The sequence below is a fragment of the Alnus glutinosa genome, chromosome 5 (genome assembly GCF_958979055.1).
Source record: "Alnus glutinosa chromosome 5, dhAlnGlut1.1, whole genome shotgun sequence".
In the NCBI taxonomy this organism is placed as follows: Eukaryota; Viridiplantae; Streptophyta; class Magnoliopsida; order Fagales; family Betulaceae; genus Alnus; species Alnus glutinosa.
Genome location: NC_084890.1, coordinates 26,005,729 through 26,069,299, shown reverse-complemented (window position 1 = coordinate 26,069,299; position 63,571 = coordinate 26,005,729). Strand labels below are relative to the sequence as shown.

The window sequence follows — 63,571 nt, the reverse complement described above, 5'->3', positions numbered from 1 at the left end:
GTCCTTCCCCTTCGAGTGGTTGCTTTAATGGTTTCTCCCAATCTCGGAATTGACCAGTTGGTTTTGATCATAACCGGGAGATTGTGGTGTGGGAGGAGGATGAAGATGATTATTGGGATGGTTTGCCCTTAGATTGGGCGATGGATGGGGATTTTGGGGAGGAGGCTTTGGCTATTCGGGATGCCATGGAAGAGGAGTTCCAGTTTTTTGCGCGTCAGAAGTCTAAAGGGAAAAGGGAGCTTTTAAATTTGCATAGTTCCATCAACTATGGTGACGCAAACTACCCCTCTAGGCGTAGGAAAGGCAAGACACACATGTTGTAGGTTTGTTGTGCCTTGACGGGTAGTGGGTAGTCTTGTTCTTAGTTGGGTTCTTTTGTAGCTTGTTTTGGTTCTTTTGTGTTCTGGGGCCTTGGTGTTGTGGGTTTTTTTGGATTAGCTTTGGTTGTTCCTGTCTACTTAGGAGCACCTTACGCTTTTTCTAATAAAGTTCTTCTTACTTATAAAAAAAAAATAAAAAAAAAAAATAAAAATTGCGGAGTATTTTGGCTATGTTAAATTGGGTAAGCTCTTTCCAGGTGTGGAGCGTATTTAACTTGTAGCATAGGTGCATATATTGAACTTAACAAAGCTTTGTCTGGTTTGTGCTTCCCAAATTCCCTTGTGCCAGACAGAAAGTGTATCTTTATTGAACATCCTGATCCTGATGCTAAATAGAAATTGTTGATGTTATTTTCCGAATGGGAACGCCACTTTGTGCCTTCTAATAAGATTGAATTATTTATCAATTTGTTTTTTACGAACGGTGAATCCTTTTTTTGTGGTTCAAAAATGCAAGTATGACCAAGCTCATGAGACTCGGGATGATTTGTTCCCCTTCTAGCCCTTCTATAATTGTTAACTATAATTGTCACATATGTCACATTTTCTACTTGTGTATCACACATCAGACACTAGCCTTTCTTTTGGAGACTTATTTTATTTGATTTTATTTTTTCCATTTTACTGTGACTTTTGTTCCGCACTTTATTGGGATTGTCCAATACTCTTTTCTCCAGGAACAAGAAGATCCATTTTCCCTTGTTGCTGACGAACTATCACTTGTTGCTAACAGACTACGGTCGATGGTAGTTGCTGAGGTGTCTGATTTCTTTTCTCCTTGCTATTATCATTTCTTGCTGACAAAGTAGTAGATATTGTTTTTGGGACATGTGTGGTTGGAAGTAGTAGTAGTCTAGTAGATATGGTAGTCTTTAATGTAAACATTCAATTTGATATCTTGTGATCAAATCTGGATTTCATCTGATCCAGGTCCCTAAGCTTGCATCAGCTGCTGAGTACTTCTTCAAAATGGGGGTGGAAGGAAAGAGATTTCGTCCCACGGTAATACAAATATTATTTTTATGCAATTATTCATCAAAATACAAATATTATTTTTATGCAAACTTTGACTTTGGTGTTTCTCTTGTATACTTTCCTTGTGTACATGGGTATCGTCATTTTTCTCTTAATAAATTTCGGTTACTTATAAAAAAAAAAAAAACAAAAAAAAACTGAGTCTGATCTCTGCTTCTCCTTGACGTGAGAGGAAACCATTCACACAAATATGTTGTGCCAATACCGGTAAGTGTGCTGTATGCACTCTGTTTTTTCTTGCTACCACCATGTTTTTAAAAAGGCCTTTAAGGCTATTGTCTCAATTCAAAGCTGATCTCAAATGGCCATAAGTCTGTCTACGTTACGCTAAACGACAAACATTTAAAGAAGCAAAAGATACCCAAAATAAGTTCGATGGTTAAAGTAGGGCTGACAATTTTTGGCACGACCCGTAAACCCGACACAAACTCAACACGAAATTAGCGGGTTAGGGTTGACAGGTCTGACGAATAAAGGGAGGAGGGAGCTGCAGAATCTGAAGTGCTCCATAAACTATGACGGTGCGAGTGTGCGTCCTTGGAGTAGGAGAGGAAAGGCTCAGGTTCAGTAGTGTGTGGGTCGGAGGTGGGGTTCGGGTGTCGTGTCTTAGGGTGTTGGGTTTCGAGGGTTCTTGGATGGGTTTGTGGTGTGCTCTTTGAGGGTTTGGGTTGGGGTTAGTTGCTATCGGGTGATGGCTTGGGTGGGTTCTATCTTCCTTTTTTAGGGCTGTTTTTTTTTATTTTCAAGCAATGCGTTGTCTTGTATACTGCCGGTGTACTAAGGGGCGCCTGACGCTTTTAATAAAGTCAGATTATTACTTATCAAAAAAAGGGTTGACAGGTCTGACCCGTTTAATGAAAATAATCAGGTTGTGGTTGACCTATATAATTTTATGCTCATGTCTCAACCCGAACCTGACACGCGACATAAGGTCAAACAATTTTTGGGAACCCGACACGAATCCAACATGAAATTAGCGAGTTAGGGTTGAGGGGTCTAACCTGTTTAATTAAATGAGTCGGGTTAGAGTTGACCTATATATATTTTATAACGAGGAACCCCTCCAAAGCAGGGTCACTTAGTGTACCCACTCCTGTCAGTTAAACCTCAAACCCATGCAAAACGCCATCTCCACACAGATTGGTTAATACTCCGGCTTCGCCGGCGAGTTGGCCCCATAAAATTGTATGTACCCAAGGGGATTTGAACCTTAGACCTGATGGAAATGCCACCAAGACTAAGGCTCTTACCGCTTGAGCTAATCCCTTGGGGTAAAAAGGGTTGACCTATATAGTCTTATACCCATGCTTCAACACGACTTGAACCTGACACGCGAACACGAATTGCCACCCCTAACTTAAACATTGACCGAAAATTTAAGCATTTATTTCTCATTTAATTCCACTCTCTCTCTCTCTCTCTCTCTCTCTCTTTTTGTTTTCCTGTTTTCTATTTTTTTTAATAAATTATTTATTATGAAAATTCTTAAATCTATGTATTTATTCCTCATCTGAATGTAACGGAAATACTTCACATAAGTCACAAGATTCGAAACTCTGGGTGCTTCTCTCAAAGTTTGTAGCTTTTAATCTCTCTCTCTCTCTCTCTCTCTCTGCCTTTTGTTCATTCAAAAAATGCTAAGATAGACAACAGTGGTAGCCTTCCCTCTTAACTGTAGACCCTGCAGCCTGGTTTAAGGCGGGATTTAATCTCATTTCTCTAGTATGACACCAAGAGGCTTTATCAGCTGAACTAGTTGGCAACAGCTCTAACTCTACTTTCTGTTTCAGCAATACGTTTTTATGATCAATGTTTTTTAGTTTCCATTGATATAACTATATTTTAATGAATACTGATATGCATACATGTGGCTGTATGTGCTGTTGAGGAGCTCCTGGAGCTACTGCTCCGACTTTGGATATGATGTTCTAGCACTCCAACTCCTTTTATTTTTTCCCATTTTTTTTTGTTATTTGACATGCTCATGCACTGCACTGGTGACTTTGTGTTTCATCTCAGCTCCTGCTTTGGAAATTCTGCTAGCTATGTGGTTTACTAGTTTACACTTTGTTTAGTATTTAACTTGTATTTTGTAGTTTTTTTCACATCATCTTCCATGTGTGGAATAACATAGGTAGTTTTTATGCAGGTTTTATTATTGATGGCAACAGCTTTGAATGTGTCTATACCACAACCATTTCCCAGTGAGCCAGTAGATGCTTTTGCAAAGGAACTACGTGCGAGACAACAATGTATAGCTGAGATCACAGAGATGATTCATGTTAGTTCTTTAGAATTTTGTGCTTCTATTAAATGCTTTTGTGCAATATTTTGCTGATCCTGAAACATCTTTGGATTATCAGTTCTTGCACGGGATAGATCAGGACTGAATGTTCAAGTGATCTTACTTTTTAACATTGTAGCTCATTTAATCGTGCAAAAGAATTGCATTATCAAATGGTTGATAAGAATTGCTTTTTTGAAAAACAATGTAAGTCAATACAAAAATGACCTTGTTTCTCGTTCAAACTCTATCCTAATATTCCTTCATGCACCTTGGTTTAGTATGCGTTTAAGCTACACTAAGGTGAAGTTTGTTGATCTCCTAACATCACTGACTATCATTTTCATCAGTTTGTTTGTCTTTTATTTTTCATCCTACTATTGAATGCAAATATACTATTTTCTTCCATTTCCACATCACGCAACACTCTCTAAGGTCTTACAATTATTAGTCTTCTCATTTCTGCCTCAAGTTGGATCCAAATATCTGCTTCTCATTGAGAGAAAAAAAATTCTTGAAGAAATTTAATTTTGAATTGGAGTTTTATACTGATATGTCAGATGGTCAACAAACTACCATCAAAATTTTAAATTCTACTCATTTTAGTAAGGGGAAACTTCACAAAAAGGTATCAAACTAACGCGCCTTTTCACTTAAGGGTACTAATGTTGCAAAACGTTCAATTGAGTGTATGAATTTATCAAAACTATTCAATGTAGGGTATTCCGTCACCCTCCGTTCTAAATCGATGACGGAACCCAAAACACATGCGTTTCACATGATTTACTTAAGCATTTCTTCCCTTTATGCCCTTCAGAGCTCTCAAAAAATTTAACTAAAAACAAAAACCATGCCACCTTCAAAACGCCCCGTTTGAATAAAAAATTACACTCTTCGTTGTCGTCGTCTTCTTCCCACGTTTTCTCTCTCCTGCTCTGTTTATGTACCTGACTCACAACGAAAGCAAACCACAGCATATAGGAAAACTGTCATGTTTCTTGATGGCAAACTCAAACTGCTCCATCAGACACAACCAACAGCATGATTCATGGTCGTTCTTTCTTTCCTGAAGCTTCTCTGTTTTCTGTTTTCTGCCTTCAAGAGACAAAAGTCTAACTTCTCTTCAGTTATCCTCTCTTCTTCTCATCAACTACTGTTTTCTCTTCTGTTCTCTGTTTATGTCACCGAATCCACTGTCATCCCTCCTTCTAACATATGCAAACTTTCTCCATTCCTTTAACCCAATGCTGTCTCTCCTTTCTGCAACTGTCAACCCTTTTCTCACCCAGTCTTCCTTCAAACACTAAGTCTGATACTTACCATCTCCTTTCTCTTCACCAAAAAACAAAAAAAAACAAAACAAAACTTTACTTTACTTTTGCAGCAGCCCATGTCATTTTTCCTTCTCTGTCTTCTTTCTTCTCTTCTTTCTTCACTCCATGCTCTTATTTTCTCATTGGCAGCAGCCCACGTCATTTTCCTGGATCTTCCGTCAAGCCACAGAACCAGTGAGCTTTCATCAACTCTTCCTCAAAGTCTCCTCATTATCAGTCGCTCAGTCTCGTCTCTGTGTCTCGGCTTTCAACAGAGTGCGCTGCGGTATGCTGGTGCTGTTCGTGCAGCATCATGAACCTCCTCGTCCTGGCCGTCTACAAGGTCCCGGCGGGCCTTTGCAGAAAGGCCTGGAAATAGAGAAAACGTCATCGTTTGATCAAGAAGAAGAATCAGAAGCATATGACGATGGGCCTGTTGCCGTACAGGCCCGGGAGTGCCGTTGTTGGGTCCACGTGCGCGGAGTTGGAGGCAGAGATGAAGAGGCCGAGTGGTGGTGAAGACGAGGATGAGGACAGGGGTGATGGGGGAACAGACGTTGTCGATTTGGAGAAGGAAATGTGGGACCGGTTTTTTGCGGGTGGGTACTGGAGGAGTTTGTCTTAAAGAGAGATGTGATGACGGTATGAATTTTTTTTTGTACATGAAAGAGAGTGAATGACTTTTTGTGTGAATGAAGAAGAGATACAACAATGGATGCCGTGGTTTAAGAACTTGTTTTCATGAACTTCATACTGAGAGGCAGTGACAGAGTTCACAACGATGAAGCATGGTTTTTAGTTAATTTTTTATTCAAACATGGCATTTTGAAGGTGGCATGGTTTTTGTTTTTAGTTAATTTTTTTGAGAGCTCTGAAAGGCATAAAGGGAAGAAATGCTTAAGTAAATCACGTGAAACGCATGTGTTTTGGGTTCCGTCATCGATTTAGAACAGAGGGTGACGGAATACCCTACATTGAATAGTTTTGATAAATTCATACACTCAATTGAACGTTTTGCAACATTAGTACCCTTAAGTGAAAAAGCGCGTTAGTTTGATACCCTTTTGTGAAGTTTCCCCTTTTAGTAATCTGTAACTCATAGAATCAGATTCCTTTATCAAGATGCAGAACTCAATTTAACCACTTCGTCACGAGTTGGAGCTTGAAGTATGGAATGTCATTGAGTCTTTTTCTTTTTTTGGTTATCTTTTCTTTTCTCATGCTGTTTGTATGTTCTTTCCCTATTCTACCATTTATTTCCCTCACTTTCTGCCATATTTTTATTCTGGCCATTCGATGGTGGCTCAGCTCTGAATTTGGTTACTGGGTGAAATCATGTCGACCAAATAAACTTGCAGAACATGTTATTTGGCTGGAAAGATCTCTCTCTCAAAAAAAAAAAAGGAGGAGGAAAAGAGTGAAAAAAAAAATAAACAAAAGGAACTCTAGAAATCTCGTTTGTCTAATTTTTTTGTTTTTAGGTTCAAGATTAAGGTAGACGATGTTGTTGTTCCTTAGTAGACACCGGAGACTGGTTCTGTTAAAGTATCCATTAAGCATATTTAAAGGTTGATTTTCATGATAAGTTTCATGTTCAATTGTAGTATCTGGTGTTTGTGAACATTGGAAATGATTCACAAACGTGTCCTTTTTGGATTAAATGCTTTATAGTTTTTGAATCTGTTACTTTTCTCAGCGTACTAGTTTTTCTTTATTAATTGGATGTTCCAATCGTTGTTATATTTCTTGTTTGCATCTGTTAGTTTGTCTGCACGTTCCTCTGTAGAGCACAAAGTTATGTTCTTATATGATATTTCCTGATTTCGATCGACTGCACTTATTAATTACTATGATTTTGTTATGAATTAATAGCTGTAAACACGGGATAGGATTTTTATGAATGGTGCTATGGCATGCATTGTCCATGTGTATTTGAAATTGCCCTTGAGAAAGCCAGGAAAAATCCTGTTGGCTTTTTGCTGTGTTTTTATCCCCAAGTTATGATATCTGTTCATGTCATTTCTTACTGCTTGTGGACTAAACAATCATGTCATTGTCTTCAGGTGGCAAGCCTTCTACATGATGATGTCTTGGATGATGCAGATACAAGACGTGGTATCGGTTCATTAAATTTTGTAATGGGCAACAAGGTACATCTTTTCTCTTAAGCTGGTCAATTTTTCCTTTAAATTTTTGTGATCATAAATTCGTGTATTGCATCTCTGCTTTTCTATATTATAAAGTTTGGAAATGCTGTTTTTTGGTCTTGGAAAGAGTAATGTGCTGTATTGAGGGTTTTCCCCCAGTAAAAGATATTAAGTCTGTTTAGTTCCCTCTTTGATGTTTATAGTTAATCTAAGTTGTGAAGTAGTGTAACTAACATTGTTTGTTCCTTCCCATTCATTTGCAATGCAGTTAGCAGTATTATCAGGAGATTTTCTGCTCTCTCGAGCTTGTGTGGCACTTGCATCATTGAAAAACACGGAGGTATCATGTTTCTTCTGTATTAATGAAGATGTCGAACTAGATTAAGCAATGATACTGAGATATGCAGTTACTTTTTTTTTTTTTTTCAACTCATTGTCTGCGCCATCACGGCATTATCCTTAGGTTGTATCATTACTGGCAAAAGTTGTCGAGCATCTTGTAACGGGTGAAACCATGCAAATGACTACAACATCTGAACAACGTTGTAGGTATCCTGCTCCACTATTTCCATCATATTTATAATTTTTGTTTGTTTCTTGCACTATATGTTTTTGGGAGTAGATATTTAGTGACCTGAAAAATGAACAAGGCCTCGTTTGGTTCACAGAATAGACCATTGGAATAGAATGTCATTACTTTGTTTGGTAGGGGTCTAGTTCTTGGAATAGTTATTTCCATTGGAATAACTATTCATTTACGAAGATGAATACATATTCCTCTAAAAATTGAGAGGAATAGCTATTTTTAAAGGCGAAAGTATAGTTCGCTTTGTGCTCACCGCGTGGCTGCGTAGCTATTCTTAAAGGAATAGATTATATTTTCTAGAAAAAAAAGAAGAAAAAAAAGAAGAGAAAAGAAATTGATAGAAAATAGAAAATAATGAGTAGATTATATTTTCTAGAAAAAAAATACTCATTATTTTATATTTTCTATCAATTTCTTTTCTCTTTTTTTTTTCTACAAAAAAAAAAGACAAAGAAGCAAAAACCTACGTTATAGTGTGGCTGGCCGACCACCCCCGGAGTATTCTGATTCTCATCAGTTTTCATATATATATATATATATATATATATATATATATATATATATATATATATATATATATATATTTTTTATAAAAAAATGTGGGGGTTTTTTTAGTAATTTTGATTTGATTCCATTTAATGTATATGTGTTGTTACCAAACTAAGGAGTAGGAGTAGGAATAGCTATTTTATTCCATTCTTTTTTATTCTTAGTAATAACTATTCTTTTTCTCATGGAATACTCATTCCGCAAACCAATCGAAGCCTAATAGTTTGTCTACCAATAAAAGAGCTTTCACTTCTGTCTCACCCTTTTTAATCCTGTACATCATTCCATACTTTTGTTCTTGCTTGCTAATTCTTTGAGTTATTGATTATTTCTCCCCTTTAAATGACCACTACCTTTAGTCATCTCCGGGGAATTCATCATATTATTACTTCAATGCTATCATGTCCCACTAAGATGATGGTTCCATAATCTGTGTCACCGGTTGTACAATTTGAAGGTCTTTCTGGTCTATGTTATGAGTGCCTGTGTTTACTCTGTTTAGATACAATTTTTTTTGTCAGTCCGATATCTTTTGTGATTTTGTTCAGAATTGGAAATGATACAGTATTCTCGACTCTTCATTGAATGTGTTTGAATATTCTACTTCATCATCTCTCTCTTGTTATTCCAGTTTTGGGAAAACTACACATACCCCCCTCAAACTAACACCCAATTCATAACCCCCCCAAACTACCAAAAATTTTCAATGTCTCCCAAATGACAAAAATACCCTTAATAAAAATAATGAGAAATTCCATTTTTTTTAAAATAAATAAATAAATAAATAAAAACTAAAAAAATGTTCATCGCCTCCTGAATATGTACTCTCTCCTTTATATCATTGATCAGCTCTTAGTTAAGTAAAGCCAACTCAAACGATCAATTTCTATCATGACCTTGAAAACAATTCTCACTTCATCATGCTCTGGACGCAGAAGAATTCAGGAGACAAGGCAACATAATGATAGAATTCACTGCAGATTATTACCAAATCATCGAAAAATACCATGTCCTAAGCCAAGTTGATCTGGGTTACCTCCGAAAACTTTTGCCAAAATCCGCCCCCTACAATCCTGAATCAATTGAAACCATCCTCCAAGATGTGCAAACATCTATTATACCTAGGATAACCCACTGGCAGAGTCCTAACTACTCTGCCTACTTCCCTTCAAGTGGTTACTGCAGGTTTTCTCGGTGAAATGCTTAGCACTGTGGCTTTAATGTAGTCGGCTTCCTTTGGATGTCATCTCTGGCTGTGACTGAATTAGAGTGCATTGTCATCATCATGGATTTGCTTTTGATTAGTTTTTAGTTTATCTTTTCTCTGAATTTATTGGGGTATTTTTGTTTTATTGAAAAAAATTTAGGATCATATTTGTCTTTTTGCGGGACAAATGAGAGACGTTACAAATTTTTGTAGTTTGGGTGGGACATTGATGCAATCTTTAGTTTGGGGAGACATTGCAAATTGGGTGTTAGTTTGAGGAGAGTGTGTACTTTTTCCTTTTTTATTTATTTATTTTTAATTACATAAATTTCATTGAAGGCTAAATACTACCAATTGATGTCTTTTGACGTCAATGAATAATGATCTCAATGCAATTACCAAAGATCAAGATTGCCTCACTATTTCTATTATGAATGTTTGTAGATTGTCAAGTTCACACTGATATAACTAGTAGTGTATTATGTTGCCAATGTCCTTTTGTGCACCTTCATCTCACTGTTGACTAAACTGACGTTTAAAAATACCATGTATGTCATGCCTTTTGTTGTCCTCTTATAGCTTTAAGGACCAACATGCTCAATCAGTGAGATTTAATACTTCTGTGCCCAAAATTAATAGTTGACGAGTGTTTTGTGAGATTTGACACTTCACAACATTGTTTGCTCTCTCCTGACCAAAACCCACCATGACCTTTGACCTGCTTAATGCTTCATGTGTCCACTTGAGGCTCAGTAACACAAGCTCATAAATTGTAACACATACTGCGGCTTGGTAATCCTTGATTAACCTTTATAATAAAATTGCCAACTTTCCGTGGTGCATGCTTATTGGGCATTATCAATTCAAATTTATAGGTTTGACATAACTTCCCTGCATGCAATGGTTGCCTTCTTGGGTTTGTCCTTCAAGGCTAACTGCATCTAAGGGAATTTCGTTGCATCTTATAAGAATCCTTAGCCACTTACCAAGTTTATTTCACCCCTTCCAGTATATGATAAGTGCTTATAGGAATGGCTGGCCGGTGAATGGCTAATTTAGGATGTTCAAATTTTCTCTTCTTTGTTGGGCTATGAGTGTGGCTTAAAAAAACACAAACAGAGAGTAAGTGACTGCACCCAAGGAAATTTAGTTGCATCTTTTAAGAATCTTAGTCAGGCACTGAGTTTATTTCATGTCTTTTACTCTGGTATGATGCTACTAGGAATGTCGGGCCGGTGAATGGCTTATGTTGGATGTTCAATTTTCTCACTTATTATGAGTATGGCTTAAAAACACAGCACACACTTGCTGATTAGGGGAGAGAGAGAGCGAGTGAGAGAAACTGCACCAAAGGGAATTCAGTTGCATCTTTAAGAATCTTCAGTGTCAGGTTTATTTCACATCTTCCATGTATGATATAATGCTACTAGAATGACTGGCTGGCAACTGGCTAATGTATGATGTTCCAGTACTCTCTTCTTTCTTGGGCTATGAGTATGTCTTAAAAACACATACACAAACTTGTTGATTACTCTTGTGAATGCATGCGCTTACGTGGCAAGAAAGGGTAGAGTGAATTGTATTCTGCAGAGTTTGGTTTTAAAACGCCTTTATTCATCCAAAAAAAAAAGGGCAGATTGTGTTTCTTGGTTGAAACTAGAAATTTGAAATCGACACTTAAAAGCGTAAGTGTTGCAAAAAATCAAAATTAGGCCGTAGGTTTCTCTTTTTTTATTTTTTTTTATAAGTAATCAAGATATCATTAACGCATAAGGCGCTCCCAGCTACACAAGAAGTATACATTAGAAAACACCTAATTAGAAGGAGAAAAAGAACAAGGAAATTATGATAACTAATCACCAAAGGAGAAACAAAAGCTTTCATCCAAAGATACAGAGTATAGGAAAATAATGACTTAATCTCCTCCAAAGTACAGAGTATAAGAAAATAATGACTTAAATCTCCTCCAAAGTCATCTCACGGTCCTCAAAACTTTCTCATTCTTTTCCTTCCATAGACACCACAATAGGTACGCAAGCACCATCTTCCACACAACAACACTTTGAGCGGTACCTACAGTCCACGAACACACACATATAAATTGATTACTTGTCTAGGTATAACCCAAGACAACCCAAATTGGTTGAAGAAAACATCCCATAAAGCACCAGCAACCTCACAATGGAGAAGAAGATGGCCCTCAAACTCCCCATTTTTTTTACACATACGACACCTATCAACCACGATGAAATGCCGTTTCCTTAGATTATCCATGATAAGGATCTATCCTATGGCCATTGACCAAGCGAAAAAGGCTGCCCTCAAAGGAACTTTGGTCTGCTAAACACTCTTCCAAGGGAACCAAAGGCCATCATTACGCATCAAGACACTGTAGAAGGATCTAAACAACGAACAAACCTCTTTTGGAAGGGACCCACCAAAGCTTGTCTTCATCTTCCTGTCTCAATCTAGCTAAATATAACACCTAAAGAGGCAAATACATCCACCTCTCAGTACTGAACTGCTTTAGCAAAGCTTACATTCCATTGAGTGGAGCTACCCCAAAACTCAAAGTGAGCCGCAATAAGCATCCTTCACACAAGCATTGCCAAATAAGTCTGGAAAGGCTTCTTTGAGGGCCATATCTCCACACCACAGATCATGCCAGGAGCTAACCTTTGAGCCATCTCTCACCTCAAATCTGGTATGGCTAGAGAACTTCCCCCAACCCCTCTTAATATTCTTCCATAAATACACCACATACGTCCCATATTAGAGCATCACTCACCCTACGAACTGCCAAAATTAAAGTCCATCACCACTCATGCACAATGTGCCATAGCCATTTCCCTAAGAGAGTTCGATTGAATATCAACAAGTTCTGGATCCCCAACCTTCATTCAAAGGTCGGAGAACAAACCTTGGACCAGCTTACCAGGTGATATTTGAACAGTTCCTAGGTTTTTAATTTTGGCAATTAGATCTTTGGGTTTTACTTACGTTTCAAATCTATTCTTTCGTCATCTGCTGTACAAATAATTAATAGTTTATATGGATAGTTTGCCATATCACACCCACTAGCAAATCGCCACATGTCAACCCATATGCCCTGCAATGTATCAGGAAAAAAAGACGAAAATTGAGGGGTGGAGGTTGGGGTGGTTTGGCCACACCCTAGGTCAATGGGTGGCCAAGCCACTCCCTAAATCACCCCCCCCCCCCCCCCCCCCCCTTTTTTTAGGGTGGAGGGGAGAGGTGGCTCAGGCCACCTCGTCCACCCCCAAAATTACCCTGGGGAAGGTGCTGAGATACAAGCTCCGACCACCCCCACCCCCTAAATTTTCCTCTTTTTTGTTTTTTTTTTTCTCTTGTACATGACGTTGCAGATAAGTGACACGTGGCGACGGGTTAATTTTTGTGACATGGCAAATTGTCCAAGTGGCAGAATGTCCGCTAATTATTTGGACGGTGGATTGACGAAAGAACTGATTTGAAATGTGAGTAAATCCAAGGATCTAATTATCGAAATTAGAAACCTAGGGGCTAATTAAAATCATGGGAAAACCTAGTGGGATTAGTTTTGATTTTTCCCTAAAATGTTAGTAGTTTTACTAGTAGACCTTAGCTAGGTATTTATATTAGCAGTTCAATTAGCGAGAAAGTTAATCCTTTGGTGAGTAGTTACTGTATGGTACTGTTCTCACTATTGCAGCAAAACATGTTTTGGGCCACGTAGTTTTAGCAGTGAACCGGTAAGAGTAATTTGGTCTTTTCACTTCCGACAAGTGAGATTTAAATAAACCCTAGCCTTTATATGCACGTCAAGGATTTCATGAGTAATTTTGTGATAATATACTATTATTTTTGCAATTGCAGCATGGAATATTACATGCAGAAAACGTACTACAAGACAGCATCATTAATTTCCAACAGCTGCAAGGCGATTGCCCTTCTTGCTGGGCAGACTGCAGAAGTGGCAATGTTGGCTTATGAGTATGGCAGAAATCTGGTTTGTAAATTCTTATAATTCTTCTGTCTGTTAATTACTTCAAAGAGCAAGTGGTGTGATCTTTTTAATTTTATGAGCCATGTCCCCAAATGGAAAAGTTGAGAGAGTGATGGAAGTACAGAATAAGCTTTCCTTCTTAACATCAAGTTAATAGGCTTCTCATTCTATTTTAAACCTAGAAACATCCAGATTAGAACAAAAGCTATTCCATACAGACCAAAAATGGCTGTAGAAATGAACTATGTAGAAGATTTTGAGCTGATTTCAGGCTGTAGTTGTCCCTTAAGTATAATGATCAGCATTGTTTTATTCCCAACTTATGTTGAACTATGTTTCAACTTAGTTGTGGTAATCAAGTGGATGGGTTTGGCTCCATCATTTCTATTGCAGTTAGTTGCAATTACCAACTTCTGTTGCTAACCATTGGAGTAATCAAGTGTAGATGGAAAATGCTGTTGTTATGTGAAAGAGCATGGTTTTTTAATATTAAAATCACAGCACTGGTCATTTGTACCTTGATTGGCATGCAGTTATGTATGTAGGCCTGCAAATAATTCTGAACCGGATTCCTCCTTCCTAGCTCTTTGGAAATGTTAAAGATGAATCATTTTCTCTATATATCTTTAGAGCTGACTGTTGATCTAATTTCTTTTTCTTTTTCTTTTTTTCACAGGGATTGGCATATCAATTGATAGATGATGTTCTTGATTTCACGGGCACATCAGCTTCCCTTGGAAAGGGTTCTTTATCTGATATCCGCCTTGTAATTCACTTATCCTTAATGTAATATCTTACTGAATGCATCTAATGAACCATTGTGCTAGTTTCCTTTGCCCTCCCCCCTTCCTTGTGCCAAAAATGACTTGACCTAGAGTTTCACACTGTTAAAATATGACTGTTCACATGCTTACATTTTCTGTTTGAAAACAGCTTGAAGTGCATGGTTGCATGGAATCACCTAACATTACTGAAAAACTGTTAATAGTTTGCCCAGGTCAAGACGCCCCAGGGGCTGGGTTGCTCAATCATTTTTTTTTTTGGAGTCAAACCTTTTTATAAAATATGGAACTATTAATTTCTAGAAATGTGCTGGGATAACAAGAATCAAAGATTTCACACCTTGATGCTTGTGTCCATTATGGAACCCCCCCCCCCCTCTCTCTCTCTCTCTCTCTCTCCTGTTTAATAGTTAACAATAGCTAGAAATAACCTCTGAATTGGACCTGTTAGATTTCTTCATTTGATAAAATGACATATTGATTTATTTATTTATTGTATTTTATAGGATGGTGATCTATTGTTAGCATTAGCTTGAGATGTTATAGGATGACGATCTATAATTAGCTTGAGATGGCCAACTGTTGATCCATGACCTGTCAATTTCATGGATTGATGAACAATCCTGGTTTTAGAAGTTGCTCTCAACTATGTTTTGAGATGCTGCTAAATTTTCCAGTTAAGCACCACAACAACTACAAATTGTGCAAAATATTTTCAGCAATACCCCCAAGAGCTGACTACCCATCTGTTTTTATTTACAGCGCGCTAGATGCCTGTATTTACAGAACGTAGCTTGTTTCCCATTTTATTAAACCCTATACAATGACAATGCACCTTGTTTTGTTAATAATCATGTTAACAAAATAAATAAATTTTGTAGGGAATTATTACTGCTCCAATACTGTTTGCCATGGAAGAGTTTCCTCAATTGCTTGTAGTTGTTGAGCGGGGCTTTGACGACCCTGCAAATGTTGATCTTGTAAGTCCATATAATCTACTCTTCTCTCTCTCTCTAAAAGACTTGTATGTTTTTTCATATGTTATTCCATGTTGAATGGTGAAGCTACTACAGATGATGCATGAAGATTCTAAAGTTTCATTGTCTTACAAGTTATCTTAATCTGTTCTGCTAGGTGCAGTATTGGTGTGATAGTTTCTTTACAAAATTGAAACATCTTATGTTGCATGCACTCTTGTAACTATCAGCTGATTTTAAAACCCACCGCAGCAGAGTAAGGGTAATAAAATTTCCATCAAGCTTCTATAAGATTTGGTGTCGAAACAAATTTTCTGTTTTTGGGTAAATTTTGCAGATATTTCTGGTATTATTTATGTTTTCAATCCTTAGTTTTGAGTGCCTTTCAACAAAATTAAATACTTTAGCATAATAATGTTTAAGTTTGTGCCGTAGGTTTCACAAAATTTAATTTGACGGATATGCATGCATCTCCTGATTTGTTAGTCTGAACACTCTTATTTTGACTCAGAAGTAGGCACTGCTTTGGACTTTCCTAAATCTGTTTGTGCATTTCATCCCCTTCACCTTCAGAAATATGGCTTTGACTCACAGTATACCTCCTGCTAAACCATATCTTTTGTTATCTGATCTTAAAACGGATTTGGCTTAGGCGCTGTTGTAGATCTTCTGTAGTTTTTTCAACGGTCCAGATTTACAATAGAATACTGTGACTTGTATCATTGACCTAGTCTTTTGCATTCTGTCTATTTTCTGGACCTGGATATGCAGCTTGTTCAGTTCTATTATTGACCATTTACCCGCTTTGTTTTGATCAACCTGAGTCTCTTTATGAGACCTGCAACCTTGAAAATACTATTTCAAATCACACCATTTTCTTATTGGATTCTTTTACTGAAAAGTTGATCTCTTTGTGGAAAAATTAGGCTCTTGAGTACCTTGGGAAGAGTCGTGGAATACAGAGAACGAGGGAGCTTGCCATGAAGCATGCCAACCTTGCTGCAGAAGCAATTGATTCTCTACCTGAGAGCGACGATGAGGACGTCAGAAAATCAAGGCGCGCGCTCGTAGATCTCACTCAAAGAGTGATTACAAGAACCAAGTGACAGACGAGAGTTGTAATCCACAGCATAACAACACATTTTACGTTTTCTGTCATTGTTTCTGTAATGTGAGGAATAATGGCCCTTGTTGATGACCATATTCTTTCTACCAGTCCAATGTTGCTTTTCAATAATTTCTGAAAAGCACTCTTTTCTTGTAAATTAAACTCAAATGTGGAGTAAGGATAACACATAAGTGATCATCTAGAATCTCCTCAAATTATGTACCCCGAGTTTAGTTGTTTTACAATGTGACTTGGTTGCTTTTATCTTAAGTTAAACTTTTCATTATTATTTTTTTAAAAAAAATTTTATTTGAAGGGGGAAAGGAGATCTTAAATTGAACTTAAGCAATCAGGGTCAATGCTCATGTTTGTTAATGAGTGGATTCATTTGGTAATACTTTTTAATGATGTTTTTTTTTTCTTTGTTTTTTTGGGTATGATGTGACATAAAGGTGAAAGTGGTTTGTAAGTGTTTTGTGTTTTGAGTTGTTTATTAATGCTTTTGTTTGTTTGTTTTTTATTTTTTTAAAAGAAAAAGAAAAATTATTTAACAATCCAAAACATAAATAGTTTTTTATAATTTGTATTATTTCTTTGTAGAAATATTTTGAAAAAATACGTGCTTAAATTTTATTGAGGTAAGAGTTATCTTACTATATATATATTCAACAAATTTACTATGATAAAATATCCTTAATACCTTGGCAATACGCCACTTCAGTTTTGATGATTCATGAACACAAGTGAGGCAAAGGAGCACGCCTGGATCAAAATTTCACTTTATTCATCGATTTTTTATTTTTATTTTCACTTTCTCCAAAATTAGGCCATTTCGAAGGTTTTTTTTTTTTTTTTTTTTTTTTTTTTTTTTTTTTTTTTTTTTTTTTTATCCTAATTGAAGAGGGGATTTCAAAGTCATTTTAATACTGGAAACAGAAGCCTCTAGTAGAGACTGTTTTTGAAATTTTAATATGCTGATAGACTGTTGTGAAAATCAATCAATTACATTATCAAATTTTATAACAGTCTACTGAATAACATTACTCATGAAGTTATAGTTGAGCAATGCATTGCAGTATTAGTAAAATATAGAAAAGAGATCTGTGATTCTGATTTATATTCAAATCCATCATATCAAACGAAGAAGATTTCTACCCAAATGTCCAACAGGAATAATTCAACAAAAAAGAGGTGTGGAGGGAGGCATCATGGATTCATGGCATACTATACAGGTAAATACTAAATACAGTCATCTTTACTATCTCTCATCTTCATTTATATTGTCATTGGATTTTACAACAGGAAGGTAGTCAAACAAACATGCAAATTTTTGAATACATGATCTACTGGACTTCAAAACCATTTTTACCAAAAAAAAAAAAAAAAAAAAAAAAAACAAAACACATGCTTTTGAGCATGTTCCTCTGTCTTAAGAGACTGCTTCAGCCATAGAATATACAGACTTGCTTCAGCCATAGAAGATCCAAACGATCCTAGTTGTCCCACTAGTTTAAGAAGACATCTTCGGAGATGAAAGCAGCCCATGCATCCTGTAACCACAGCACATTTGCATCGTCTTAATCAGACTAATCAACCAAATTGAAATATATTTGTCAAAAAATTGGTTTCACTAATCTTTTTCACCTCAAATTTTCCTACTGTTTTCCTACATTTCCCTTTTTAAAGCCAACCTCATAAACTATTCTATTCATGTGCCTAGATTGGAAAAATTTCTTTGCAGGAGACAAAAGTTACCTGAAGGATGGAGAATGCCTTCTCTGCAACATATTTTTGTGGGAGTGTTGCTCCTCTTTGTTGCAGTTTGTCTGGGTGGAGACATAGCCTTGCTTTCTGATAAGCTTTCTTCACTTGTGAGCTTTCTGTTAGGCTTGTCAGAGGGATAGCACACCAGCCACTATTGAGCCACAGAATCTGAATCAATGTCAAACAAAATGGTTATATATCACCTGGCCTGTCATCTATTATTATGAAGAAGATAGAAGGAAAACAACAACAATGAGAGTAAGGGAAAAGAAGGCAGAAGATTGTTAAATGTCAGGCATCAAAGATCTTACATGATGTAGTTTTGAAAGCAGTATCTTTATGTTGGTTTCTTTGCCAGCTGACCACAACCGTATGTATTCATCCAATAACTTCACTTCCATCTATAGTTTTTCATGAAAGTAAAAAAAAAAGAAAAAGGAAAAGGAAATTAAAATCTAGTTCTCTATGAATGTATGGAAAATTCCAATCTTGATAATCTAAGATATCTGGACTGGAGGAAGAGAGGGAAAAGCTCCAATATCTTGCTGTCTTTTTTTCTCAAGGCATGTCACTTCACAAAGGCATATCAGAGAAGCTTACATCTTTTTCTGACTGTTGTTTTTCTTCTTCAGCTGTCCAATTTCTTTGTTCTTCTTCCTGCAAAAGAAGTAGAAGGGGAAGGAACTGTTAACACATTGGCAATGCCATCACTTTACTAGTTTAAGCTGTCTTCCTTCACCAAGGACTTAGATATGGCCACACAAATGACAGTTAAAAGATTACCGACTTTCCTCTCGTGAGAAAGGTGACAATTTACAAAGATCCAAAAAGGTAAGAAATTCCTTTCTGATAACAAATGCTTGCACCAGTGCTATGAATCCAAGGTGTTGCCCACAACATAAACTTAAGGGAGAACTTCACTTATAATCCCTAATCTTTCATTACTTTTATTAAAAAGGTACCCAAACTTTAAAAAAGTGTCAATTTAGGATATTAATCTTTCAATTTTTTTTTCAATTTCAGCTTTCCGTTAGAATTTTCTTTTAAATCCTGTCAAAATTCTCAAACTACCCCTTCTTTTTTTTAGGAAAAAAAAAAAATTTGCTAGGATTTAGGTGTTGGTCAAAGTTTAACAGAATTTGCAAAAATACCCATGTCTGAATCTTTATAATTTTTTATAAATTTTTTTTTAAAAAATAAATACATGGGTATTTTGAAAATTTTGATAAGATTTAACGGAAAATTCTAACAGAGGGTTAAAATTGAAAAAAATTAAAAGATGAATACCCTAAATTGACACTTTTTAAAGTTTGGGTACCTTTTTTCAAAATTGATGAAAGATCAAGGGAAGTGAAGTTTTTCCTAAACTTAAGCTATCCAGTGATAAGACGTTTAAACTGTGGAAGCCAAAGCATTTCCCCCAACATAAATGTTAGCTGTCTTCACAGTTTCAAAAGCAAGAAATACAGACATGATTACAATCAGGAGGGTTTCATTTGGTTGGGGCCTCCCAAACAGTCTCAGTTTATAAATTTCGTGTTTTTAGGGGGTATCTTGTTTAAAGGTATTGACAATGCATACACTGTGGTGAGTCTTTTATAATGTCATAATATTTATTTATTATGCTCTCAGGAAACATTACTTTACCTCTGTAGATTGAATCATTCCGTGCCCATCAATCGGTTGAACTGAAAATTCACTTGGAGTAGGCCTTCCTGCAAAATATTACATGAAAAATTTGTTATTTATCTTCTTGTTAGACTCCTAATTTATGAAAAAAAATTAAATAACCACGTCACCTTCCATTTCAACCGGCTGCTCATTGTCACCTTGTCTCATGTTCAAATCTTTCTCAGAACTGTGTGCTTGAAACTTCTCTTTGGCCCATGCAATTGCTTCGTCAACAGAAACTGTTTCACTGCAGGTTCCAGTTCCATCTCTATGGTAAGAGTTGATCTCAATGACATAAGAGCTCATAACTTCATCATCTTCTTGTTCTGGGAATGCATGATCTTGAATCCCAGATTCAGGCTCAGGGTCCTGATGAAGTGAAGAGACAGCTGATGAAGAGGAGTTCAGTTCTGGATCATCTACAGATATTTTGAGACTTCCATATGAATTTGGTTCGAGACTAATGGTTTCTGGGGACGAGACCTGTCTTCGGAATCCACTATAGGAGCTTCTGAAATTCTCATGGTATTCATTTTCCATGAATTGGTGTTCAGTGTAGGGAGAGAGATTGCAAGGAAAAACAGGCTTCTCTTGTTTCTTGGGATATTCTTCAGTCATCATAGTTGATGAGTTCCATCTACACGGTACACTGATTGGCCTGTAAAATCAAGTTATATAATCTTCTAAGTCTTGATTGCTGGGATTCTGAATTAGGAAAATCATCATGTCACTTGTTTAATGAATTGCTTTGGAAAGTGAAGCTTTTTTTTTATTGAAGAGTGAATTTCTATTTTACTTGCCCAAAAAAAAGGAAGAAAAAGAATAGCATTTGACAGTGAAGATTTTGTACAAAGGGTGTCATAACCACAAGACCCTGAGGTTACAACACCAGGCAGGCAAATTGCAAAGGATTTAGCTTATGTGCTGTCAAAAAAAATAAAAATTGTATGAGATTTCCTATAGATTTTCACCGGTCTAGATTTAATTTGAAGTTTTCCATGAGAAAGAGAGAATGAGTGAAATTAAATCTGAACCGTTAAAGAAACTACAAAAAATCTTCTGTAGATTTTTTTACAGAACTTGAGCCAAATCCAATTGGGTATTATCTTTTTTGGCATAATTAAGAAGCACTTCAAAACTTTTAGTGCTGGTTCCACTGGCCTCACAGCCTAGAAATTCTACCAGCTGTCTCTTCCTTTAGAGAGTGAGAGTTTAGGCCTTCTAACTTCATAGAGGATGATTCTAAAATATGAGCTTAATTAAGGGTATCCTAATGTTAATCTTGGCCACTTGGATTGCAAAGAAACTTTTTTATAATGATTTCTTTTTTCTATGCAGTTATAATGTAATGAAAATAGACAATTTCAATGGCTCAATACCAATCCAACAATATCAATTCCCGGATATAATAAATAAACAAATATTCCATTTTATAAATATAATTACTTTACAATTATTTATTAAAATAATTACTAGAATAAAAGATGTGCACAATACACATACACAAACGGTATAAAAAAAACAAGTAAAATATCTATTATCTATTTAATTCATTTTTAGGCTTTTGCCTAAAGTGCGAGGACAAACATGTCATAATGGCCGGCCCATCCCTGCTTTTACTCCCGCGATTACTGGGAACAAACGACATCGTACAATTATTCCATTATTCCCTCCGATACCCTTTCGATTACCAGAATGCAAAGCGTAAAAACAAGTAAATATCGAAATTGAAATGGATATTAACGTCAAATTAACTTAAGGGACGCAAAAGCATGGACAATTACGGTACCTGAGCTTTGAAGCAAAGGAGGACAATGCCACGTCATCTCCGATGACCGGCCGGAGAGGGCTCAGCTCCTCCGAGCTCAGCGCCGAAGACGAGTTCGACTTCGCCTTCGATGTCGGCCGGGACCGCTCCCTCGATCGTCTCCGATCATCGTCCGACCCAAATATATCGCTATAGAACCCCTCGCTCCTCGCCGGAATCCTGAACGCGGGCAGGCTACGGCCACCACTGGTAGCCGGAGTCACAAACTCCGGCTTCCGGAAAATCTCCTCGTAGAAACAATTGGAATTGGAAAAGTCGCCGGAGAATTTGCGCTGCAGAACGCTCCGAGGCGGCCCCCCGAAGACGTCGGCGAAGTCGTCGGCGTCTAGAGTACTTCCTGCGTGTCCGAAAAGGGAGCGTCTGGAAGAGGTATCCTCGACCGAACGACGCCGCGGGAGGCTGGGCGCCATTCCCATCCGCATTCGCCAGGAGTCGTCCATGTTTTCCGGCAACGGAGGCCGGTTCAAGGCACCCAGAAATCAGAATACACAGTGATCGAAAGATGAAGATTTGACGTGGTTTCATATAAATAGAGGCATGGATTGATAGACAAAAGGAGCTTTGTTGAAAAAAGTGGTTAACTTTATCTTTTCGCTTTAAAAAGTTGGTAGGGTTTATGGGGTTAAGGGGAATATATAATTATATATGGACAAAGTGATAATGAATGCAAATCTTGATGATGTTTTGGAATATCATCACAGCTCGTAATTAATTAGCACACACACTTGCTTACCTGGAAAGATATTTTTCGGTTCAATGATGGCACAATGCTTTGTTTTTGTTTTTGTTTTTGCTCTTGCTCTTGTTCTTGTTCTTGTTCTTGTTCATGGTGGAGTGTAATATAATTAGAGTGTTGCTTATATAATTAGAGTTTTGTGTAATCATTCATTTTCATAGATGTTAGGTTCAATACACATTCGTATATAATATTCTTAGTCTAAAATTAACATCATTCACCCATTTAATTAATTGTTCAACTGCTTACTTTTTAACGTTGAAGTAAAAATTATTATTGATCATTTAAAATCCAATATAAGCGGTTAAAACCTTTATCTTGTGGTGTGTTTGAGATTGCGATTTTGTAAATAATAAGTGTGATTTTAAACTAAATCGCAGAACATAAATCGTTTGAGAACTGCGTTTTTAAAATTGCGATTCAAATCGCAGATAAGATTGTGCTTTTTTGAAAACGCAGAATTTTAAAGGCTAAACTGCGATTTTACCAAACGCTTAACTGGATTTTTAAAAATCAATTTTTTCAAATCACTCATTTTAAAATCGTTATTTGAAATCGCACTTTTTAAAATCGCAAACACAAACAAACTTTTACTGAGCTAACATGGCAATGCCCGTTAGCTATTTGAACAATCAATCATCGTTAAAAAGAAGAAGAAAAAGAAAACGAAAAACTCAAGGAGTAATGGGTACAGTCACATCAGTCCAGTGAGATGGAGTGTAGTATGTAACATTTCTTAATAAGAAATGCGATTTTTACATGTATTTTTAATTTTCACATATATTTTTAATAAAATATATAATTCTCACATATATTTTAAAAAATGCACGTAAGAATCACACGCTCTAAAGACATATATCAATTATTAAACTAAATTGAAAGAACTTCGATCTTCCCATTCAGTTTATGAAAAAAGCAGTTCGACGAAGCGGGGCTGCGGGGGGACCTTATCCTTCACAAGCAGTCCAACCAAGGACGGCCATGTTCTTGTCCTCTGAGCATCTTATTGTACAGCATGCATGGGCCATTGGGCCAGTTTCTATTTGTTGTGATTTATGTCGGCACTGTACAGTATTAGGATCCTTTTCATTTCAACTAAATTGGGGAGTATCTGGTTTGTTGTAGTGTAAGGGCATTTTTGTCTAAAAAAAAATATAAAAAGACAAAAATACCCCTACATATATATAACTAACTGAATACTCTTCAGTTCCGTTTCAATTCCCAACTGAACTAGAAATAATCCGTTTCTCGCTATCCATGCTGCTTTCTACTGTTGTACGGGCTCTCACTTCTCGGTTCTCACCCTAGTTCTTTTTTACTTTTCTTCTTCTGGTTTTAGTTATGTAATATTTATCTAATAAGTAACGTTAGAAACTTTATTTTTATTTCATTAATCTCACAATGCTGATATGATAGTTACAATCAACATTTAGATTAGTTATTATAAAAATATTAAATAAAATCGAAGAATTGATTGAAATTGTCATGTTAGAATAATTATTAGATAAAAATATGGTATATACACTTAACTGTAGATCACATTTTACAAACTAAGAATCACACAGACCATGATCTCATACAATTTCAAAGAAATTGGCCGTTCCTTGCATTGAACGGCTTGAAAAATATTACCCATTAAAAATGTTGGATATTACCTATGGAAATTTAGTATATTTTCATCAGGTTCTTGTTTTTATTGTTATAGAAAAACTTTGTGCCAAAAACTGTATTTAATTTAGGTTTATGAAGAAGAAGGATCAAAGTTCAATTTGATAAATGCTTGTAATTGAAAAACTCTCATCTCTCTTTGTTTATTGTTTAGCATGTGTTTAATTAAGACTTGCAGTAGGGAAGTCATCTCGGGTAAGCCAGCTTTATGGTAACTATTGCAAGGATTGATTTCTGACACGTGCATGGAGAACAAATTAAGCCTTTATGAATAAATTAAGGAAGAATTACACGTACTCTCTCAATTTACCACCTTAATTTTAATGTCTTCCAATCTTTTAAGTTTTTGCAATATTTCTGCCAATTTACCATTGGAGTTGTAATGTCCACCCTTCTACAACCCTAAATGAATAATAGTATCAAGCATAAGAAAAAAAGAATAAGAAAAATGAAAAAAAATAAAAATAAAAAAAATAAGAAAATCAGAAATAAAGAAGAAAGGCAAAAATTCAAAGCAAAAAATTCTGAAAAAAAAATAATAGAAAAAGCCAAAAATTTCGATTTTTTTTTTCCTGAATTTATTTATTTATAATGTTTAATGCAAAGTGTTTTTGTTATTTTGAGTTGTGGAAAATGAGACTTTGCAACCCCAATAGTAATTTGACGGGAACATTACAAAAATTGAAAGATCCATTGAAAGACATTACAAATAAGGCAATAGATTGAGGAAGGTAATTAAATATAGTTTTCGTAAGAATAATGCTACATATTCTACTCTCATCACACTCTCATCTCATATATTGGGATGATGTGGTGGTACTCACGACCATTAACTCTTGGATCAACGTTTATTAAAAGAAAAAAAAAAAACAAAATAAATCAAAAGTTGGCGGGCACTGCCAAGTGCCACATCAACCCAATGAAATGAACTTGTGATGAATGTTGAATATTTAGAATTACTTTTCCGTTACATTAAGTTAATTAATCTTCTTCAAAGCTTGTGGACAGTAACATGGAGAGTTGTCTACACCAAAATATCAATCTCTTGGATTGAACAAGCTAGCTTGCGGCGTATCAATGTTTAAATATATATTTTCAAAAAAAAAAAAAAAGAATATAGAAAATAAAATGTTTTGGTAATTATATTGCAATTAATATCGCTACTGGCTGCTATGTGAAAATAAATGAAATTAAATAATAGCTGTAAATGATAAAGGTGAGGGAAAGGATGGTTGATAGCTCAAGAGGGGACAATGCATGCATGCCCTCAAAAGCTCTCTACTTTCCAACCGAGATATCATCATCAATCCTTCAATTAATTAGCGACTGTCATTAATCCACAGCTTGGCAAAAGATAAGATTTGAGGTGCAAGGAAATTGTAAAAAAGCAAAAAGAGAAATCCTGGTGCCCTCAGATCCTATCACCAATGACACAACTTAAGATTGTTTATAGGAAGATTAATTTCTTAATCTCAAGGAGGAGGAACAAATTCTGGTCACCTTCTTATTGAGTGATGTGGTCCTAATCACAATCTCTAGCTAGTACTACTGCTCAATGTGTTGAGGAAGGGGAACATGTTAACTAAAAGAAGTTGATTAAGTGAAAGATAATCATGGATCCACCATGACATTTTGTTTTGTATTTTAGTTTCTATTCCGATCGCCTCCATAAATATTTTAGTCATGCAAGCTTGTTCATTAAAATATAAGTAATAATACTGCTTTTTGCACCTATATATCATACTTATTTTACATCGACTGACATGATGTGTTTTAAGTAACTTTTTTTTTTAGTAGCTGATATTAAAAGCAACTTAAAACACGTCACTTCAACCGGCGTGAAACGAGTGTGATAAATGAGTATAAAGAATAACATTACAATTATCGTATTGGGATTTTATATCAAAGATACAACGAAAAAATCCCAAAAATAACATTAAGAAAGCATAGCATCTGATTATTTGATTATTTGGGTTTGTTAACATGCAATGCAGGTCTAATGTATATATAGACATGTTTATTACACTGTCTTCTTTTCTTTTTTTTTACTATTTTAATAATTAGAGCCTTTTTAAAACTCACGAAGGGCATGGAAAAGAAAGGCAAGGAATGGAATGGGAAGGCTAAAAGAGAGAAATAATGAACATGATCCACTGCAAGTCTACCACGAGGGACTAAAATCAGCTAAGGTCTTCTTGAGCTAGTTTTGGATGAATAAGCTAATTACGATCATGATTTTTTTTTCTTTTTTCTTTTTTCTTTTTGTGGGAAAAAGCTAATCCTATGAATATGATTAAGAAGATGTCCATATATCACTTAAAGCGTAGACTACCCGTGATAGCCCATATATCACTTATCGCATTTAAAAATTGATGTGATAATTTACGTAATATTTATCACGTCTTCCTTTAAAATGTAAACCGTTACGTAGCCGCTCATGAGTTATCTGCATATCCATAAAATGTGGTCTGCCCAAGTAAATTTATAAGCACATTATATTAAAAGTTGTAGTAACCAAAATATTTTCTTAATAAAAAGCGAAATGCTACACATATTTTCGAGTGCTAGCTCACTCCCTGATGCGACAGTGAAAATTATAATTTTTAATTATTATTTTATTCAATGATAATTTTCACTAGATAGATGTTATACGTCCATCTCTTTTGTAAATTCATCATTGAATCTATAGGATCACATGTTGGTTTTATGCGGTCCCACATAATAAATGATGGATTTGCCCATTTCTTGTATGAAGATGGACATGAAATATTAAAATGAAGAAAACCAAACATTTTTCTTTTCACTATTACGTTAAAAAAAAAATAAACACATAAAAGTGATGGATTGATTACATAATTAAACAGTGCAAAATTTGTTTGACGTACGCCTAAACACATGGAAGGAGACAACATGCATGCGTAGAGCATAGTACGATAATAACTATTTGATTGATGAAGAGTGATTGTGATTTACCAATTTCTCACATGGAGATGGACAAGAAATATAAAAGAGAGAAAAATCAAACATTTCTCTTTTCACTATTACGTTTAAAAATAAACAGTACTTGAAAATACATGTAACATTCCATCCATCACGAGTTGCATAAGGGACTTGTATAGGGCATTAAAGTGATGAATTGTTTACATAAACAGTGCAAAATTTGTTTGACGTAAGCCTAGACGCATGGAAGGAGACAACATGCGTAGAGCATAGTACGATAATAACTATTTGATTGATGAAGAGTGATCGTGATTTACCAATTTCTCGCATGGAGATGGACAAGAAATATAAAAGAGAGAAAAATCAAACAATTCTCTTTTCACTATTACGTTTAAAAATAAACAGTACTTGAAAATACATGTAACACTCCATCCGTCACGAGTTGCATAAGGGACTTGTATAGGGCATTAAAGTGATGAATTGTTTACATAAACAGTGCAAAATTTGTTTGACGTAAGCCTAGACGCATGGAAGGAGACAACATGCGTAGAGCATAGTACAATAATAACTATTTGATTGATGAAGAGTGATCGTGATTTGCCAATTTCTCGCATGGAGATGGACAAGAAATATAAAAGAGAGAAAAATCAAACATTTCTCTTTTCACTATTACGTTTAAAAATAAACAGTACTTGAAAATACATGTAACACTCCATCCGTCACGAGTTGCATAAGGGACTTTTATAGGGCATTAAAGTGATGAATTGTTTACATAAACAGTGCAAAATTTGTTTGACGTAAGCCTAGACGCATGGAAGGAGACAACATGCGTAGAGCATAGTACGATAATAACTATTTGATTGATGAAGAGTGATCGTGATTTGCCAATTTCTCGCATGGAGATGGACAAGAAATATAAAAGAGAGAAAAATCAAACATTTCTCTTTTCACTATTACGTTTAAAAATAAACAGTACTTGAAAATACATGTAACACTCCATCCGTCACGAGTTGCATAAGGGACTTGTATAGGGCATTAAAGTGATGAATTGTTTACATAAACAGTGCAAAATTTGTTTGACGTAAGCCTAGACGCATGGAAGGAGACAACATGCGTAGAGCATAGTACGATAATAACTATTTGATTGATGAAGAGTGATCGTGATTTGCCAATTTCTCGCATGGAGATGGACAAGAAATATAAAAGAGAGAAAAATCAAACATTTCTCTTTTCACTATTACGTTTAAAAATAAACAGTACTTGAAAATACATGTAACACTCCATCCGTCACGAGTTGCATAAGGGACTTGTATAGGGCATTAAAGTGATGAATTGTTTACATAAACAGTGCAAAATTTGTTTGACGTAAGCCTAGACGCATGGAAGGAGACAACATGCGTAGAGCATAGTACGATAATAACTATTTGATTGATGAAGAGTGATCGTGATTTGCCAATTTCTCGCATGGAGATGGACAAGAAATATAAAAGAGAGAAAAATCAAACATTTCTCTTTTCACTATTACGTTTAAAAATAAACAGTACTTGAAAATACTTGTAACACTTCATCCGTCACGAGTTGCATAAGGGACTTGTATAGGGCATTAAAGTGATGAATTGTTTACATAAACAGTGCAAAATTTGTTTGACGTAAGCCTAGACGGGTGGAAGGAGACAACATGCATAGAGCATAGTACGATAATAACTATTTGATTGATGAAGAGTGATCGTGATTTGCCAATTTTTCGCATGGAAATGGACAAGAAATATAAAAGAGAGAAAAATCAAACATTTCTCTTTTCACTATTACGTTTAAAAATAAACAGTACTTAAAAATACATGTAACACTCCATCCGCCATGAGTTGCATAAGGAACTTGTATAGGGCATTAAAGTGATGAATTGTTTACATAAACAGTGCAAAATTTGTTTGACGTAAGCCTAGACGCATGGAAGGAGACAACATGCGTAGAGCATAGGACAATAATAACAATTTGATTGATGAAGAGCAACCGTGATTTGCTAATTTCTCGTATGTAGATGGACAAAAAATATTAAAGGAAGAAAAACCAAACATTTATCTTTTTATTATTATATTAAAAATAAATACTTGAAAATACATGTAACACTCTGCCGCCACGAGTTGCGTAAGGGACTTGTATAGGGCATTAAAGTGATGATCGATTACACAAACAGTCCGAAATTTGTCTGATCGTCGACGTACGCCTAAACACATGGAAGGAGACAACATGCGTGCGTCGAGCATAGGACGATCGATAGTAACGATTTGATTGATCGATGAAGAGTGATCGACGTCCGTGAAAGGAAAATAGGGTTAATTCGTCGGAACAACACGGAACACGTACGTACATGCATGTTCACCGTTCACGTGTTGTGGTCGTTTAATATCACCAATGAGCCATGCTTTGCCGTCACGTAAATGAGCCCGGCCAAGGAAAAAAGATTGAATCAGGTACGTGCATGAACCCGTACGCGCGTGCTCTTGCCCCTGGCCTGGTTTGTCAACAAAAGAGAATTAGCTATACTACATACTTTCCGTCTCACATCATGCACTCCAAAGCCAGAATAGAATTAGGTTTATAATTAGTAGAGAAATGAGACACACTTTCACTCTCATATTCAAGGATATAAGAAGAAGAAAAAAATTCATTCAAAGGGACTAAAGTATGAATAAAGGAGCTTAAAAAAAATAAATAAGAAAAGTTTTGAAAATCGATGAGGGCCATGGCTTCCTTCGGTCAGACTATAGATTCGTCCATGCTCACACTATTTGATTTGGCACTAAAAATTATCATTAATGAATCCAAAATTCAATAGTGTTCCATCCAAAATTCAATGGTGATTTTTAGTGTCATATCAAAGAGTGTGGAAATGTGAGTACGTAACATTTCTCGTATAAGTATAGACGAGAGTACAAGATAACGTCCAAGCTAGTGATCATTAAATCAATAACTCAAGGACGACTAAGAGATAGTGAATTAAAGTAACATTATTTTTCATGACTTTAATTTCACTATGGATATTCATGGAAGAGTCAATGCAATTATAAGAAGTCAAAAGTGTTTTGATTAATCAAAATAAATACTAGAGTGCAATTATAATTATTTAGTGGAATAAACTGTATTAATATATGGTAACCTAGAACAAGTCATGAGATGACAATTACCGTTCTAGGCCCATTGGAGTTAATTTTATTTTCTCTTTAGGTTCATTTTTAAGCTAATTATTATCTTTTTAGGGCATGACCTAATTGTATAAGGGTTATTCCCCTAGTGGCGGCTTGGAGATAAGCTAGGGTTCCTAGTCTTACTTTGACAAGGATTCTTATGGCCACATCACTAGGAAATTACATGCCTATACAAACTATAAAGGGGTCTTGTGTGAATGAGAGCCCACACTCTTGGGTCCCCTAATCATAATTGAGAAAAAGACTTTGAGGTCTTAAAAACTAATAAACTATAGAGATAACTGCGCAAAGCAAGAGGAGAGAATAAGCCCACACATCAACACACTAGCTGACTTTGAGATATGTGTTCATACCTTGCAAATATTTTGTATTGTATAATATGATGCTATGCTTTCTTGAAGCTCTTTTTTGGGAATCTTCCTTTGTATCCTATGTCATTAAATCGCATACATGTTCCCAACAAAATTAAGTTTACGAAACTATATATGTTTACCTCTTCTAACCGTTATTCTTTATATAATGTTCTCTCTAATGTCTCCCTAATTTGTCAAATTTTTTTTTATCTTCTAGAGTGTATTTTTGTCACTTTAATTATTTTGTGGAAGTGAGACATTGCAACCCAATAGGATATTGAAAAAGAACTTACAAAAATTAAAATATTGGAAAGGTGGGAAAATGTAATAATCCCTTAAGTTGATAAGTATCACTTTTTTTCTTTTTCTTTTTTTGTGAAAATAGTGGACGAATGTTAAACATGCAGAAGGATAAATTAATTGATTAAATTCCCATGGCTTCTTGTCCATTGTCTCCTATATATTGTCTCCTAGTTAAAAGCATGTATGAAAATGACTAGCTCCCATAATAAAATGTATCAAAGTTTCTTTTTTCTTCTCTTCTTAATCGTGCATACGTGTATTTTAATTATGTTTGTGTATTGCTCATAACTTACTAATTAACAATGATTACATCCATCTAGTGAGTAGTGCCCTTCCCCACAACTATGATTATATCCTTCTAGTGCATCTCGACATTTTTTCCTCATTTTTTTTTGAAAAAAAAAAATTGTCTCTTCCATCCAAAATAAAAGCAAGTCAAAATTAATACCAATACCATATATATATAGCTCGTGATTGTAATCCATTAATTAATAGAAAAGATCACAGCTAAAATTAATTTTTGACTCTCGATCCAAAAAGTTATCTTTTTCAGAAAAGGTTGCAACTACTGATCTCCTCTATCTGTACTGTATAGTATTCAGGCCGGTCTATTAGTCTAAGATCTTTATTCTTCCTAGAAAGGTTTTTAGATCAATAGAGCATAAATTGAATAGATTTTTTTGTGGTCTGGAAATTAATCATTCATCAGCTGCTAGAGCGAAAGTGAATTGGGAGGTGATTTGTGTACCTAAGAAGGAATTAAGATAGTTTAGGCCTTAAAAGGGTTGAGGAATGGAACAAGGCAGCCATCGCAAGGCACACATGAATTCTTTTTGCTAAAGTTAAGTCACTATGGGTAGCTTGGGTTAAGAAGAACCTATTAAAGGGAAAAAGTCTCTAGTGTGCTAAGATTCCACAAAATTGTTCTTTGGGATGGAGGAAAATATTAAAGCTACAAGATGCAACCAGGCATTTTATTAAATTGGTAGTGGGAGATGGAGAAAACATTTATTTTTGGTTAGATTGGTGACACCCAGATAAAATTCTCCCTACAAAGTATGGTCATAGCACTACAAATAAAAAATAAAAAATAAAAAAAGGGAGGAATTTAGTGTCGTTTGAATAGTATTGCTTATGGTCCACAAAATGACATTATTCAATTAGTGTCGAAACGCTAAACATAAGGTCAATCGAGAATTCAAAATAGCGTCGTTTACTGTTCAAACAATGCTAATTAACTTTGTTTGAGCTCAAACAATATTAAATTGTTAGTGTCGTTTGAACAGTGAAACGACACTAAATTGTAATTTTAAAAAATTAAATTAAATTTTAAAAAGTTCAGGTTCTCTCTTTCTTTTTATTTTTTATTCCATTTTTTTTTTTCTCCACCTGGAGCGCAGGAGACTAGACGGAGAGTTAGAGTTAGAGAAAGTAGAGACAAAAGGCTATAAATTTAAGAGCTTAATTACTATTGTGCAGGAGTAGGGCTGCAAGATAAAAATTGAGTTTGGAAGACAAAATATGGAAGAAGCCAGTAAATATCTAGTAAGAATTTTAACATTTAGTGACGTCGTTTAAAGTCCCAAACCTTACTAAATTCCTTATTAATTAGTGTTGTTTGGGTTTAAACATCACTAAAATTTAGTGATGTTTATTTTCCAAACGACACTAAATTTAAATTTAGCATCGTTTGACTATTAAAAGACACTACATTTTTTGTGTCGTTTACCTTCCCAAAAGACAATAATTTTAAATTTAATGTCGTTTGAACAATAAACGTCACTAAATTTTTATTTAATGTTGTTTACTTTCCAAAAACACTATTTTTAAATTTAGTGTCGTTTACAAATTTTTTTAATGTCGTTTGTTGTTCAAATAACACTAACTTCAATTTAGTGTCGTTTGAATAGTAAACGACGTTATTTAACGTCATTTTGTACGAGCGACATTAACCCAAACGACACTAAACAACATTTTTATTTTATTTTATTTTATTATTATTTTTTATTTTTTTGTAGTGAGGGTTGCTTATGATGCTGGGAGTAGTGTTGAAGCTAAACTTTCAAATGTTTTAAAAGAAAAAGAGTGGATGTGGCAGTCAATTAACAAGATCAGATAGATCATCTAATTAACATTCAATGCAAATTGCCACTTGTTGAGATTAGTATATATATTTGGGTTATTTCTAATTAATCTGGAATCTATTCTAGTTCGATCAGAAACTTCGAATGCTATTTGAACTACTAACCATTCAGAAGTGAATTGGTAGATCGAGACTGGTGTATCTGGCTGGTTACCCTCTATCCCTCTACATGCATTCATATTGTGGCTTGCAGATAAGGATAGGCTAATTACAGGAGATAGGCTACAGAAGTCGGGATTTAAGGGTGATGTAAAGTATGTATTTTGCAGAAGTTGTGCTTAGAGTAAAAATCATTTGTTTTTTCAATGTGGATTGAACAGAAGACTTTGGAGAAATGTCCTACAAAAATGCTAATTAGTTCATGAGCCAGTAATATTTTGGGATGAAATTTTGGTTTGGGGCTTAAATGCTTAATTTGAAGACTAAGAGCATATATAAGGACTAATGTAAGTTGGTTTGGACTGCTACAGTTTATCATATTTGGAGCAGATAAATACTATTAAACATGGTATCCAATTGCATTCAGAGGAGAAGTTGATAAAATATCTCTTGGAACTTTAGAGCTCGTGACATTTGCATACATATTTAATTTGAACTATACTAATGAACTTCTAAGTGTTGGTTTAATTCTTATTACGGTTTCTAGTGTGTAGTGTGTACTATGTTGATGCAATGAACATTCACAATAATTTCAAGCAAGGATCGAGCTCCACTTGCGCCTGTAAAATAAGGAAGGAGTTGTCAAAAGACCTATGATACGGAGACCAAAGACATTCCAACACTCAAGTCAGTAAAGTCAAGAGTAAAAAAGAGGTAAGAGAGTCTTCTGAACGTGATAGTGGGTGAGAGATATATAAGGAATTGTCTATGATGTATCTCATAGGGGTAGTACTGGTGCATCCCGCTGTTGGTTTTGGGCCTGGTATGGGCTTAGCCATCTGTACATCGATCTTTTTAGACTTGGGCTCTTTTAGCAGCCGTGCCTTAAAGACTTGTTGGTATGTAATATGATCCTACTAATTTATATTAAATTACAAAATATGATGGTACGTTGTTTTCCTTATGCTGCTTATTTGAAAAAACTTCACTTACCATCTCTGGTCTTTCATCATTTTTGCAATCATATTCTTAAACTTTAAAAAGTGTCAATATAGTGTATCCATCTTTTAATTTTTTTCAATTTTACCCCTTCATTAAGATTTTCTATTAAATCCTGTCAAAATTTTCAAAATACTCCTGTTTTTTTATTTTTTATTTTTTTTAAAAAAAAAATTCAAAGATTTAGGCATTGGTATCTTTACAAATTCTATTAAATCATGACCAACGTACACCTAAATCCTCGCAATTTTTTTCTTCTTTTTTTTTTTCCGAAAAAAAAAGGAATATTTTATGAATTTTGACACCACTGCTTTAGGACTTAACGGAAACTTCTAATGGATGGGTGAATTGAAAAAAATTGAAAGATGTATACACTAAATTAACACTTGTTAAAGTTTATGGGTATGATTGCAAAGGTGATAAAAAAAATATAAGGGGATAAGTGAAGTTTTTCGGCCGCTTAATTATTTCGTTGTGATCCAAAAATAACAATAATATTGATTTGTGATCTACAAATAGCTTTCGACTTCCTCAAAGAGTATACATCTCATCAAACTATTTTGATTTGGAAGCCTAAAATTGGAATTTTTTTTTGGGGGGGGGGGGGGGGGCTAACCTTTGAAATTTGGATTATCTTCATTTGAAATGGAGAGAATCCTGTGCATAACTTTGGGGGGCCTCAAATGAAATGGCCTTGTCTTTGCATGCAGTCTTCTTTTTCTGTCTTTTTTTTTTTTTTTTTTCATTAAAAGAGTTGATAAAAAGTGATTTTTTTTTTTAAAAAAAAAAAACTGGCCTCCATAGGGATATTTGATTACAGAAGCTTCAGACATATATGATTCCTACGAGGGAATGAAAATACAAATGCATGAAAATTAGACAAAGATTATCTTGGTAAGAGTTTCACTAGCATTTATGAATAAGAGTGATAATAACAAGCAACAACAGTGGAATCATTGGCAATTGATGGGTCGGCCATGAAGCAGACAAGTAAGAAGGTTTCCATATATATGGTCTCTGCTTTGAACAATAAATCCTGGCCTGGCCTCTTTAATTGTTATCTCTTCAATCCAAAAGCAAAACAAAAAGGGCAAAGCCCCGCCGGCCACTTTCTCATACCTTTTTATTTCTCTTTTTCCTCTCTTCAGATTGTGCTTGTTCCTTTCACTATAAGATGCCGTGAATTAGTTGTAAACAAACAAGGCCGCAGCATTTTTTATCATAAAGTGACATAATTAACATGACTACTTGAACCATAATGCATGGCCAAAAATTTGGTGGGAGGAAGATACAATGTCAATCTTCTTCAATTTTTTCTCAACTTGCCAAATCTCGATCAACGCTCCCAACCCGTTAGGGCTAGATTTGTCAACTTGTTCTCTCAAAGGCGCCAAACATTAAACCTAACCCTAACGGGCTAGGGTGTTACATAAGCTCGATCTAATGCCTTCCTATATATCAACCCCATACACTTTTTCTCAACTTGCCAAATCGATCTTGATAACACAAGCTGTAACACCCCCAGCCCGTTAAGACTATCTAGATTTGTCAACTTGTTCCCTCAGAAGCACAAAGCACAGAAGCTCTAATTAATGCCTTCCTAGTTCCTATCAACCCCATGTATTCCTTGTGGTCTCAAGTTAACTTATAAATAATTTATGCATCATCAACTCCCTGGTGGCTGAAGCAGAATATGAAAGGAATATTCAGTCTTTAAATTTATTAGTATTTAATTTATATTTTAAGACCTGGTGTTATTTTGTAATCGTTATTAGTATTTAATTTATGTTTTAAAAGTCGGTATGCAATAATGGCTTAACTCAGGCCCAGAAGTCAGTCACATTAGGGTTAGGGTTAAAGTTCAATGTCTTAGTCTATTTAAGCATAGCTTTCGGTTGTAATAGTCAGATTATGAGTTATAAAAAAATGTTTGTTTCTTAATTGGAGGCGTGATTCTTTTTTGTGGTGAGACTCCACATTCTTGGTGTAACTCTAGATTTATTGAGTTAGTGAGACGCCAATCCTTTATGATTCTTTTGTTCTTGATCTGCGCTGCATCACTCACATGTCCCTATCTATATTCCTTCAATTTCTGCACCTCAAAATCCTGAAACTTCTGTCCAAAACCTGTCACTGTCACTGTATGTAAGATCACCAACTGCACTGAGACCTGAATTCTTTGGTCCAAATCAGTTTAGGCCGTCCATAAAGAACAGCAAACCACTTGGTACTTGGCCAAACATCAAAAAGTATAGTTGTCCCACTTTTATTGAGGAACCACATCGTGAAAGCTGTAAGTTATAAAACAATTGAACAAATATATTCCACCTGTAACGATTGGACCAACATTTTGGTCCAATAATAATGGAGGATGGTCGAATAAAGTTGTCAGAAAAAACAAAGGACACCGTACCATGGTAACCAAACGAAAGGAAGAAGCTTGCCCTCGTGCAGTTAGGAACCAATACAGTTGTAATAAACCAGTTGGATCAGAATTATCTTATGGTTCAGGAGGTGGGCCTTATAATTAAGCTTGCCCCCCCCACCACCAGCCATTATAATCGTCTCTTAGAATTGCTGGAGTTGGTCTAACACCCCTAACGCTTTCTTTAGATCGTTACAATTGACCCATACCTATAGAAATTCACTCCTTAAGGGCCATCATCAAAGCCACATTAATCCAAATTGCTTGTTTTTGTAAAAGGCTAGTGTCTAATTTTGTTGTGCAATCTAAATTCTCGCCATTTAATACAAACGACGATAAATATCACGTTTCTCATCATTTCATATCTAAATTACGACGTAAAATCTTGTCGTTTGTTCTAACTTATTCAGTTTATCGTCGTTTACAGAAAACCGACGACAAATTCTCGTTGTTTTCTTTAAAAATGAATTCACCTTAGAAAACGACGCTAAAATAACTGACCGAATTAAATTGCCTTTTTTTTTAGTAATGTGGTAAACGGGGTGGGCTTGGATATTGATATTTCTTACATCAATGATAATATTATTAATTTGCTTATGTTTTCAGATAGCATCTGTCAATCCTGAATGCTTACTCTTGTTTATGGTCCCACTCGATGGCATAATTTATATTATAGGGAAATGTTTTCTAGGCCCCGTGGCTCTACCGGGGGACTTCAATTTTATTGTCTCTGGTGGAGACTAAAAAGGTGGCGGGGGCTTTGTTGCTTCTTCTTCAAGGGGTCTCCGGGAATTTATTTAATCAAAATGACATGATTGATTTGAGCTTCTCTGAGAATCCCTTCACATGGTGTAATAGGAGAACTGGTCTGGCCGGCAAACATAAATCTATTCACCAGGGCTACTATTTTACATCATCCAACTACTTCTGCCGATCACAATTCTTTATTGCTGAACGCTTGTGGGGAAGCTGCAGCTTCTTACCCTAAACCATTTAGATTCGAAGGGCAATGTCCTGGCTTATATCGCAAGCCGTAAGTGAAAAATATCTGATTTTTCATATGACGCTACTATGGTACTACCTACAACAACTAAGTACAACTTTTTTTTATCATTTTTTTTTTTTGAAACCAACACACTTACTTATAAAACATACCAAAGCTCCTATTTCATTATATAACGTTATTACAAAACTTAATAACCTTATATTTATACATAATCACTCAAATATACCACAAGTGGTATATATTCACATCTAACAATACCGACCTAGCTAACTCAAATCAGCTCTTCAAAAAATTTGAGCACGCATATGGGTCAATGTCAACAACTACGTACCTCAGCGACTCCTGTAAAATCACAACAATTTTATAGGTGGATATGTGAGTCCACGGTTCAGCAAGCAAGTAAAAATATTCTAGCCTATTATTGTGTGTAATGTGAGCCCATTTTTCTTTAAAAATTATTCTCTCTATTGTCTTGTAAATCAGTGATCACAATGCATAAGTTTCCATAAATGTTGTTTTATAAAGTGTCGTAGTCGTTTCGCAATTCACATGTTTTAGAGAGGGTTTATACATAGTAGTAAAACAAACCTCATTTTATTTGCATTTTCTTTTCTACGTACATATAACTTCATACCTCATGACATGAATGAGTAAAACAGTTAATATCATACAGTGATGTAAACAACATAAATCAAATGTAGATTCATATATCATTTTTCAACTTTTAAACCATGGGTTAGAAGGATAAGTGTTTAAATCCAACTCATCGTACGATTTAAAATTAATAAGAGTTTAACTCCCCCGCATTACTAGATGCAGGATGTTAAGAGTTTAACTTCCTCTTATAAGTGGATATAAGATGATAAGAGTTGAACTCCCTCTTATCGGTGAATTTGGGATGATAAGAGTTTAACTATCTCTATCACTAGATTCAGAAAACAATAAGAGTTTGTTGGTATAATTTTCAGTATGGTGACATGTTGCCTTGTGATTCGTCATTTATCTTCCAAATTGTACTTTCCTCACACCTGCAAAAGCAACAAACAACTAGTCGGGGGTGCCGACTACACCACTCTGATGCCTAAATCAGTTTAAACTCGTGATTTTCTATGAAGAATCAAAAATCTCAGAGCTCAAACAATCTGTGTGTAAATACCTGGTGTTACAGTCTTATTTATAAGCTCACAATTATAGGCTTACTGGAGTTCTTGAAGTATAATTGGACTAGGAGTTTGAGTCCTATATCACATAGGTTTCAGCCTTATCTTCAGGGAGTTTGAATCAGGTGGTAGAGTCCAGGTTGGGTAGTACTCTACCTCTTCAATCTTGATTCCACATTATTAGAAGTCGTATCCCTCTGATTATGGGATAGAGACTTATCTCGAGGTTCCCGGGATAAGGGCCTTATCACATCGTGTAGAGTCCTAGCTTCAGGGATAAACCCATACTAGTGTTCTGTTAATACTTAATTACTTACTTGTTGAGTTTAAGAAGATACCTCTGAGACAATTGTAGTGTACTTCGACCAATCCTCCGAGGTGTAAATATCCGAGACATGTTTACTCCAATCAGACTAGGAGATCTCATGATATTCATGCCCTGTGGAGTCTTTAGGTCCGAAGTGATCAATCCCCGAGATATGTAACAGTCCGAGGTGATTAGACACCGAGAAGATTTCTTCATGTAAGATTGTGACAAACCTCCGAGATGTTCTATTCAAGGTGACCCAGCCGGGTCGGGTCTGTGGGTTGAACCTCCGACTTGTCACGGGGTCCACGTGGCTTCGAAGCTGATTATTTCCCCAACAAAGTTTAACTCCCTCTCATTACTCGATGCGGGATGATCAGAGTTTTAACTCTCTCTCTCTCTCTCTCCCTCTCTCTCTCTCTCTCTTCAATGAATACAGAAATCCAAAACATTTTCACAAACTTTTTTGTGAAACCAAACCCTACATTTTCAGAAATCATACTTCTACAAACTCTATTGCAAAAGCGTACATTTCAAACCTTTTACCCCTAGCTTTCTCTTCTCCCCAGCACTCTCGTACTTCGTTTTTCATTAAATTCATTTTCATTTAAACAATGTAAATCATAATTATAACATGCAATGCATATCTGAACACACTTAAACCATCATGGCTCAATATCACAATTAAACATTCTAAATATACAATGCAATATGTATAACATTTAAGTCATGGTCAGTAACTTTGTACTTACAACTTGAGCTTAAACAACGTCTGAACTTCTAAGCACGTGCTCTAACTTATCTACAATATATTTACAACTAAACATCAAACTTTTCGTTAAAAAGACTCCACTAACTATTATGGGACATTTCATTCGAACAAAATCTAGTTTGCTCAATCAAAGTCCATAACACCATATTATGTAAGTTTTGTCCTATTTTTGTTCAATCGATCAAATCTTACTGCCAGATTAATTTCTACGTGATCTTTCACCCAAATTTTATTTTGGGTTAAATACCTTACACACCCTTATAGTTTAAAAACTTTATTTTTTTTCCTCCTCAGTTTTCATTTTTATCTTAAGAGGTACCTGGGCTATGGGAAAAGACGGAAATGGTACTTCTGTTCATTTTTCTGTTCAAAACTAACATCCAGCCATGTCATCCTACACGTGTCGGCATACCCCTGCGACACCTATCCCCAGAGCCATGTCAACGCTGACGTGGCTACTATATATATATATATATATATATATATATATATATATATATATATATATATATATATATATATATATTATTTTAAGAACTTCAAAAAAAAAAAAAAAAAAAATTCTAGGGGTGGCTCAAGACCAGTTTTGGGGGTGGCCGAACCACCCCCAAGAGCCAAAACCTATTTTCTTTTTTCTTTTTTTTCACTTTTGTGGCCCAAGGGCGACGGGGGTGGTTCGGCTACCCCCAGACCGGCCGATATGGGAGTAGCTAAACCACCTTCGTTCTAAAGAGAGAGAGAGAGAGAGAGAAAGAGAGAGAGAAAAAAAAAAAAAAAAAAAAAGTTTTGGCTCATGGGGATGGCCGAACCAACCCCAGGCCAAATGGGGGTGGTTTCGGCCACCCCCATTTTGGCCCTTGGGGGGTGGCCGAACCACCCCCAAAGGCCATGAGGTGGTTCAGCCACCCCCAAAACTGGCCTTGGGGGTGGCCCATATGGCTCAGCCACCCTTATAAGTTTTATTTTATTTTGAAAGTCCTTAAAATAATATATATATATAAACACACACACACATAGTTACCACGTCAGTGCTGATATGGCTCTTGGGACAGGTGTCGCACAGGTACGCCGACACGTATAAAATGACATGGCGGGACGTTAATTTTGGACAGAAAAATGAACGGAGGTACCATTTTCATCTTTTCCCATAGCACAGATACCTCCTATGATAAAAATGAAAACTAATAAAGTAAAAAATAAAGTTTTTAAACCACAAGGGGCAATTAAGTATTTAACTCTTTCATTTTTCTCTTAACCAATCTCTTTTTCTAACTCAAACAATCCTAATAGACCATTTACATGCATAATACATTTGTTTACCATATTAAAATCTCATTTTTATAATTAGCCCAATATTTTACCATTGATTACATTTCCTATAAACTTCCAACAATATTTCATCATCATGATGACTACCCAACACACCACGCAACTCTAACATATCTACATTTTAATATAGTCTCCATTTACTAAGCAAAACCTCCATTAGAAATTTTCTCAACCAACAATTCAATTGTAGCATGTTAACTATTCTATATACTCTAAAACAGTCCTAACACGCTAATATTACGATTTATAGCATTTACTTGGTTATTACAACGGCTATATTATAAAAAGTTTTAGTCTTAAAAATGCTTACCCTCGGACCAATTTTTCAAGATTCTTGTTTGAATAGTCCCCGTGTAACAAATCCTCAAAGAAACACTCAAGATTTGGCTTAACTCACAAGGAAACTTCGTTCCAAAACCCCTCTAACTCACTATGAACGAAGCAAGAACTAAAAACAAATCGTTCAGTTCCGTTCCCTAAATAAACGTTTTTGTGCAATTACGGTGCATTTTGATCAATCAAAATTTTCATTAAATGACATTAGAAATGTCGCGTCACACCTAACTCCACACGTGGAGATATTATTTTTATCGACAAGAATTATTTTGGATTGATCAAAATTGTATTTAATGCAGTCAAGCGACATCTTGTCCCTAACATATCTCACCTAACCTCGCATGTTTACTGACACGTGGAGATGCTACTTTTTTTCGATCGATAGAAATTATTTTTATTCGATCAAATTTCACTTAACTTCAAATTGCTCAAGTCTACACACGTGACAATAATTTGGTCATAAATTTTATCACGGGCGTCAAAATCGGACGTATGACCCCAATTCAAAAAGGTATTTTCCATGCATGGTCATGGAATACTACTAGCCCTCCATGAAGAAAGACTCAGAGGACATGGTGAAGAAATGCCAGAGACGCCAAGAGTTCTCCAATGTACCACACTACCCACCTCAAGAGTTAACGTTGATCGCTTCTCCCTTGCCATTTGCATAGTCAAGAGTTGACATAATTAGACCACTCCCACTAGGTAAAGGGAAGGCCAAATTCGTAGTAGTTACCATCAACTGCTTCACAAAATGGATGGAAGCAAAACCCTTGGCAACAATAATAGAGAGAGAGATTGAAAACTTCCTCTAGTGCTCAATAGTTTACCATTTCGAAATCTCCCATGTGATAGTAACAGACAATGGAAAGCAATTTGACAATAAGGCTTTTTAGGGGTGTGCGCAACTAGAATTTTTTTTTTTTAAAAAAAAAAATACCATTATTCCTCCCTTGGGCACCTGCAGGCAAATGGGCAAGTCCAAGCCACCAATAACACAATCTTTAAAATGATTGAAAAGAGATTGGATAAGTCAAAGGGGCAGTGGGTAAAAGAACTTTTGAGTATCCTATAGACATACTGAACAATGGCTTAAACACCAACGGGTGAGAATAGGGGTGTGCGCAAGGCGGATTTCCGCCATTCTTGCCCCCGCCCCACAACCATGCGGGTGTAGAAAATCTCACCTACAGTAGCAAATTTGTTCACTGTATCCACAGGGTCACGGAGGGGCGCGGGGCAGTTTTGAGGGTTTTATGGGTTTTATGGGTTTTGCAAATTCAGAGTAGATCTGATGGGGTGGGATTGAAGAGAAATGAAGAAAAAAAATGAGAGATGACTACTTTGTTCCGTGGGCGTCCGCTTTCTCAACGTCGTCACCATCAAATTGCGCGAGGAAGATGCCTTCCCCAATTCCTAAAAACGAGTACCATACTAGAGGAGAAGTCAAATACCTAAAGAGAAGACTCTGGTGAGGGGAAGAAGAGAGGGGAAGAAAGTAGAAAGAAAGAAGAGGGAGAAGATGTAATACCCTGTATTAATTAAATATCTTAAAATACAGAGTATTACAGAAAAATAAAGGGGAAGAAACTAGAAAGAAAGAAGAAGGGAAGAACTGAAGAAGCTTCAAGAAACTAGAAAGAAAAGAGGGTGGCAGAAAGAAGAGAGGGGAAGAATTGAAGAGCTTCAAGAAACTAGAAAGAAGAGAGGGTGGCAGAAAGAAGAGAGGGAAAGAATTGAAGAAGCTTCAAGAAACTAGAAAGAAAAGAGGGCTGCAAAAAGAAGAGGGGAAGAACTAAGAGTGAAGAAGCTTCAAGAAAAGAGAGCGGCGCAGAGAGGGGGGGTTAGGGTTTTTTTTGTTCATAATTTGGGGGTACGGGGCGGGGTGGGTATCTGTAACGCCCCGCTTTTACAAAAAGCGTAAGTGAAAATTTTTCGATTTCCACGTGACATTACTAACTCATCAGAGTTATAAATTAGCAGCGGAATATAATTTTTCTTTAACAATGACACATCAGAGCTGACTAGATAATCTCAATATATAAAAATAATAACCTTTTTTCTGATATAATAATTACATCCAAAATAATAACATATGTGCCACATGCGGCACTTAATAAATACATAATTATTGTCTTCTCCAACATAACAAATATTTCATATAAAAATAATTATTCCAATAGTCTTGACCTTTAATCCACCCTGCAAAAACTCGCATGAGATTGCAGTTATCACCACAATCTCATGCTGTGGTCAAGTGAGTCAATAGTCCTTGACCACAGTAAAATACTGCATTATTTAAAAGTACACTAAGCAATCAAATGATGACAGTTATATAAATACATGCACAACCTTGTATACTTCTTACTTTAACCTTAATTGAACCTATGTTCCATCAATTTGAAGCCTATGCTTTGCTTATTATGAGCCTATGCTCCATTAGATTGAAGTCTATGCTTCTTTCATTATGAGCCTATGCTCAATGCTTACTAATGGAAGCCTATGCTTCATTAAATCTCTCAGGGGCCTATGCTCCGTTAGATTGAAGCCTATGTTTCTTTCATTATGAGCCTATGCTCAATGCTTACTAATGGAAGCCTATGCTTCATTAAATCTCTCAGGGGCCTATGCTCCTTCTGGTGGCCTATGCTCACCCGCTTTATTATTAATCCTTCAACCTTTAGTTTATCCGTCGGTCTTATCAATGAATTGATGCCTTGGTACCTAAACTTCGGTTTACCCGCTGGTCTAGTCAATTACTTAACGCCTTGGTTTGTAAACCTCAGTTCATCCGTTGGTCTCCTCAATCACTGACGCCTTGGTACCTAAACCTCCAGTCTTTTTATTAACCCATTTATAACTCAGATTATGCAAACATCATATACATAATTCCAACCAGAGCATGTTAAACATATAAAATGTCAAACCATATGCATACAATTAAATAAAGCAAACTTCAACACATAATCAAAAACCACAACACGTATCATCCTCAGTGAGTAAGAAATACTCACAGCAATTCTTCTAGCTTCAAGAAATGTTTACAGATATAATCACTGCAATATAATTTAATACAGACAATAGTAAATTAGCATAATTCACTAAATATACATTTTAATCCTATTTAAATATTATCTCCTATTTTCGCTTGAACATTACCACGACATATAAAATTGATTAATTATAATGCCACATATTTCATGTGGGCATTATAACATCATTTATAAATAATGACCAAAACACCAATTTTAGTTAAAATGGCATTATAAAAGCTTTAACATTAAAAATCATACATATTTATTTTTATATCAAATAAACATAAAAACCTTATTTTATTCTTATAAAATCCGGGCAGAATAACAGCACTAGTATTAATAACACCTAAAATACTTTAAAATATTTGGACGGCATAACAACGCTTTCGTAAAATAGTGATTTTTTACTCGAATTATAACAGTGTGATTTATAAATCATTTGCGCCACTTGAAAGGCCTCGTCTAAAATACAACTTATAACAATAGATTTCTTTAACGACACTTATAAAACATTAAAACAAAACCTTATAAATAACTTACCAAATATATCACTCGATTATATATTTTGTATAGATACCCGGTTGGGAGAGATTATAGACAGTGAGATAGAGAGCTTCTATTTCTTTTTGTCTTTTTCTAGACACTTCATGCTTTTATTATCCTTTTTGTTCCTTTTCTTCTTCTCTTTTTAACCCACCGAACACACACACACACACATCGTTCTAGAGCCTCATTTTTTCTTCCTTATCTCATTTCTTTACTATGTTTTCTTACACGCACACACACAGGGGAAGAAAAACAAAGGACTAAAGGGAGAGACTTACGGTGAGAGAGAGAGCAAGAGGTTTGATTTTTCTTTGAAGATTTTTCTGCAGCTTTAAGAAGGAATGAGTTGCTCTGTTTTGGTTTCTTCACCGATTGAAGGAGGGGGAAGGTTTCTGGGTCTCCTACTCAGTTTCTTCTCTCCATCTCACGGTCTCTCACTCTCTCGTTCAGTCTCCCTGTGTCTCTCGGCAAGAGAGAGTAAAGGGAAGAACGGGAAAGAAGGAGAACAGAGAAGAAAGAAGAACGAAGGAGAGAGTTGCTCCGGGTTGGAAAAGAAACATAGAAGATGAAGAGTTTCTGGTTTCCTGCTGTATACAAAGAAGAAGATGGGTTCTTTGGGGTGCTCTTACTGCTTGCTGTGCCAACAGAGAGAAGCAGAAAGAGAGAAGAGAGAGCTTTTTTTTCTGATTTCTGCACTACACTAAAAATGGAGAGAGTCTCGACAAGAGGAAGAAGCTTTCAGCTTGGTGTGAGGAAGACCCATCTCCAAGCTTCCTTTTATATGAGACCCGAATGGTGAAGATCAACCCAACACAAAAACAATCTACGGATAGATGATACACAGGTGTTTCAACAATGATTATAAGATAAGAATATAGCTTAATATCTCTTATCTATATCTAAATGGGAGTTAGTTTCTAACTTTAGAAACTTAGTTTGCTGTTTTCCTGTAACTAACGAAGCTGTGTGTATGTGTGAACTGGGCTTACATGTGCGAGCTGGGCTGTCATGGGCTGGGCTGATTTGATCATGTGGTAATAAAATGGGCCCACAAGATTATATATTAATTTTCGTCCTATTCAGAGGTATAATTTTTCGCGGATGTTTTCGGGTACTAAATGGAATCCAAAAGTTATGAAATTTGGAGGGTAGCTAGAGGACTTCGAGATGAGCGTTCTGGCCTTTCAATCAACCAAAACAGAGTTCGTTTGACCCTGTTTCTAATATTCCAAAGTTTAAGGTCCGTTTGAACTTTTATTAAACTCAAACTATAAATGCTTCTTAATAAATGAATATTTATTTTCATAAATATTCATATTTATTCTTTTACGTCATTATTAGATCATAAATCATATTTTAAGATATTTTATTCAATATCTTAAAAAACGGGGTATTACAGTATCCGGGGTTTTTTAAAACCCCAACCCGCAACCCACCCAACCCCACATGGGTTGGACAAAATCCAACCCGTGACAGCAAAAAAACACCTAAAATCCGGTGTATAGGGGGCGGTTCGAGGTGAGCTAGGGACATGGGGCGGGGCTGGTAGGCGGGTTTTTGCCCACCCCTAGGTGAGACCCCCTATGCCTTGGCCTTCGAAAGCGAGGCAATGATTCCGGTTGAAGTCGGCCTCCTAAGTCACTGGGCTACCAACTATGATCCCATCCAAAACATTGAGGCTTAAGGGAGAACTTGGACCTTTTCAATGAAGAAAAAAAAAACCTTTGGCGGCAGTGCATATAGCCGTTTACCGAGAGAAGATGCCGAAGTACTTTAATGTCAAAGTAAAGCCAAGGAGCTTCAATATTGGAGACCTGGTATTGCGAAAGGTGAATACATGGAACCTAGCCGACAACAAGCTGGGACGCAACTGGGAAGGCCCTTACCGGGTGATTGATTGCAATCGCCCCAGACGATAAGTTGGCTAGAACGAGTGGAAACTTTATTTGATTATCACTTGATGTTAATGGACAAAAAGCGCTATCCACTCCCTTGGAACACACAGCATCTGCAGCGCTACTACTAGTAGCAACATTTGTAACTTTCTTTGTCTTAATCAAAGAAGTTCTTTTTTTTCCATATTGACTACATTTCTTCATGTTTTAAATCCAAAGACCATTTCGATGAGGCCCCCTCCTCGAAAAGCCTTACTCCCTAAGGCCACCACGCCAATGGGTCCAAAGACCTTCTCAATGAGGCCCCCTTCCTCAAAAGGCATTACTCCCTAAGGCCCCCACACTGAGGAGTCCAAAGACCTTCTCAAAAGGAAAAATTCGACGGGCTCGAAATGTAATGAAGCTTAACACTTAGAAGGCACGCATATAAATCAGGAGGTGCTTAAGAAGGCCCTACCTCGAAGACTAACCCCACATTTAGAAAATTTCAAGAAAATTTCAGTGGCAGTCGAACCCTCTCAGTTCTGACGTTCTGCTTCTAATTTCAACGTCTACCAAGGGTTCGAACACCGGTATGTACCATATGCCATGCCCTCCTGATGACTGCTGACTAATCCCCACTAGGGATACTACCTCTTACCCCCGAGGTACCGGTTGTACCTCTTCAACTGACGATGACCCATTATCCCGACGATTTTCGTTGAAGTCACTAGACTTAATTACGAACACCCCAGGTCGTCAGGCTTAGCAACAACCAAGGGACAACATTTAGCGAGGAACTCCTTCCCTCATTTGAAGAGTCCGACTTGTCTAAATAAAGACCCAGTCGGCGCAAAAGATCAAGGGCACCAACATATGGAGCATACCGACTGTACCACCTCCAGTGTTCTTGACTCTCAATAACGGGCACAAACTTGCACTTTAACTGGGGCCTAGCTGAAGATCCCTAGGCGACCTCTTTAGCTTGAGTCAACACTTCCCTAGGAACACATTCTAAACCGGGTCAATCCTTCAAGAGCCGATGCCTCAATTGGCACCCCAAACAAGACTTTAACTCCTTTTTCGAGACATCCCAGCCTCTGCCGATGCAGCCTCTTCTTGGGAAGGCGCGGTGGGGGAAGTATATCTTACACCCGACGACATTTCTTCTCAACCAGCTCTCCCTACTGATCGCTAGTGATATACGACTCGTAGATGCCAAAGTTCTCGTCATTGTCCTCATCAACGAGACTATATGGTTGAGGTAACCCACTTGCTCCCACCCCTTGGTTTGGCGCAAGCCTACTAGCATTCAAAGGATCAACCGTGGTTGAGCCTGGCACACAGGTAGGATTATGCCTCTCACGTAAAGGCCTCTGTTGGACGACGAGGGGTACATCTTCTTCATCCTCTTCTTCCATTCGGGGGTCCGTGACCCGTGGGCTTTGCGTTACTGACAAGCACCCGGTGGCAGATGGGCCTTTAGTTGGCATCTCTTTCACGGGGCATCTCTTTGAAGGGGCTAACGTCCTCACCCTTGCCTTGCCCTTCTTTCAAGCTTGATCCCTTTCTTGCCCGTCGCTGGGGGTTCGAGTTTTTCCTATGTTTCTTTCAACTGTTTTCTTCTTCGTTGGGACAGAGGTCCCTGTCCCCACTATGGTTTTCTAATTCCATGATGGTTTTGACCGCGAGGATTTGTGTTTCTCTTCGGCAACACACTGGGTTCAGTACCTAGAAAAAGAATGACTTGTCGGCAGAAGCAGTTACCATCCCCCATCTTTCCTCCAATTCCTCATTGGAGAGATGGCTTAGCCCTTTATATTCAAAAGCTTCTTCGAAATGTTTGTCCCTCATCAATCAATCAATCAGTATTTACCCCAACGCTTGGCCTTGGTTTAGCCGATAGTTTACTGAGCCATTAGTCTCTCCATTGGTAACCTCCTAGCTAGTTCCCGACACAAAGAAGAACCAAGTATCCCAGTTCTTCAAGCTTTATAGTCTTCTTGGAATCTCGACCAATCGATAGTCTATACAACAAGAACGGAAGCTCCACAATCCACAATTTTGATCGAAGGGTTGCTGCATGTATAAAAATTCAACAGTGGATAGCGCAAGGTGGCCTTCATCCTTAAAGAACTCCGACCACACTATGCCACAGGCAATAAGAATCCGCCACGCGTTGGGCATTAACTACATCGGCGCCAAATGGAGGTTGAACAAAACCTCGAGAATTAAACGCAAGGCCAAAAACCGAAGGTTGGCCGCCATCATATCCTCAGTAAAGCAAACCTCGTCCGCTCCTATCACCAGCGCTCCCTCTCGTTTCGCTAAAGCCCTCAACGACACCGACACGGGGATACAGAAGCGATGGCGAAGCCCTTCCAACATCCTAACCTTGATATAAGACCTCCATGTGCCGCCGAATACGACAATTCCACCAACAACCTCCTGAATAGCCCCACTAGCAGCTCCTTGAACGAACACCAACTGCCGTCTCTTAAACGACCTCACTTGCAGCTCCATGGACGTCACCACCAGTCATTGGAAATGAAGGAGTTGGGAAGAAAATGCACTAGAGTCGCAAGTCAGAAACCGTCAAAGAAAAGCTTCAAAGCACGAGAGTCGATTAAAAGAGGGAAATAATGCCCTCTTCCCCCTATTATACACGCAGAGCGCATGGGATAACGGCCAAAAGGACAATTTCAAAATTTAAATCATCTTTCTCCTGATACACTCCCACCACACGTCGCTCAAGCAGCAGAAGTCACGCAAATCAAGCCAACCTTCGGATCATGTTTCTTTAATTCCTAAGACTCTGCATTTATAACGACATCTACCATTACAGTTTGCAACACCTATTTGCTCTCAATTTGAAGCATGAGGCACCCAGCCTATCCCTTCCAAAGATCAGTCGATGGGCTCTAGAATAACACACCGACGGACCCAAAGCACCCATTTCAAATTCTCACAGATTACTTGACACACCAATCATCCAATGGAATTGGGAGTTACTGGAGGGGCTAGATACCGACGAGCCTTGGAAAAGCCCACTGACAAGCTCAAAGCACTCATTTCAAATTTTCCATTTTATTGGCGAACCAATCATCCAATAAAATTGGAGGGCTATTATAGGGCTTGGACATTGACGAGAGGGCCCGTCCATCGGGAAAACCAGATGACCTCCAAACTATAAAGGATCGCATGCCATAAAGGGCTCGACGGCCTCACAGTTTGACGGCCTATAGCCCAACCAGCTACCAAAATCCGAGTGCACCTTTACCAAAGGAATGTCACCAAGCAAACGATTCAACCTCCGCTAGCTCAGCTAACCAAACACCCACAACATGCTGCCCCTCCTAACAAATTAAGGGAGGAAATATCCACGTCAGACAACAACCTCTTGGTGGGAGTATATAAGGATCCCAGGTAAACCTCACAGGTATGCAATCTGACCCTCGGCAAAACTCTGCCAAAATACCCTTTCACTGTACCTTTGCAAACTTAGGCGTCTGAGTGGCTTCACCAGATCCCACCAGTGAACCCTTCTAACCCATTCTCTTTCTTACAAAACCACTTCAAAACGGTCTTGAGGTTACTGTAGAGCATTGCACCAACAATGATGATGTTGGACAAGGTTGTTAATATACATTTGTTTAAGCATGACACCCAATCAGAACAATCACTGGCGTGGAGTGTTTCCATGTCAAACCTTCAGCCACAAGGCGCACAACCTGTTTATTGAACTGTGTACGATAAACAGGATCAACATACTGAAACGTTTGAGGGAAAAATCATGGCAAACGTAGTGAAAGATTCTTGCCTCTTAAGAGTATATGGGTAAATATGGTGGAGTTGAATGAATTCATTAGTGACTTGGCTATTGATATATAACAAGAAAAAGAACCCTTCATATCATAAAAGATGAAGATGAATCCCAAGTTGAATATAGGAGGGTCCGCTAACGACTAAGAGATATTTTTTGGGCCAAACCAAATATGGAACAAGCTCTTGTAACTGTATTATAGTTCTTTCTCAAAATAGCAAGTGAAGCCTCATAATTCTGGGCCTATCATATACTGTTCTTCAATAACTTCCAGGGCCGAAGTTCTTGTGGTACAGCGGGAGGATCCTTTGCTTTACTATTGGCTAACTTACTGGGCTGTCAATGTGCTTACTGAAGGTGTTGCACCTAAAAATAATGAAAAAGTTTCATATCAGAAGAATATATTGCCTTAACCAGAGCTGAAAAGTTTCATACACTGCGAAAACTGTACTCACAAGCTTTTCACAGCTAAGGATGGCCTGTAAGAGAGTCAGGCCACAAAGGTATCCTCAAATGCTAGAGATAATGGCGGTCAGACTGCTGTAGTTTGAAAAAACAGCCACTTCTCATGCTGAACCTGCAAAAACAGATTTTGAGGTGATGAAGGAAATGGTAGCAAGAGAAGAAGGGATATTTGGAGAAAAAGATGGTCCCCTTAATAAGTATCACACATCAAACATGATCATGGTTCTAAGATTTCTGAAGCTGGAGAATACTTTTGTTTTCCGATGTCGAGAATCACTTATGAAAGAGTGATGGCTTATGATGCTTTACACTGTTAAGAGTAATCGATTCTCCAGAACTAAAAAGTTTTACAAAAAAAAAGATAGCTATTACCCCACTGCAAGTGGACTACCAACAAATCCCTTTCTCAAAAATAAAATAAAATAAAATCATTGGAGCCTATGGTGTTTCTGCTTCTTGCAGGTGCTTCTTAACTTCTATAATCACGGTTTTTAATGTGACATTTAATTCAAAATAGTATGAATTCTACTTTAGCCCTTTTGCCATGTTTTGAGAGACAGAGACAGAGACAGAGAGAGAATTGCTGCAATTGACCTTAAAGCCAATGATGAAATTGAGCAAGGACTCGATCTGCAACAGAAGCAGAGGTAGTTTTGTACTTAGTTTCTCATTATCATTGTTTATTCTAAGCTTTCTATGAACATTGTTAAGAATCTTCACTAACCAGTTTAATAATCATGTTCTATTGTTCTGCCAAGGACAAACCCAAAAAAAAAAAACTCACAGGCACACAAACATGGACAGTTTAACAAGAGGAAATAACAGCACCCTTCTGCATTCACAATATTAAGAAAATCATGTGCAGTAAAACTATTCATTTAAAAGCGTGGACGACGACAAAGAAAGACCAACCAGAATAACTGTCAGTAAGTTTTAGTAAATAAAAGGACAATCATATTAACAATGGGTCAAAACATCCATTAAACAATTCACAGAAAAAAAAACTAGTAAGTTCTATGGGAGGAGGCGGGAGGACCATCTCTATAAATATTAACATTCAAACTGGAGAGCTACCCTACAAATTTTAGTTCTCCGAACCTGTTGAGAGTAATAACTGACTACACGTCCAAGATTTCTTGTTACAAGAAAAGAGAACATATCATGGACTAAGCATGAAATATGACTCACTATGCAACTTATTGGTCACATGATGATGGAAGAATAGGAACTTACCACGATAAAAGAAGTTGATGATAGCAGCAAATAATGCTGATGGAAAAGTCAGATCTATACTCCCACTAGCTTCCCAAATGCTCTTGACAGTCGGATAAAATATGTCCACGCTCAACAAAACTTAGCATAAGCTTATCCGCCTCCTCTGATTTTCCTTCTAACATCAGTCTCTTACTCACCTTCTCACATAACTTCAATTCAGGAATCAGATTCCGGTTGAACATTCGACAGGCAACCTTATACGCTGACCAAGGAATCCCTTTGTTCAAATAACTCTCCATGAGTATGTGACATGTTTTAGCATCAATTATTGAAGCTGTTCTCAACACATTACCCAAGAGTTTATCAGCCTCCTCAAGATTTCCAAAACGACAAAGCTTTTCAATAACTTGATTATACACTGTTCTGCATGACTGTCTTAAAAGCATTTTCTCTAATAATTTTAACAAATCTTCCACCCTACCCATCTGGCAATACCGGTGGATAACTGCCCTGTACGTAACAGGAGTAGGATCCACACCCTTCTTCAACATCTTCATTAAAAGTTCAGTAGCTTCTTCTATTCTACCTTTCTTCCCCAATGCATCAATCAATGTAGTATACGTGAATGCATCAGGGTGTTTGTTACTCAGATACATGTCATCGAGCAATGACAGAGCAGCCTCCAAGTCATCCTTCTTACAAAATCCATGAATTAAAGTGGTAAAGTTTACCACATTAACAGCACATCCATTGTTCAGACACTCCTCCATGAACTTTTTAGCCTCGTGCATTTTCCCCTCTCGGCAGAGGGACTGAATTAGTACGTTAATATCAACTGGGGTTGGAAGAAAGCCCTTTGTTAACATCTCCCTTACCAAATCAATGGCCTCAGATAATTTCCCTTCCCTACGCAGGCCGTGCATCACAACACCGTAAGTGATTGCATTAGGGGTCCACAACTCTTCCTCACTCGTGTTGATCATCTCTCTAGCTTCTAAGGATTTTCCACACTGACAAAGCCCATGTAACAAGGCTGTATATGACACAGTGTTTGGTTTGCAACCATGCTTGTACATCTGCTGACGCATCCTTTTAGCTTGATCCACCTTTCCTAGAAGGCAAAACCCATTAAGAACAGCAGTGTAAGTCACAACATCAGGAATGCAACCCTTTCTGAACATTTCCTTTACTAATTCTTTTGCCACATCAATCTTCCCTGCCTTACAAAATGAGTGAACTATTGCACTATACCCGACCTTATCCACAGAAAAATGCCTCTCCTCTGCCTCCCTTAAGAATTCCAAAGCCTCATCCCCATGACCATGCTTGCAGAACATATGAATAAGAGTATTGTAAGTAACCTGGTCTGGTATCAATTTACTGTCCTTCAACATCTTCTCCATCAATTCCCTCACCTCTTTAACCCTTTTCTCCTTGCAGAGAAAACCCATCACTGTATAGTAGCTAACTTTATCTGGGTGGCATCCCTTTAGTGGCATTTCAGCGATCAGTTCCATGGCATCTTCAATGCGATGTACATCACAATACCCCTTTACCAAGCAGTTATAGGTGACAACATTAGGTGTAATTTCAACAAGTTGCATCCGAGCCAAGAACCTCAATGCCTTTTCCAGATGATTCCACCTCACCAAAACATTGATCGCAGTGTTACATATCCACAAATTGGGTTCTACTCCTGCTCTTTGCATCAAGGTTAACACCTGCATTGCATTCCTTAACTTGCCTGCCCGACTATATGATATCATCACATAACCAAAAGCTTCAGGCCGGCGCTCAATACCCCTGCGTGCCATGAGCCGAAGAACACGTCTAGCACCCTGACACAATTTAGTCTTACTAAGAACCTCGAGCATCGTATAGTACACGACCGGGTCATGTCTGTACCTCCACTGCCGATCAGCCCAATAGAACAATTTCAAAGCAACCCGTTCATCCGTCTGAGACTGCAAAACAGCACAAACTTGCCGAGGCTTGAGGCTTCTGAGTAAATGCCTCAACTCCCCTTCAAGCTTTGGATTCCAACTCGAGCTGAGTGTGATTAATCTACAGATCTGTCTCACCAAAGGGTGTCTTTTTTCTTCCTCGTCCGCCTCATCTCTTCTAACATCTTCTCTTTGTTCACGATTCCTATTAAACGAATTCAAAACCATAAAATCATCATCATTAACATCCTCTCCTTCTTCATCTTCATCGTCATCATCATCATCCTTAAGCTCTTTAACTTCATCAAAATTAACAGGGTAAGAGTCTTGCTGGCTCCCAGAAACCCTGGAGCCCATTTGCCTAAATCTGCCATACCCATCGTCACTATCATCACTTTTACCTATCCCCACACCATAACCCCTAGTACTAGTGCTTGAAAGAGAACTAGCAATTGAGCTTCTTGAAGAAAATGAAGAATAATAAGCACTAGGTCCAATACGGGCTAATGGGTTTGAAAAGAAATGGCTTCTGCGTGTTGAAGTAACCTCTTTCCCCGTGAATTCACCATTAATGCCAGAAATACATGTACGAAACTCTAAGAAAGCAATGAACTTGTGAGGTTTGGCTAAAGGTTTTCGAACTCTAATGTAGAAATTGAAGTTATATAGCATCTCCCTACACTAGATGAACAACACAAAAATGGCGCAAAATTGAGATTTTGTAATCTGAAATAACAATGTAAGAAAGAAGCAAGTCGTTTGCCTGGCAGTGGCAGTATCCTTCTGAGATTCTCAAATTCTCAAAATTGTCAACATGAGCCGCCTCCTTATTTTGTGCACTTCGTTTCTGTTTTTAATACTTGAAAAAGAAAAAGAAAAAAATGTAAATTACACTTGGGCACCAAACGTAAGCCCCATTTGCACTTTTGGCCTCCAAATGCTACATGTTCATTTGTATGTGATAAGTACATTTTTTTTAATAAATTCTCTTTCAACTTTATCGTTGCAATTAAAAATGCATGCGAGATACATAATATTTTTATAGACTGAATTAGAAAAATTCTCTTCTAGCTTGGACATAAAATGTGCATGTGAGCTCCAGGTGACACCAAGACATTTTTTCGTGACAAATTTACCCATGTGTTAAATTGAAATGCAATGTTTTAGAATGTCTTAAAAAAATTTCCATGCTCATAACTCAACAAAATGGGCCCCTTTAACTAGATTTATTTATAACATTCCCACCGTTCCTTTGCTGGATCTTCCTCTTGATATGTATGGTGCGTTTGGGTATCGAATATTTCGAATATGAATAATATTCTGAATCTGATCACGGATTTCAAGGCAATGAAAATGTGTTTGGATGTTGAATATAATTCAGATTCTTTTCGAATATGTGTTTGAGTGTTGAATTTGGAAGATTGAAAAAAAATGTTTTATAATGGTAGAAAGTGGTTGGAAATGATTGGATTGTATGAAAAGTTGTGTATAATGATTGGTGTTATGAAAATAAGTGTTAATTTTTAAAAATTGAAAAAGAAAATGTTTTTTAATAGTAGGAAATGATTGAAGATGATTGGTTTGTATGAAAAGTTGTGCATAATAATTGGTATGGTAAAAAATAATAAAACTAATGATAAAAAAAAATTACAAAAAAATTAAAAATTAAAACTAAAAACTAAAAACTAAAAAATTATATTTTTATTTTCATTTTTATTCTTTTTTTTAATAATAATAAAAAAATAAAATAAAAAAATATAGGTATTGCCATCCCTTTGGGAGGGGGGTGGCCTACGAGCCACCCCCATTTTCCTATTTTTATTTGAAATATATATATATATATATATATATATATATATATATATATATTTGCTTTTGGATTTTAGTTATTTTTTTCAATTTTTTTTAAAAAAAAATTCTATAATGACATGTGGCATGAGTAATATGGACATATCTCGCCCAATGTGGCATTTTTTCAAAGGTTTTGGTAGTTTGAGCCTTTGAGAGACCGAAGTCGGAGTGTTAGCAATTTTTGGGCCTAGACACAATACGGGTGGTAATTTGGGGGACTAAACTGTAATTTTTCTTTAATCTTGATAATGATTGAAATATTCATTGTATACTAATTAAAAATTGAGTATTAAATTTTATGGACTAATGATTTTAATTTATTTTGCTTTATTAAATCTAAGATAAACACGTTTTTTTGTTTTAATTTTATGATTAATTTTAGTTAATTTTATTTAGTAACGAATATTTTTTCGAGTTTAATATAAATTATTTCCTTCTCATTTCTCGTGAAAAATGCCTATTTCATTCTCGTTAAAATTAAATTACTTATCTGCTTTAATTCAAAATTATAAACCGTAATTATCGACATATTCATTTACCACAAATTAGTTTGAGCAAGATATATCTAACATAAAATAAAGAAACTAAAAGCAAACAAAAAATCTATGGAAAGGAAAAAGAAACAGATAGGTACATTATGAAGAAAGGTTGGCATTCAGTCAAATGCATAGCTCTATTACCGTTCATGAGCGGTACTGAAAATAAAAAAGGTTCAAGTAGCGATCTCTAGGAATATCCGACATATATTATACAATAAACTGATACCAGTAAAAGCAAAATATATGATATGATAAATTACCCGCATTACAAACCAAACCCCTTCAGGCGAAGATGAGAACCAACAAAAACAATAACCCTAACAAACAAAGGACGCAAATCCATGTAATACCACAACATCGCATAATGCCCCCGACAAGCCACGGCATGCCCGATGCGTTGCCCTGCGCATGTATGTGCACAGCGGGGTCCTCGTGTACCGGTTCAGCAAAATTTTGCATCAACTCATCTTCCCAGTAGAAACCCCCGGGATGATTCTACAATAATACATTAAAACGGGATGAGACTGCCACTGCGACATACACTTAAACATAAAAATCATTAACATGTAAATGTTGGTTCAATTTGAGGCCAGCGTTTTTTGACGAGTTCATACCTTTCCTAGGGGACACTTGTAGAAACGCCGCATGTAGTTCCTTTCTGTTCTTGAAACGAGAAGTCTCATGGGTCCAGCACCACATGTACAGTTCACTTTGACGTCCATGTCTACTTGGTAATGCGTTAAGAAAAATAAGAAGAAAAAAACTTGTAAAACAAAATTAATACGGGTACAAAATCGTACATAAGAGTATATTTTACTCGAAATTAACCAAACACATGCGTAAAACCACAACCATACGTAATGCATATCCAAAACAAAAATTCACTACTTGTACAATATAATTGCAATTTTTTAAATTTCCCGCATTCTAGTGTCCATGACGGGTATCCCACATTGCTTGTGCAATGCCTTCTCTAAATTGGGTCATTTCAACAGAAGCTGCTTGGGAGAAGTCATAATGTCCTGAATTTGATGGGCCTGCCTCATCGTTGTTGCCATAATCATCTGGGTGCTCACTCATGTCTACCTGATCGACGTCCATTTCCGGTTTTGCTGCATCATTGCCGCTGAAGATTTCATCATTCGGATTGTGTACCCCGACGAAGTTGTGTAGCGTGCAACATGCCAATATAATGCTAGGTTGACGCACCAATAAGTACCCAGGGATGCCATTTAATATACGCCATCTCCTCTTCAATCTGGCGAAGCAATTCTCGATGATCATTCGCAACGATGAGTGCCTAAAGTTAAATAGTTCCTTGTACCCACGTGGCAACGGCCTGTTGCGATAAGTGTTGAGATGGTACCTCTCCCCTTTATATGGAGGCAAAAAACCCCGCGTACATGGATACGCTGAATCAGCCACGTAATAGTGTCCTTCATAAATAATGCAATAAAAATGTCAATATAGAAACAGACAGAAGGAAAATGTCTGATGTATACTTAAAGGCATTTTGACTACAAGGTACACACCATCTGTGGGCCACTCAAAACCGTTGTCACCTGTAACAACATCCTTAAATACGCGACCATCGTTAGCTGTTCCCTCCCAACCAACGTACACGAACGCGAATAACATAGCGAAATCGCATATTGCCATCACGTTGTGTGTGCAATCATTTTTCCGGCCACGAAAGAGGCGTTGGTGCTCGACTGGGACTTCCGCCTTTATGTGTGTGCCATCGATCGCACCAATACAATCCTATCAAAATGTAAGAAATAATAAAAATAATAAATCATAAAACTAGGGCATTCTTTATAGTATTTGAAAGGTGACATAAATATAACATTGTTGTGTTACAGAAGGACATGAACTAACCTTGAACCAAGGATAATATTTGGGATCACTGCTTACATGTGGGGCCACCCCAGTCCTATGACGAACTCTAATGTAAATCCTCGCTAGACGACCCACTGCACCAAGCACCGTCTTGATATGGCGGTTTATTGTCTCAGTGGAATGTTGAAAGCGATCTGACGCGACCCGCTGCCCCTGGCTATGGCCGATAACCACAAGAAATATAGCCACACTTTCCTCAACCTCAACGTTCCTTGTACTCCTCATGAGTTGGCGCTCCCTCAACTCAGTACACAACGTTATAAACTGGGGTTGCTCCATACGGAACATTTCCTTAAACGGCGTTGGGTTACCGTTCAGCATGCACCTTATATACATGGCCCCTCGTAATGGCAAATTGCGTGCCGGCATTTTGCAGTTTCCATCGTCATCGTCATCGTCATCTGATATGTCTAGCACAGCCAATATCAAATTTATTTCGTCATCAAATTCCTGTTCACTATCCTCATCCATGGCGTCGAAAGGGATGTTAGATCCATCCATCCTACCAACGGACACATTTGAGTTTAATACAGCTTCAAATAATGTGTACAGCATATCAGCAAACACAGATTCAATTCAATTATTGTCACATATGCACACAGTAAAACACATATCACCAATCATTGTCACATACCACATTGCAATAACTAATACCAAAAGTACATTAAACTAACATAATTGGTCCTCAAAGTTAAGTGAAAATAGAAGAACACATTGCATCCCAATATAATTGTCTCATACTTAATACCTAAAATACAAAACAAACATAAATTACCCTCAAAGTTAAGTACAAATACAAGTAGCTATTTGCAATCTTATCCTGCCTGTCAGTCATCAAGGGGCTTCTGCTTTTTTAGCCAGATCAATCTACGTGCTCTTGTCATGCGGATCCACGCGGCTTGAAGTTGTTCATCCATCAGAGCAACTGTTGCAGCTACGTACACTTCGTCACTGACCTCATGCTGCAACTCGTCTAGGAAGTCGAGAGCCCAATCCATCGGGAGTGCGGATCTGGCAGTGCTGTGCTGTTGTGTGGAACTCATATCCGACTGACTCCGCCGAAGCAAGATGTCTTTCCTTGCCTTTGCCATCTCCTTTAACTCGTCGTACAAAGCTTTCTTCGAAGCCACCATCTGGCTTTTCGTTTGCTTGGATCCTTTTTTGCCCGAAGATCCTTTTTGTGTAGATCCCATATTGACACCCAGTCCAATATCCCGCGCCAGGTCAGATGGTGTATCCTCCACCATCGGCTCTTTCCCCCTGCGCCTACCTCCACCAGATGAAGGTCCACCGGCCTCATCATCATGAGGACTGTCGAGGTCAACAAATGCCTGTGACGGATAACCTTTTGCTCGACCCGTACGACCAGCCCCACCACTATGCACGTGCATACCCTCCGTCTGCATACGGTGCATGAGATGTTCTTCCTCCTCGGCGTTAGGCGGGGAATGTGCGGAGGATCGGCGGGGGACCGATCGAAAAGGATCCCCAGCTGCTCATAGTTACGGCACCCCTTTGACTTGAAGCGTGTGATTCTATCATCGACCTACGAAAACCCGGAAAAGGCACTTAGTTTACATTTAGATGTTTTTCATGATTTCTATAAAAGATTGATCACACCGAGGTCATTTGGGATAGAGCATACCATCTTGGCACGCTCCCATTGCGTCGGGGTCCCGCTGACGGTGTTCAATATAGGGTCCCACCCGAAACCGGTTTCATGATTTAACAGGCCTGAGAAGTCTGTGTGGTCTTTACGAAACTTGTTGTACTTCGTCGATAGCTGGCTAGGGGTAAAAACCCTAGTGGCCCTCGCATTCATTTTCTCGGTCAGATCCACCCATGTATTTTTGGTCACGGTCCCTCTGACAATGGTACCGTTATGCACACATTCTAGAAGAAGTTCGAGCAACAGGTCAGCTTCCTCAGGAGTCCACTCAATTCCCTTTCCTTTTGGCATGGCACCTCGTTTTCTCTAGTATGGAGTGAAAAAGTAGGGCCATTAGTGACAGCGATGCATTGAGGGGGATTAGTGTACTTTTCCCCTTAGGTGTCACTAATTAGAAATTCACAAGTTTGGTATAGTAACAACGTACGAAAAAATTCACAACCAAACGAACATGAAGTTGAAAATTTTTATATAACCCCTCGAACTACCACTTCATTTTCTATATTCCCCCTAATGACAAAGATGCAAATTATGAAAGTATATATATATATATATATATATATATATATATATATATATATATATATATATATATATATATATATATATATATATATATATATATATTTATAGACATAATTGGCATTTACGAGGAACATTGACTATTGAGGGGGACTACTAGTAAAATGTTTTAACAAAATTCGACAACAAGATAAATTACAATTAACTCTCAAAGTAGCAAGTAATTTGTAATGTTGCTTAATTTAAAATTAAATTAATTACAGTCGAGAATTCCAATATATGTCTATGATGAAAAAGTTATAAACATGCATTAATTTTACATCATACATCGGGAAACAGATTGCGAGGAATACCTTTCGAATATGAGAGGTTTTGAACGAGTCAGGAAAACACTGCTTCTTGCTTCTCGTCGAATATGGCTGTACAAAATGTAGCATGAATTGAAGACATCATTAAATTTGTGCTGTGAGCATGGTAAATCTACCAGCGTAAAAAAAGGAATAATTTTTTCACCCGTTGTAAAGAAATTTGTTTTTGATAATGTGTTGATTAGTTTGTGGTTAGTTTTTTTAATTTGTGCCGGTTTTGTTTTAAAGTTAAAAGTGGTTCTTTTTTAAAAAAAAATTAAAAATTAAAAAAGATATGAGTGTCTTTTAATTTAATTTGCTTTTCATAAATTTTTGATTACTTTGTGGTTTGTTTTTTTAATTTGTGCCAATTTTGTTATGAAGTTAAGAGTGTTTTAAAGAATTTTTTTTTTTTTTCAACATATTTGTTACAAATATGAGTGTCTTGTTTATAAATTTGTTTTTGATAATGTTTTGATTAGGGGGTATTATTGTGCCCATTTTCATTTTCATTTTTTTTTTTTAAAAGATGTGAGTGTCTTTTAAATTAATTTGCTTTTCATAAATTTTTGATTACTTTGTGGTTTGTTTTTTTAATTTGTGCCAATTTTGTTATGAAGTTAAGAGTGTTTTAAAGAAATTTTTTTTTTTTCAACATATTTGTTACAAATATGAGTGTCTTGTTTATAAATTTGTTTTTGATAATGTTTTGATTAGGGGGTATTATTGTGCCCATTTTCATTTTTTGTTTTTATTTTTTTAAAAAAAATATGAGTGTCTTTTAAATTATTTGCTTTTCATAAATTTTTGATTACTTTGTGGTTTGTTTTTTTAATTTGTGCCAATTTTGTTATGAAGTTAAGAGTGTTTTAAACAATTTTTTTTTTTTCAACATATTTGTTACAAATATGAGTGTCTTGTTTATAAAATTGTTTTTGATAATGTTTTGATTAGGGGGTATTATTGTGCCCATTTTCATTTTTTGTTTTTAATTTTTTTTTAAAAAAATATGAGTGTCTTTTCAATTATTTGCTTTTCATAAATTTTTGATTACTTTGTGGTTTGTTTTTTTAATTTGTGCCAATTTTGTTATGAAGTTAAGAGTGTTTTAAAGAAATTTTTTTTTTTTCAACATATTTGTTACAAATATGAGTGTCTTGTTTATAAATTTGTTTTTGATAATGTTTTGATTAGGGGGTATTATTGTGCCCATTTTCATTTTCATTTTTTTTTAAAGATATGAGTGTCTTTTAAATTAATTTGCTTTTCATAAATTTTTGATTACTTTGTGGTTTGTTTTTTTAATTTGTGCCAATTTTGTTATGAAGTTAAGAGTGTTTTAAAGAATTTTTTTTTTTTTTCAACATATTTGTTACAAATATGAGTGTCTTGTTTATAAAATTGTTTTTGATAATGTTTTGATTAGGGGGTATTATTGTGCCCATTTTCATTTTTTGTTTTTAATTTTTTTTTAAAAAAATATGAGTGTCTTTTCAATTATTTGCTTTTCATAAATTTTTGATTACTTTGTGGTTTGTTTTTTTAATTTGTGCCAATTTTGTTATGAAGTTAAGAGTGTTTTAAAGAATTTTTTTTTTTTTTCAACATATTTGTTACAAATATGAGTGTCTTGTTTATAAAATTGTTTTTGATAATGTTTTGATTAGGGGGTATTATTGTGCCCATTTTCCTTTTTTGTTTTTAATTTTTTTTAAAAAAAATATGAGTGTCTTTTCAATTATTTGCTTTTCATAAATTTTTGATTACTTTGTGGTTTGTTTTTTTAATTTGTGCCAATTTTGTTATGAAGTTAAGAGTGTTTTAAAGATTTTTTTTTTTTCAACATATTTGTTACAAATATGAGTGTCTTGTTTATAAATTTGTTTTTGATAATGTTTTGATTAGGGGGTATTATTGTGCCCATTTTCATTTTTTGTTTTTAATTTTTTTTTAAAAAAATATGAGTGTCTTTTCAATTATTTGCTTTTCATAAATTTTTGATTACTTTGTGGTTTGTTTTTTTAATTTGTGCCAATTTTGTTATGAAGTTAAGAGTGTTTTAAAGAATTTTTTTTTTTTCAACATATTTGTTACAAATATGAGTGTCTTGTTTATATATTTGTTTTTGATAATGTTTTGATTAGGGGGTATTATTGTGCCCATTTTCATTTTCATTTTTTTTTAAAGATATGAGTGTCTTTTAAATTAATTTGCTTTTCATAAATTTTTGATTACTTTGTGGTTTGTTTTTTTAATTTGTGCCAATTTTGTTATGAAGTTAAGAGTGTTTTAAAGATAATTTTTTTTTTCAACATATTTGTTACAAATATGAGTGTCTTGTTTATAAATTTGTTTTTGATAATGTTTTGATTAGGGGGTATTATTGCGCCCATTTTCTTTTTCTTTTTTGTTTTTTTTTTTTTT

At 36.4% G+C, this 63,571-nt stretch overlaps 5 protein-coding genes and 1 long non-coding RNA gene across 6 annotated transcripts in view; 1 reads left to right on the top strand and 5 right to left on the bottom strand.

Annotated features, from left to right (window-relative positions):
• LOC133867585 (solanesyl diphosphate synthase 3, chloroplastic/mitochondrial) overlaps nt 1-16,663 on the top strand; it is a 20,489-nt gene extending 3,826 nt beyond the window's left edge. Inside the window, exons 3-12 of the mRNA XM_062304327.1 lie at nt 1,058-1,138; nt 1,311-1,382; nt 3,565-3,696; nt 7,076-7,162; nt 7,428-7,499; nt 7,623-7,708; nt 13,378-13,510; nt 14,184-14,273; nt 15,171-15,269; nt 16,193-16,663. Of these exons, the coding sequence (XP_062160311.1) occupies nt 1,058-1,138; nt 1,311-1,382; nt 3,565-3,696; nt 7,076-7,162; nt 7,428-7,499; nt 7,623-7,708; nt 13,378-13,510; nt 14,184-14,273; nt 15,171-15,269; nt 16,193-16,372 (1,032 nt within the window). The 3' untranslated portion in view covers nt 16,373-16,663. The remainder of the gene's footprint in view (nt 1-1,057; nt 1,139-1,310; nt 1,383-3,564; nt 3,697-7,075; nt 7,163-7,427; nt 7,500-7,622; nt 7,709-13,377; nt 13,511-14,183; nt 14,274-15,170; nt 15,270-16,192) is intronic.
• A 960-nt stretch (nt 16,664-17,623) lies between these two features.
• On the bottom strand, nt 17,624-22,224 carry LOC133869765 (uncharacterized). The gene is made up of 7 exons (XM_062306844.1): nt 21,599-22,224; nt 19,938-20,467; nt 19,786-19,853; nt 18,739-18,795; nt 18,450-18,539; nt 18,130-18,306; nt 17,624-17,924 (listed from the first exon to the last, which is right to left on the bottom strand). Exons 1-7 carry the CDS (start codon nt 22,075-22,077, stop codon nt 17,880-17,882), a joined length of 1,446 nt encoding a protein of 481 aa, XP_062162828.1. The 5' UTR covers nt 22,078-22,224; the 3' UTR covers nt 17,624-17,879.
• A 21,304-nt stretch (nt 22,225-43,528) lies between these two features.
• On the bottom strand, nt 43,529-45,731 carry LOC133867573 (uncharacterized). The gene is made up of 3 exons (XR_009900109.1): nt 45,279-45,731; nt 44,434-44,475; nt 43,529-43,666 (listed from the first exon to the last, which is right to left on the bottom strand). It is a non-coding gene; the product is annotated as an uncharacterized LOC133867573 (long non-coding RNA).
• Nucleotides 45,732-50,762: 5,031 nt separating this feature from the next.
• On the bottom strand, nt 50,763-55,135 carry LOC133869831 (pentatricopeptide repeat-containing protein At1g09900-like). The gene is made up of 3 exons (XM_062306913.1): nt 52,396-55,135; nt 51,153-51,274; nt 50,763-51,063 (listed from the first exon to the last, which is right to left on the bottom strand). Exon 1 carries the CDS (start codon nt 54,990-54,992, stop codon nt 52,461-52,463), a length of 2,532 nt encoding a protein of 843 aa, XP_062162897.1. The 5' UTR covers nt 54,993-55,135; the 3' UTR covers nt 50,763-51,063; nt 51,153-51,274; nt 52,396-52,460.
• A 2,502-nt stretch (nt 55,136-57,637) lies between these two features.
• Nucleotides 57,638-59,164, bottom strand: LOC133869168 (protein ALP1-like). The gene is made up of 3 exons (XM_062306122.1): nt 58,589-59,164; nt 58,243-58,471; nt 57,638-58,146 (listed from the first exon to the last, which is right to left on the bottom strand). The coding sequence occupies exons 1-3, from the start codon at nt 59,162-59,164 to the stop codon at nt 57,638-57,640; spliced, it is 1,314 nt and encodes a 437-aa protein (XP_062162106.1).
• A 272-nt stretch (nt 59,165-59,436) lies between these two features.
• On the bottom strand, nt 59,437-60,569 carry LOC133869167 (uncharacterized). The gene is made up of 3 exons (XM_062306121.1): nt 60,255-60,569; nt 60,018-60,155; nt 59,437-59,940 (listed from the first exon to the last, which is right to left on the bottom strand). The coding sequence occupies exons 1-3, from the start codon at nt 60,567-60,569 to the stop codon at nt 59,437-59,439; spliced, it is 957 nt and encodes a 318-aa protein (XP_062162105.1).
• Between the last annotated feature and the right edge of the window lie 3,002 nt (nt 60,570-63,571).

Excerpts from the sequence above, each read along its gene's own strand:
- LOC133869765 (XM_062306844.1), bottom strand. The coding sequence starts at position 22,077 with ATGGACGACTCCTGGCGAATGCGGATGGGAATGGCGCCCAGCCTCCCG. Across the intron at positions 20,468-21,598 it reads TCCTTTGCTTCAAAGCTCAG|GCCAATCAGTGTACCGTGTA; the intron begins GTACCGTAATTG and ends TTGATTTTACAG. Across the intron at positions 18,307-18,449 it reads TGCTTTCAAAACTACATCAT|ATTCTGTGGCTCAATAGTGG; the intron begins GTAAGATCTTTG and ends ACATTGATTCAG.
- LOC133869168 (XM_062306122.1), bottom strand. The coding sequence starts at position 59,164 with ATGCTGTACACATTATTTGAAGCTGTATTAAACTCAAATGTGTCCGTT. Across the intron at positions 58,472-58,588 it reads AATATTATCCTTGGTTCAAG|GATTGTATTGGTGCGATCGA; the intron begins GTTAGTTCATGT and ends ACATTTTGATAG. Across the intron at positions 58,147-58,242 it reads TTTTGAGTGGCCCACAGATG|GACACTATTACGTGGCTGAT; the intron begins GTGTGTACCTTG and ends TTATTTATGAAG.
- LOC133869831 (XM_062306913.1), bottom strand. The coding sequence starts at position 54,992 with ATGCTATATAACTTCAATTTCTACATTAGAGTTCGAAAACCTTTAGCC.
- LOC133869167 (XM_062306121.1), bottom strand. The coding sequence starts at position 60,569 with ATGCCAAAAGGAAAGGGAATTGAGTGGACTCCTGAGGAAGCTGACCTG. Across the intron at positions 60,156-60,254 it reads AATGGGAGCGTGCCAAGATG|GTCGATGATAGAATCACACG; the intron begins GTATGCTCTATC and ends GGGTTTTCGTAG. Across the intron at positions 59,941-60,017 it reads GGAAGAACATCTCATGCACC|GCATTTGTTGACCTCGACAG; the intron begins GTATGCAGACGG and ends TATCCGTCACAG.